Raw genomic sequence first — 70,137 nt, forward strand, 5'->3', positions numbered from 1 at the left:
ATTTATTTGCTACTAATTTATATGCATAATATTTGTTTATATTGCTTGATATGTGTTTTTATATTCATATATTGATTTTTTTGTTGTTGTTTATTTTTAATATGTATTTATATAACTATAAAGAATCCTGTGCCTCCACGAACTGTGAAATACTTCGTTTTCCAAACTCGCTGCTTCGGCTTCCTGTGGATTTTGGTTGTAGGTTGGGTTTCTGGTTTTGTTGGGGGGTTTTTTTGGTTTGTTTTTATATTGGGCGAGGTAGAAATCCCATCCTTTCAAATGTAAACAAGTAGTAAAACAAACCCTGCCAAAATAAATAAACATTCCTGTGCGTGTGCGGATCTTCTCTTCCTTAAAGATAGGAAACAAGTCGTGGGATGGCTTCGTTGGTTCGTGTGCTCCTCCAAAACACCGCAGCACTGCAAAAAGGGGGCTGTTTGAAGGACTCGAGTTCCACATCTCCCTGCCACATCTCCTGGAAGCAGCAAAGCCATTTGGTTTTCTCGGATTTTAATGTCTCTGTTTCTCCAGGTCCTCCTGCTCCTCTGCAGGCTCATGGCTGATTGTCAGTGGCAATTTAGTACCTGCCTCTTTCACAGCACAAGGATTTTTTTGTTTGTTTTCAGTTGGTTGTTTTGATTTTTTTTCATTTATTTACATGCCTGGGGATTTTTGTGTGATGAGAAACATACATTGCAAAGGTGAGGGTTTTTTTGTGTTTTGTTGTTTGGGTTTTTTTTTCCCCAATGCATGCATTTTTGTGTTTTGTTTTCCTGTAATTCCTCTCTATCCACAAATAGGGGTCACATTAGAAAAATATGGGCAAGCCTAGAGTGAATTCTAGGAAAAATACCTTGCTGGAAGTATGCAAGTACAGCTGGAAATGTATTAATGTTAAATACATTGCTTGTAAATAAGATATTTTATTACGTGCTTGTAAACGAGATCTTTTATTTAGATATTTTACTCAATGTAGGGATTGGGACATACTTCAGATGTAATTACTGCCAACATTTTGGGAAGATTCTTAGAGCTTTTCTGCATTTTTGATATTACGCTATTTGGAAAGCAACCAGCTGGCAGTGAGGCACATTTGGCACGGGCTGGGAAGATGTGTATTCTGCTTCAAGTGACCCTGAGGTCTGTTAGCATTTTATTTAGAAGATTTAGAAGATGAAGCACATGTAATTATGCTTTTCGTACACATTTTTGTGTTTTGGGGAAACGAGGCACTAATCTGGTAAGAGGATGACTAATTTATCTATGTTGTTAGGGGAAAAAAAAAAAATCATCCTGTGATACTACCAGGGTTACTTCTAAAAATAAACTTTTGTAAAAACGGACTGATTTTAAATATTACGCTTTAAATTTATTTTTGTGTGGCTTTGCTCAGCTTAAAACCTACTTACTCTATTCCTTTTAAGGTTCACGTCCACTTTTCTCACCTGTCTTGTATCTTATCCTGTATTAATGTATATTAGGGGACAGGCAAAAGGAGTGCTTGCACCATAACTGTGAGGCAAAATCCTGCAGTCACATAAATACCTAATCCCTGGGTATTTAAATACATCCCTAGATTCATCCCATAAATTAACTTTGTCTCGTTTGTCCTTCGCCCTTCCATGTTTTTCAGCTTCCTCTCCATTGTGAGTGTGTCCCTTTGCATTTCCTAATGCCGAGCTTGTGACTGCTCCTTCAGTCACCTTCCAGGACAAGCGAGGCTGCCTTTGGCAGGAGATGAAACACTCCATTAGATGAACAGATAGAGCTGGGAAAAGCTCCAGATGAGCTCGTGAGAGCTGACCAGAGCGTATCAGTTGACTGAACAAAAGTCAGTGCCTCTCCCTGTGTGCTTTGCTGGACCCACCCACTCTCTCTGTCCCATCAAATTCTGCTGGCAGAGCTTTGTCTCGATTCTCCCCGGAGGATCTGGTTGGTTCCAGAAGAATGACTGGAGCTGCTGGTTTGTCCTGCCAGATGTGGTCCTCCAGGCCACCTTCCTGCCTGACACCCAGGAGCACCAGGCTCCTTCCTGCCTGGAACACAGCGGCTCCTAGAAAACACATCTGAGTTTGATTTCAGGATTTCCAAAGAAGGAGACCTTGCCATAATGCCTCGCTGGGTTGCTGTGCTGGTTAATTACCCTCACTGTTAAAAATATGTGTCTTATTTTATAGCCTGAATTTGTCTGGATTCAGCTCCCAAGCCCTGGATCTCATTATAGCCTTGTCTGCAAGCCTGTGTTCGTACTCAGGCACACAGACTGGGAGCAGGAGCCCCCTCCCTCTGCTAGGCTTAAAAGGACCAAGTTCCTCCACTGGAAAGTTTATTATTTAAATCTTTTTTCACTCTCAGAGCCCTTTTCTGGATTTTCTTCTGTTTACCGACTCCTTGACTTGTGGAGGTGCAGTTTTCCAAGCCGGGGTTGCAGGAGTGCGGGATACTTGGATCTCTTAGCAGCCTTTTTTCTTCTTTCCCTTTCCATAAGGGAAAATAAGAAGAAAAAAGGATTTTTCTTAGGCCGTGGACTAAGATGTTATCTTTTGAGAGGCAGGGAGGCCCGCCCAGTGCCTGAGTCACGTTACCTCCTTTGGCCACTTCGGAGCAGACAGGGAGCAGCAGGGTTTGAAAGTGCTGTCAAAGCCAGAGCCTTCATGAGCAATTCCTCTTCCCTGCCAAATATTTCATGGTACTTAGTGTTCATCAGCCAGGTGGATCAGTGCTGATTCAAGGGAGAATGTGCTTGCTGCAGAAACAGGTGCAGGAATGAATAATCCACTGGGTTTTGTAATAATCGACCTGATACTCAAACACGTCTGCGAGTGATTCTGTAATCGTGTAAATATGCAAACTCAGAACTGTATTTTTATCTGTGGGTTTTTTTTCCTCTTCTTTATTTTTTTCTAGAAGGTCCGCCAGTAAAATATTCAAAAATTTCATTTGGATCGTTCAGGAACTGTCTTCCAGTTTTCCACTGAAGGATTTATGAGGGTGTCTTGACTGGAACTTCTCTCCCCCTGAGTGTTTGAAGCGATTTTCCCCCTTGGAGCCCCTGGGATCAGAGCCCAAGTGTCTGCAGCAGCAGCAGCCACAGTGGAAGCTGGGGGCAACAAACCCATCCCTGTACTCAGGGCACCAGGAAATACCATTTCACCAACATTTTTTTTCTTTTCTGTTGAAGGGGGAAGCTGGGAGTCTTGGATAAATGGTCCCAGAGCTCCTCCTGCTTTGTGCTCCTTGAAGCAGCGTGATGGGGGGCTTGAGCTTGTGGATAACTCTCCCGAGTCCGAAAAATAAGCAAGAAAGGAAAAATAACCTGAAGAGAGACGGGAATTAAATGGGAGCAAAGCTCCCTCTGAGTATGCAGCAAGCATTGAGGTTGGCTGGCTTGGGCCGGGGGCCTCAGGGGGCATGAGGAGGGAATTGAGGGCAGCCTCTGGAGGAGCTGCACCGGAGCCAGGAGCAGGGATCTGAGGGGGATGTGTGGGAAGGGAACCTTTCCTGGGCTAGAACACGGCGGGATGCAAAGGAGCTGCGGGAGAGAGGCGTCCCCAGGCTCTGGGAAGGAAACCCAAAACAGAGGAGTTTCCTTGTGAAACGCACAGCCAGCGCATCCCGTGCGTGTTCCCAGGTGTGGCTTCCTGTCCCCTGCTTTGGACAGCACAGCTGGGCCCGAGGCTGCCCCAGGAATTGGCTCTTCCCCTCCTCGGAGCACTATCCTGACAGCTGAGAGCAGCCAGAGAGCTTTTGCTGACACGCCCTGAACTGGAACATCTGGAGAGTGTGAGCTCTGCCTTGCCCTGTGAAACCTCCTGAGCTCAGGAATTTTCTTCTCCCAGCGGCCTCCTGCGGCACATGCCTTGACCCCGGGGCGCAGGGGAAGGCCCAACTGCGTGCTCGGATGTTTGCCTGGCCTCTGGCAGGCGGGCTCGGCATCGCTCATCCCACGGGAGTCTGCGTGGGACGAGCGCCGGCCTGGGATCTAGCTGGTTTTTGAACCACGGCTGTCTGTCCAGGCCCTTAAACGAACGAAACAAAACCGTTTCAGCCTTTTGCAACAGATAAATGTATTGAAATTGAATAAACCCCTCGGATTTTAGTGACTGTGCCATGGGGGCTCTTCACGTTTGAGTGAGCGAGTGTCCTCTGCCAGGACACCCCTTCTTGATCCTGCAAGGGAAGTGTGTCCCGAGGGCCTCTGCGACAGCAGACTGGCACACGTCACACGCTCGGGAATAAAGCAACGTTGAATTTTTATGTGAAAGCGGTGCAGGTGACAGAAAGGATTTCAGTGTAACAAAGAAACAACATTTCTTTTTTCGGGCTCAGCCCAGTTAGAACTTCTTTTAAGCATGCCAAGGAAAAGCCTGGAAGCCTGGCCTCGAGCTGAAATACCTGTTGATTGGAATATGCATGGAGTAATGCTGACGGCAGGGACACCTTCCACTATCCCAGAGTGCTCCAAACCCTCTCCAACCAGGCCTTGGACACTTCCAAGGATTGGGCATCCGCAGCTTCTCTGGGCACCCTGTGCCAGGGCCTCCCCACCCTCGCAGGGATTCATAATTTAAAATGGAATCTATTTCTTTTAAGCTCGTATCACCTCAGGAACATTTCATGTCCTGAACGCACGCCAGAGTGTTCACCTGTAAATAATCGCACGCTTCATGAGTGGGTTTGGCAGCCCCGAGCCTTTGGTGTGGTTTCCAGAGCTCGGGAAGGTGCATCCAGAGACCTGACTGCAGCAAGGTAAGTGTGATTTGTAAATGAGCCTTGCAACCATCATGCAGCAGGTCTGTCCTGGACACAAAGGAAAAGGCTTGGAAAATGAACGTTTTCAGCCGCAGAGCACCGAGGTGAATTCTCGTCGCTTGCTACGAGACTGCATTCGTTTCGGGATTTTTTTTCATCTGATTTTGCTTTCCAGCAGTTCATTCAGCCATCCAAAATTCTCTCATGCTTAAACAAAACATGGAGGTCTTTGTTCAGGAGGGAATCGCTGCTCTGGTCACATTTTAACAAGGCGTTTGGAATATTTCTCGCAAGGAAGCATTTGAATATCTGCCTTTCTTTGACTGAAAAAAACAGCTCTTAGCTCAGATGCAAGCACACAGCAGTCCTGGACCATGCTCTGAGGCACTGGGATGTTTTCTGATCTGTTGCCAAGAAAAAGGAGAGTAAGGAGACACGACCGTGCATTTCTGAGGGCGTCTTGGTTCTGAATTGTCGCTGTGGTATGGCACTGGCAGGAGTGTTTGGACCAGCAGCTGCCCCTCCTGGGTGTAAAGCTTTATTGAACCTCATCTCTATCCTCATCATGCACTGAAACAGCTCTCAGAGCACAGGAACACCAAGACTGAGCCCAAGGAGGCAGGGGCTCTGTCAGCATTCCCCTTTTCCTGCGGGATACACTAAATCCAGGGATTCACAACGGTCTGGTCTCCTTGTTCTTCACATCTCATCCATCACTGATACCTGAAAGCTTTTTGAAAATACAGAGCATTTCCCATACAGGCCTCTTGTGTTCTCTCACATGTAAATGAAACCTAAGTCCAGGGTCCTAAATTACACACCAGTGTGCGCTGCAAGGAGTGCTTCACAGCAGTTTAATTGAAATTCAGGGATTGAACTCCTTAATTAATGGAACGTGAAAAGGAATAACAGCACCAATACAGCAACCCCCTGCTAGTCACTTGGATATTAAATTCCATTTGCTTTATGATACCTCCAGGTGCTCTGTTTATGTGTTGGCTGTGGAGAACTGCGGGACAGAAACTGCAGAGAGCAAAGTGGGGATTTTTCTGGACGCACGGGTACAGCAGAGCTTTTGGAAGGGCAGTGCTATATCACCCCACTGCCAACACATTGCTGTAAAAGCCATCAAAGATTTCAGGGCTTACTCAGGTAAATTTTCATATATATATATATATAAATAACTATATTTTTAATATTTTTGAGGACAACATATGTCCAAAGACAAGTTTGAAGATGATGAATGCTCAGGTGCAGGATCCTGCAACCGTGGAAGAAAAGTGAAATGCATTCATTCTCCATCCTGGGTTTAGGAAGGCCCCTGCCCCTGTCAGGTGAGTGGCATCTGCAGGCATAGAAGTCACAACGCCTTCAGCTGATCCTGGACATCCCTGGCATATGGAGAGGGTTCTCTTCTCCACTGCTGTCCCTGTTTTAGCTCCTTCCTGTTATTGTGGCAGTGCCAGCAACTCAAGGATTTGAACACCATAAACCCCTCAAAAATTATCTAAGAACAAATGTATTCTCACTTCAAAAAACTCCCCTTTAAATTAATTTCAACTCTTTTAACCTGTAATATCTGAACCCCAAACATTACAAAATTAAACAGCTATCAAAACAAACCCCCCAAAACACTCAACCCAAAACCTGCAAAAATCCCCGATTATTCTAAAGCAGGATGAGATACCCAGGAAAGCATAAGCAATAACGGCCTGACTTTCTCCTTTTTTAGCCTATCAGCACTAAGTCAGGGTGTCTCCCGTGACCTGACTGCAGTCAGCAGTTAACCACTGGCTGCAAAAGGCCTGATGTGCTGATGTGGTGGGGAAATGTTGAATTACCACCTTTAATTTGACCAGGACAGGATGTACTCGGTGCCCTCCTGCAGCACTGAGTTCCCGGTAAGGATTCAGCCCAGGTAGACCTCAGCACCGGGGACTGAGCCCAGGGGCCTCAGCCTCCCTTGTGGCTGTAAAACTCTCAGTCCACAAGCCAATAATCTATTTTACTGCAGTATTTTAAAAGGCTGGAGATGGCAAAGGACAATACTGCCAGGGTAACTCAGAATTTCTTTGCTTTTGTGAGTATAAAGCTCTATATTATTTTTAGTAGCTTGTTATTACAGCTCTTGCAACCTGAGGACAGACTACTGCCTTTAATTCATTAGTAATTTCAACAGTTAATCAGAAAATGTCATTACCTAGAAAGTCTGCAGCTCAAAATAAAGCACGCTGGAGTTAAATTTAAATTAAAGTGTGGACAGAAATGAATGCAGCCTTTGATCCCTTTTCATCCAGACTGCACCCTGATGGGCACAGCTGGACAGGATGGGAATCGTGAGAAGGCAGCAGTCTCGCCTGGTAAAAGGATACTGTCAACTCATTAAGTCCCGGAGTCGAGGCAATTAAAAAAAAAAAAAAAAAAAAAAAAAAAAAAAAAAAAAAAAAAAAAAAAATCACTGGGTTCTTTCAGAACTCTCCTCGTGTTTGCTGCAATGGACATTTCTCGCCAGTTTCATTTCTAAAAGAGGCTGATTTTCAGGTGTTTGACTGGAAAACACACCATTAACACCTGTTTAATCCTCGAAGTGCCCAAACTATGTTTCTGTTGGTGGAGCCCAAACAAAGGCACCCAGCTCTGCCTGCCTGTCGCTCCGAAGGGATATTCCTTTAGGCAGGGAAAGAGTCTGGCTCTACACCCTTTTAGCACATTCAATTATATAATTAAATAAGATTAATTATTCTCCCCCTTTTTCCCCCTCTGTTCCCATGCAGCAATGTTGTTAAAACTCTCACATTTGTGGTGCCGACCGGAGAAACTGCGACACAGCCCCAGGCTGGCCACGGAACCAATCCTGCCTCACCACTGCCCTCACCTGTGCAAGGACTCGGTCACCTTCCCCGCAGACATCCCTGCGCCCTCCCACCAGGCATCAAACCCCTCGCGGGACAGCCTTAGGTCAGAGGACGTGCAGACTCTTGTTCTAGGTGGCCGTGTGCAGTAATGCTTGCAAATGGACCCAGCACATGCAATGAGTGGACATTTTCAACCCAAACCATTATTTAGGGGCTTTGAAGCTTTCCCTTCTCCAGTTTCCGCCTACTGGGACAGTGCCGGATTTCTGTTTTGTGTGAAATTTCATCTGAAAACACGTATTTCCATGGAGCGTGGTGGTGTGGAGCCAGCTCCAGGGTTCCCAGCCCCGGGACTGTATTTAGCCACTGGGAACGCCTTATGGAGAGCCTGGTGCCAGGTACAGCTGCCCCTCGACGGGAAGTTTTGCTGACACGACTCACATCTCTCAGGGTGTCTGTGGTTCCTTTCAGATTTTGAAGTATTCCCTAACACAAGTGTGCAGGCAAAACTTACAAATGTGGATCGTGCTTCAAGACAAATAGGGGCTCTTCATGACTTTCTCCACACGTTAATAAATTTCATTAATACAGCTAAAGACGGGTCGGAGGTTAAAATCCTTCTGAGGCATTTCAATGAATTAACTGCCCCATCAGATCTCCCTCAGCACGAGTGCCGACAGAGACAAAGAGGAGGGCAGAGCGTCACTGACCATCCGAAACTCCGGGCGGGCTGGCTTTGCCGGCTGCCTCCCCTTCCAGCCCTGCTGGGTGGGAGGGGGCTGCGCGGTGACAATGGCAGCGTACTCGTTCCTGCTCCGTCCCCACGAGCCGGGGAAGGTCGCTCGGGAAGTGACAGTGCCGCGGGCCCGGCCTGCAGCCGACGGGCGCCCGGGTCGGCGAGGGAGTCCTCGAGGGACGCGGGATGCCGAGGGATGAGATGGAGAAGCGGCGGTGAGAGAAGCGGGGAGGGAGCGGGACGGAGCGGCGGTGGCCATCGCGCCTTTCCGACACGGCGGCGAGGAGGGCACGGACGCGGCGGCGAAGGGAGGTGGGGGAAAGCCACACAAAAGCCGCTCCCGGACAGCAGCGAAGCAGAGCCGCCCGCAGAGCGAGTGGCGCCGTGCCCGGGAGCGCCGCGCTAATTCCCGGGAGAGGGATGCGCCGGGACGCCGGGGGTGGGGGGACAGCCGTGTGCGCAACCCCCCAGAGCCCCGGGTCTGGCTCGCAGCTGCTCCCGCCGCGTGCGAGCGGATTAAATTACCGCAAATTCAAACCGAACCAGCCCGCTCCCCCCTCCTTCCTTCCCTCCGCCCCCTGCCCCGCTGCCGGCGTGAGGCTGGAACGGGGAGGAGGGACGGGGAGGAGGCGCCGGCTCCGAGGAGGGGCGGCAGCCCGGGGCACCTCGGCTCGCCCCAGTGCCGGCCCCCGCCCGCCCCGCTCCGCCCCGCGGCCCCTCCGCCGCAGCGCTGCCCGCAGCAACTTGGCTGAGCGCTCGGGGGGCAGCGGCTGGGGCGGCGTAGAGCCGGGCAGAGCCGAGCCGAGCAGGGCAGAGCCGGGCAGAGCCGAGCCGGGCAGGGCAGAGCAGAGCCGGGCATGCCGGCGGCGGCGGGCGATGGGCTCCTGGGCGAGCCCGCGGCCGTGGCGGCGGGCGGGGAGGCGCGGCGGGCGGCGGCGGACGGAGGCTCCTTCCTGGCAGCCTGGCTCGGCGCCGCCGCGCCCCGGGAGCGCCTCCGCGACTTCCAGCACACCAAGAGGGTCGGCAACTACCTGATCGGCAGGAAGCTGGGAGAGGGATCCTTCGCCAAGGTCCGCGAGGGGCTGCATGTGCTCACCGGAGAGAAGGTACCGCGCCCGCCGCGGGCAAAACGGGGGGAAAGCGGGGGGAAAGCGGGGGGCTGGCTGGTGAGCGGGCTGTGCTGATGCCTGCCGGCCGGGAGGGTGAACCCCCTGGCAGGATGGACGAATCCCCCGGGAGGATGAAGAAGCCCCCCGGGAGGATGGAGGAGTCCCCCGGGAGGATGGAGCAGCGCCCCGGGAGGATGGAGCAGCGCCCCGGGAGGATGGAGGAGCGCCCGGGGAGTATGGAGAAGCCCCCCGGGAGGATGGAGGAGTCCCCCAAGAGGATGAAGAAGCCCCCGGGGAGGATGGAGCAGCGCCCCAGGAGAATGGAGAAGCCCCGCGGAAGGATGGAGGAACACCCGGGGAGTATGGAGAAGCCCCCCGGGAAGATGGAGGAGCCCCCCCAGGAGAATGGAGGAGTCCCCCAGAAGGATCGAGGAAGCCCCCCAGAGGATGGAAGAGCCCCCCGGTGGATGGAGGAGCCCCCTCGGCGCCGTCCCCAACTTCACTCTGCTCCTCCGGGCGCTCCCCCCGCGCCCACAGAGCTTTCCGCGGCTGCAGTCTCGCCTTCCTCTTGCGCTCTTTCGGCTGCCTCGACCTGTCTTTTTTTCCCTTTAATTTTAAATTTTATTTTCATCTTCTCCCCCAGTTTGTGTGCTCACTTTTCCTGGTGAGACAAGCGGGATTTTTGGCGAGACTCGTGTTCCCGGGGAGCCGTCACTGCGTGCGGTCCGGTCGCGACATATCACGCGTGAGGACACGCGGGGACTTGTCGCGCACCCGGCGATGCTGCGGGTGGGGGCACGGTCCGGCCGGCTCGGGTCGTTGGTACAACGCGCAGCGAATGTCTTTGCTGGCGGAGATGCACCCCGGTTGGTTCTTCCCTGGGGAGGCTGCTTGGTAAAGTCCGTGCAGGGTCGCTGCTTTTTGGGTTTTATCCAGAACCCTTCGGCGGAGGCTGTTACCCATCAGTTCGGACCGGTCGCAGCGTTATCAGGAGCAGCAGGGGCTGGGCTGGGCATTAAATCCGACAAGGACGAGCCCCTGATGAGGAGTTGCGCTGCTCTTGTTTATCCACACAACTTCTAAGTGCTGTGAGGAGCGGCTGAGGGAGCTGGGGTTGTTTATCCTGGAGAAAAGGGGGCTCAGGGGGGACCCTGTGGCTCTGCACAACTCCCTGACGGGAGGGGACAGCCGGGGGGGTCGGGCTCTGCTCCCAGGGAACAGGGACAGGAGGAGAGGGAACAGCCTCAGGCTGGGCTAGGGGAGGATTAGGGTGGACATCACCAAGAATTTCCCCATGGCAAGGGTGCTCAGGCCTTGGCAGGGGCTGCCCAGGGAGGTTTGTAGCGTCCATCCCTGGAGGTGTCCGTGGAAGGAGCAGAGGTGGCGCTCAGCGCTCTGGGCCGGTGGCAAGGTGGGCATCGGGCACAGCTGGAACTCGGTGATCTCTGAGGTCCTTTCCAGCCTCAGTGACTCTGGGATTCTGTGGGCAGTGGGACTCGTGCCTCTCCTGTATCAGACACAGGGTTCCCTCCCCGGAGCAGGATGCTGGGCTCTTGCTGAAGCCTCCCCGGAGCAGCGGGGCTGAGTGCGCCGTGATTCCCCCCGGCTTCAGCAGCGCTGCCAACGTGCCGCCGTTGATGATTGCATTCCTGCGCTCTCGGGCAGTCACTTCTTCATTCCAGGAAATTTGTCACGGAGCGAAATTTAATACCGGGCTCTGCGAATCTCATCATGTGAAAAGTGACAAGGTTTGTGAATATTATCGTATAGGAATGCAAAAAAAAAATAAATAAATGTTGCTCTCCTCTGTTACCAAGCGTGTGCTTCTCCTTGGTAACAGAAACATCCAATGATCCTGCAGTTGATAAAAGGCACATGCACACACACGTCCTCCCCACCTCCACATTTTGGGTTTGCTACATTTATCTCAGTCTGCTAAGAGGGGAAAAAAATAAAAAAGACCCACCACACACCCCTCTTTCTCAGCTCCCAGGTCTGCTGCTCGATTCGGGTTTTTTTTTTGTCTCCCTCAGTGCCTTGAATAACACACACTGTGACAATGTGAGGAGCAGAAACTGAGCAAGTCACGCTTCCCTTCTGCCGTGTCCATCTCTGAGGCACTCGCCGGCAGTGGCTGAAGGATGGGTCACATACTTTCAAACTGACTAATCAAATGTCCACCTTCCCAGAAACCCACCTCTTTAATCCCAGCTATTTGTGGATAAGCAGTTAATGGGTGGGAGATAAGAGTTATTAATGATAAGAGTTATTATGATGTGCTTCAGGTGAGGTCCTGTCTGAGAGAGGTTCCTCCCTCTCCTCCGAGGAAGGAATGCTTTCTGTGCCCCTCGTGAGGATGTCCCCCCGGCTCGGGGCTGATGGACGCTCGGCTCTCCTGGGCGCATTCCCGTGCCAGCTCCAGCGTGGCCCCCAGGCTGAGGCAGCTGAAACGTGCCCAAGCTGGCTCTGCCTGGCGGCTCTGCCCACGTGGAGCCCACCCCAGGCAGCTGGGATGGCAGGGAGCGAAGGGAAGCATCAGCTCCATCCTTGCTGAGCGTAGGGCTGTGTCAGCAGGGAGGCTGAGGCTGGCAGGGTGGGGATGGCATCTGGCCTGATGCCCAGAGAGCAGGGATGCTCTGCTGGCAGCTGGTCATGGGAGGCGGCCCTGTGGGGACAGACCACTGCACTTGGCTGTGGAGATCAACCATTCCTTGGGCACTTCCACCAGAGCATCCTCCCACCCTCTGCTGCCAACAGAGCATCCCTGCTCTCCGGCCACCAGGCAGTTCTCGTCCTGATCCTGTTCCCACCTTGCTCCTCCCAAGGCTGGAAGGGAAGGTCGCTCCGTGAGGTGCTGATGCTGTCCCCACTTCCATGGCCCGAGGCAGATTTTTGTCTGTAAAGCCACTGTGGAGCCAAGGGCATTGCCTAAATTCAATAAAATTGCCCTGAGAGTGTAAAGCAGATTCTTCCTCGTGCTGTTCTGGCAGAGCCCGGGCCCTTAGGGTTACTGAAATGTCAGACTTCACTGGGGGAGCCCAAACAGGTTTTGATTTGCAGCAGACTTTAGCAATTCCGGAGGAGTTAATGCCCATCATTGTCTCAGAAAATGGTGTGTTTGGGAATGAAATCCGTGGATTAATGAGCCCCCGGCCAGGCTGGGATCCGTGGCCCTGACACGAGGCATTGTACGCAGTCGAGGCGATGCCAGGCGGGTGCCAAAAATCTGCCATGACCTCAGCCTGACATTACTGGAAGGCGCAAAGGTCTTCAGGAGGACGGGATGGCACATCCCGGGCGCCAGACTCCAGTGGGGCAGCTGCTGGACCGTGCCCTCGGGGTGACCCGCGTGGGATGGGGCTCAGCAGCTCCTGCGGGAGGGTGAGCTGAGGTGAGATTTTTAAACCTTCCCCGCCCGGGTTTTTATCCTTGGGCTTTAACCCACGTCTCTGGCGGTGCATCCCGTGGTTTGCGCTGCCGGAGCGCCAGGCGTGTTGCTATTTTCTGGGCTTGAAAAACCCGTGGTGGGGCCTGATGCAATTAAGGGAGTTTTAGCTGAGCGCGGGAGAACGTTGAGCAGATTATTCTTTCTGCGGCTTTTGAATGAAGTATCACAGCCTGTAATCTGACATTTTGGGGTAAAGGGCTGATTTGTCAGCCTGACTCAGGCAGTCTTTATTGCTAATCCTAAGGAGACATTGCTCCTCTAGGAAGAGCAAGCGGATGTAGCTTTAAACTGTGGCTCTGAGGCCCTGCTGAGTGAGCTGAGTGCTCTGTTAATATTAAAATTAATTTCTGTATGGTTTAGTTTAAGTATAGGTTAGGCATTGCTCAGTTAAATGATGTTAAGTTCTGTCAAGTTTAGGTTACTTTTAAGTTTTGATAAGTTTAAGTTTTGATAAGTAAGTTTTATAAAGTTCAGATGATATGAGATTTATATCCTATTAATTTAAAGTTTTTACATGTAGGTTTTATTAAGTTACTACAATTTGAGGTTCTTTTGCCAAAATTTATTCGTATTGAGTTGAAGTATTGTTTAAGTTTTAAAATTACCCTAAGTTTTGTTAAAATATGCTTATCTAACTTGCAAAGTCCAGTTATTTTTCCTTAGACATAAGAAGGCTTCGACTGAAACAGCTGTGATGAAATATTGGTAAACACCTGTTTGTGGGGTGAGCTGTGCTTGGGTGACTTTGGGAGCCCGTGCACAACACACTCTTGGATTCCTCCAAGTCAGTCACTGGGTGATGGGGATCAGGCAAAGGAGATGTTTCTCCTTTATAAGGAGAGATGTTTTTATAAAAAGGTGTATTTTTATAAAATTATATTGAAACAGTTATTTTTTGCATTCTTGGGGAGGTGATTGCCATCGCTGTGGTGGGGTTATTTGAGGCTCTGTTAGCTCACTCTGCGTTATCTATTCCGTTATCTGCTGCATAGCCCACTGCAGTGTCCCAATAACTCTGTACAGCATCGTGGAGTGACAACACATTGACAATATATTGAGCCAAAGTTCCTGTAAACAAACCTGAGCCAAGATTATATTTAACTGCTTCTCGGTGTAATCTTTGGCACTACACAAAAAAAAAAAAAAAAAAAAAAAAAAAAGTCACCGAGGCAAATTGACTCATTTGATTTCTCATCCATGGAAAACTTTGTTTATAATTTTCTTCGGTGCTATTGTTGAGCTAGAACAAGGTACATTTTTAGTTACACTTCGTCAAGAGGCATTCTGCAACGGTGGGAAGCAGCGGCTAAAAATACAATTTACCAGGTTTTCTGCGGAGGCAAAGCAATTCATATTATAAATGGCCTTTACACAGCAGAGTTCACGTTCAGAATGCATTTCTTAAATAAAGAGGTAGAGAAAAAATAAAAAGGAAAGGCGCATTTGAGCCCCCACCCGCGGAGGTGCAGGGGTGGGTGGGCAGAGCAGCCTCCCTGCAGAGACCTGGAAATGCCTCTTTGTGGTACGGAGTTAATTCTGCCGTGAGTAAATTCGCCCTTTCCTTGCGTGTTTCACCGCAGGTTTCGGGGAATGGAGACCTGGTGGCTTTTGGGGCAGGTGAGGATCTCGCCCCGTTGATGCCCTGGGTGGCCGTTCCCTCCCTTGTGACATCTCTGCTCTTCACTGGGAAATTCAGCACTGGGAAGGGACTGTCAGCCTCGTCTGTATTTCAAAATGCAGTAGCACTGGCTTAAAACCTGGGAAACTGGGCACATACCCACGTATAGTTCTAGGATCTTTACCCTTTCTGAGTTTTGGGGGCCTTGAGGGTGTGTGTGGTGTCACCTTCAAACCATCCTGCCAACCAAGTGGGTCAGCAAGTTGCCTCACTGCAGGCAAAAGTTGAGTTTCTAAGGTGTTTGCAGGTCTTTCAGTTCCTTTTTCCTCCCTCCCAGGTATTGTGAGGTTGCAGGTAAAACTGTGAGACCTTCATTGTTTTCAGGGCATCAGAGGGTAAAGCTGCAGGATTTTAATTTGAAATTTGATCTGTTATTTTTTTTTCTCTTCCTCCAGCGATACTTGTATATCAGTTTCCTGGATGCGTTTGTTCTCTCACATATCTTTAGTTAGTAATTTTATCTTTACCTGCTTCTCAGCGTACTTTCAAATTTTATCCCTATCCAAAAAGCTTTCACAAGCTTCTTTTGAGAAGCGCTGAGTGCGAATCCACAGGGTGGCTTTTTCCCAGGATGCTGTTCCCCTTTATTAAGCAGCTGCCAACTGTTGCACCTGGATGGTGTGCCACTCTTGGTTACATGCACTGAGGAAACAAAAGCAGGGTGTTTCTGCAGCCTGCATTTTGACATTTTCTCGCTTCTAGGCGTTTGCTTTCGCAGCTTTTCTTTTCGCAGGGGTTTGTGTCCGTGTGTGCAGATCCAGAGTTGGTGCCGAAGCCGCTCCATGCACGCTCCTGTGAACGTGCCGCCCTCCAGGAGATGCTCTGGAGAGCAGTGTTGTGGTTGCGGTGGCAGCACGGAGGACTTGGCTGGCAGCAGGACCAGGCTGCTGTGTCGCTGTGGTGTTCCCTCATAGGTGTTGTGGAGCTTGCAAGGGTTTTAGCAGAAGGCAGAGTGGAGCCAGACTGCCGATATGCTCCCAGCTGCTCAGTCTGTTTCACCTGGACAATAACCAGGATATAAAGCCACGCTCTTCCCTCTCTCCCTTTCCTGTGTTGCATGGTGGGTGTGAGCAGGAACGAGCTCAGATAGGCCAGGAGCCTTCTCATTAATGACTTCCAGAAAGATTGACTTAATGTTTTCCAGCTCTAGTCTGCAACTTGCTCTGCAATGAGCTGAATTGATGCACATGTGGCAGTTCCTTATCCTCTTGAGATAATCTGCTTTTAAGTTTGCATTCAGCAGTTCTGAGGATGCCTCCTGTCAGCAATGTGCTGCTTTTCCTACAGGCGGTTCTCCTTTCAGAGGCAGATGCAGGATGGAGGGGAGCCGAGCGCTGTGGGTTGAATTGACACCGGGTGACGCTCACATCTGGATCCGAGTGTTTGTTCCTGCAAGTTTTGTAGTTTTAGCTTGTTCAATGACATGTAAAGCTGCGAGCCCGTTTCCAAAGGCATGTGTTCCTATGAATGTCTTGGCAGTTAGAGCTCATCTTGCTCCCTGCATTGTGCAGCGTCTCCTGCCACACCGGTGACCTGCAGGATGCTGCTGCAGCCTCCTGCGTTTCAGCAGAGGCAGCATCTTTGCCCCTCGGCCCTCAGGAGCTGGGGAAGGGGAGGTTATTAATGAGCAGCACCTGCTCTTCACCCCGGCAGGCAAGCAGTGGTGACAAACCTCGCGGTGGCTGAGTTGTGACGCTGCCTGAACCCCGAGCTGCGGTGCTGTCTGCACAGCGGGAATGAGCTGAGGGGTTTCAGCTGACTGTGCTCTTCTTCAAGGTTATGGAGAGGCAACAAAGCTGTCCAAGGCCAATAACTGAGGAGATATCAGCCAGGAAATGAATTAGGGGGATTGCAGGGTTGGTGCTCACCTGGCAGTGCGGGATACCAGAGCAGACTGGCTGGACTCAGGCCGTGCTGGTGCTGTCTGCACGCCCCACTTTGGCTCCTTCAGCTCCAGGCTGGCTGAGCTGGTATTTTCAGATGAACTGAAGAGCAGAAAACCCAAACCTCCCTCTTTTCCATGGCTTAGTGAGAGTGCTTGTGCTGTTTCCCTGAGAGGATGTCTGGATCTGCAGGGGATGAGTTCAGTGTCGAGAGTGGTTTTGGTGGGCTGGAGGTTGTGCTGATGAAGAGAACTGGGCTGGCTTTTCTGCAGCACCAGAGAAGCTGCCCTGGGACCCACCCAGGACAGAGGTGAGCTGGCTCAGTGACCCCCTGCCACACCTGAGTGCCGATCTGTGCTCTGGCAGTGCTGGCAGAGGGCAGGGTCAAACCTCATCCTCATGGGAAGGGCCTGGAAGGAGTCACCACGGTCCCCTGGGGAAACCATCTGCAAAAAATTAACAGAAGCTGCTGCTGCACTGACCAAAGTCTCCTTTTTCTGTCAGCGTTTGCTCTGCCCTGGCCCTGAGCTGCGGGTTCAACACCTCTGGTGCTACACCCATGGTGCTTCTCGTCCGCCATGTGAGATCAGAGGCACGGTGAGGAAAACCGTTGCAACAAAGAGAACTAAAAAAAGCCAAGTTATATAAAATAAAGTTCCTTTGCTCTCTGTCTGTTGTGGAAGATTGTCATGGAAACATTTTTTTCAGAGAATAAATTAGTTTTCTGTGAATAATGTCCACAGAGCTGAGGGAGAGTATTATTTATATATAAAATCTTTATTGGAGACACCTTTTTCCTGGCTCCTGACAGTTGTAAATGTTTTATCTGCCGTGTTTTAAATCACTACAAAGGAGGGTATTACCTGGGCCTCCAAAGCTGTGGCTCACGGCTGTTGGTTTTTCTCTTCCCTAAAGCCAGAGAGCTGTGTTGGTATTAAATCAGGGGCACTTAGCCTTCCACAACTCCAGTTCTGCATGAGATGGCTAAAGTGTGCAACGGGGGCTGTTTAATGGCAACCATATCCCACAGGCAGGAGGATGGGAATGCCATTGGGGTCACTCCTCTGCTTCCCCTTCCCCGCTGGTATCCTGCGACCTTCGCCCGTCTCCCTGCCGCAGGGGAGCTTCTCAGAGTTGGGAGGGCGAGCTGTGGCTTATTTTCCCCCAGGAAAGTCCTCTCTGGTAGCTGCTCGCGCCTCGAGTTCAGAGTTTTCCTCCGGTGTTTTGGCATGGCAGCCTTACCTTAGGAGCAAGGAGCCCTCTTCTGCAAAGCAGGGAGATTTTGGGGAGCGCTGCTCGAGGGATATTCTGCGTTTTGTCCCAGGCCCGGAGACAAGCTTGTTCCTCGCAGGAAATGTCTCCGGCCTGGAGCCTGGTTTTGACAGGCTCTGCGAGGATTTCTTTGGGAACCTTTCGGTGCATCCTCGTGGGTGTCTGTGCCTGGCTTTCTGCCACCGCTACTTTCATCGGTCTCTGCGTAATCTCTCTTGACTTGTGTGGGTTTCCTGAGAGGCCAGGGAGGTAAAGATGTGCTGCTCTCCCTCACGGCTGCAGTTAGGGCTGCCCCATTAATTGGCTGAGCAAGAGAGCACTGAAAGGTGCCTGGGACTGATTCCTTTCTGCCCGAGGCAAGCCAGATCCCCACCGTGCCCCGCTCAAGATAAGCCATAAACCGGGTTCCTTCCCATGGTTGAGGCTGTTCTGTGTTCCTGCTTCCCAGGCAGCCTCTGGCCCTGTGGCGTCTGTGCCTGGTACAAATGCCGCTGCTTTGGACGTGCAGAACCAAGGAAAAATGTATTTTATGGGGGTTTCTTTTCAGAGCGGCTGGCAGCGTAGGGGCGTTGTTTCACCCCGCCTGCCTCCAAACCGTCTCCTGCTGGTCCCTGAGCTGTAGGAGTCCGGCTGTCCCAGGTGCCAGGGATGCTGACGGGCCAGGCTGTGTCTGTCTGTCCCTGTTTGAACAGCGAGTGACGCAGAAGATGAGAGGCAAAGGGCAGCTGCCTCTATGGAAACAGCAGAGGTCCAGGGAAGGATAATCACTGTTGCCTGTGGAACACGGCACGAAGTTCTCCATAAATATGATGTGAGGTAACAGATGAGTTGAAGAGGAAGAGCCCGAGTTTGCCCGATTTGCCTTTTGGGATGTTAATTTCCATTTTATTAAGGAGCTTTCTCTTATCACAAATCTTTCCCTCATGTAGGTGCTTGCAGAAAATCATTGAGTCAGTGCTTAGCATTCTCTTAATTAAACATTTGGAGCTTCAGTCAGTTACTATGACAAACAGTTCCTGGACCTCAGACCGTTCTGAAGCTCTTCTCAGAACTCTTTCCAAAACTTGAATGTAATTTTTTAATTACTGGCACCAGAAGTGGATTCAGCAATCTAATAATAGTCCCCAGTGCCTTGGACAGGTGTAATTAATACCTTTCCTTACTCTACCAAATACATCCTGCTTATGCTTTTGGGGATTATGTTTAAGTTGGCCGTGGCAGCAGGAGGCCTTACGATGATTTGCTTATCTAAAGTCCTCCTGAATACCTTTCCACACTGCTGGGTACTGGCATGTTTGGGCTGGAGGGAACGGGTAGGATGTTGTTTTTATCCCCTGGCAGTCGGATTCTTTCCCTTCAGGCTAGCAGGAATCCCAAGCACACGAGTGAAAGTACTCGGAGCTCCTTTCTTGTCTGGAAAAGTTTCTGTTCCTTCAGGGGCTGATTTCAAGGCTTTCCAGGCTGTGTCTTGCCTGCCAGCAGAGCCAGTGGCCTTCTGCCTGCTGAGACATTTATCCTGGACTCGTCTGCAGCAGCTGGGTTTGTGGATTGCTACACCCCAAACTCTCAGCTTACTTGTCAGACTCAGAAGAAAAATACCTCAGCAGCAGCTACCTTTTCTTATACCTACCTTTTCTGATTGCTGATTTTACTACAGAGCTGAAATAGCCTTTTCTTTAGAGCTTTATTTCTTAAGGTCCTTGAACTTGCTGCGTAAAAACTCACATTCCTTTACTACACTGTAAAATTTGCTAAGCTGCAACAGTTAGAGAAAAGAATAAACTCTACGCAGAGAATGAAATTGGCATTTTCTAGTCCTTGGGTTGTGTTGTGATGAACAACTTGTTCTGTGCCTGGCTGGGTGATTGCCCAGAAATGAGATGCCCTGGAATGGGTTGGTTTTGGGACTCTGCTCACAATTGTGCAGGCTTCAGAGTTAGGTCTGTTTAATATGATCTGAATTGGCCACCCAAAATCACCAGCTGGTTTTGGAAACGGAGCTCAGTTTTTTGGTGGCGAGAACAGCGGTAAATACAAAGCAAGCTGCAAGTGAAGCCAGACAGCTATCACTGGGAAAAAGAGAGGAAAGAAGCTGAATTTACTGCCGCCTTGAGCACGGCAAAAAGAAAAAAGCCGGAGATGGACTTGCAGTACCGATGGCTGCAAAATATCTCCACGGTTTGGCTCTTTGTCTCAGCCTCCTGGCTGAGTTTAAATTGGACAGTGAAGGTTTGTGATTTGGGTGCAGAAGTGCAAGTCTCAGGCCTTCTCTTTGCCTGTGCCCCGAGCTGCAGCTCTGAGCTGTGCTGGTGTAGTCAGGACGCTTCAGGATGGTGCTGGGAGCGAGGGCTGCTGCCTGGCTTGGCACCAGGTCAGGCAGGTCTGCAAGGAGTAAACTCTGGGGAATAAAAAAATGACAAAAAAAACCATGAGGAAAAGAAGAGGAATAAGGCAGGGGTTGTCCCTCCAACAGTGAAATAGTCCCTCCGATAGTTCAAGTTGCTTCTCTTGTGCTCTGTTGGTCCCCTGGCCAAATCCCACAGCTCTTGCTGGCTTCTTTTTCAAACCAGTTTCCTCTCCATTCAGCCGAAGCTCCCTTTGGCAGCAGCCAGCAGGAACTGCCTCCCTCTTGGACTGGGAATTTGCAGAAGGAAACAATCCAAGCGCTCGGGTATGTGGCGAGAGCTCTTTAACAGTCCTCAAAATGTCACACCCCGGTTTGGCGAGGTCAGGAGCCATCCCCTGCTCCCTGCAAAGTTAAACATGTTGGAACATTATTTGCTGAGCCGGGGCCAGTGCAGTGGGAGTGTTCCTGTGGCTGTTAGTGCAGCGTCTGACCTGGGCATTGCTCAGGACCTCCTGCCTTTGGCTCCTCGGGAACTGAGCAAAGCGGCCCCGTTGCAGAACGTCCAGGCCACGGGCTGAGTTGACCTCTGGGCGAGCAAATGTCTACAGAGGCACAACTTCCTGAGCTGGGCTTTCTCCAAGGGGTTTAAATAGCTGGCAGAAGGGATGAGGATGACTTGGACTTCTGCTCGCTGGGCACCTGGAGGTTCCTCCTGCAGCAGAACCTCCTTGGGTTGTTGGCAGGTCTGGGAAGCTGCCCCTCGGCAGCTGGTGCCTCCTGCATGGACACAGGGATGGGGGCATTCCTGGGATGAGTGGGACCCCCTTCCCCGCTTCGTGGCGATTCCGTACCTCTTGCAAAGGGGCTGCAAAGCGTGTCTTCTCCGGCGGCAGCAGCTCTGGCTCCCAGATTCCTCCAGGCAACGTTTGGTCCTTTAAACTGTTTCTTCTCGGGTTTATTTTTCTCCCCGGGGGCCTTGCTGTGGCTGTTTCTGTGAGGTCTGGTGCCAGTCAGCTTCGCCTTCCCCCGCCTCTCCCTCCCTGAGATTCACAAGCCCTCCCAGAGCAGGAGAGGAGCTGGCACCAGTCCCCCGTGCCACCATGTGTGTGGGACACGTGCTGCCGTTTGGGTGAGGACACGTGCCCGCGATGGAGCTCCAGCCCTGCATCCTCTCCTGCAGGGAGAAGAGAGGTGCTGGCCCTGCCCTCACCTGCGCCCCTGCGTGCTTTAGGCCAGCCTGGAGGATTTTAGCTGGAGCGAAGCAGAAATTGCTCATGCGATGTGTCACACCGTAACCTTCAGGAAAGTAATTCATTCCAGCAGTGTAATTCTGGGACTCGGGAACCAAAAATATGGGCTATTACTCATCTTTGTATCTCATAACACAGCATAACCTGAACCGTTTATCTATTTACACAGCAGAGGTTTGGCCAAAAGCAGAATGTCAAGAGCCACTGTTGCTACATATTGAGAGCAATTACTTGCATTATCATTTATTTTCTTTTATTTCTGTGCCAGTATTGGCCAGGAGCTCAAGTCAGGAGATAGGCACGATGCAGAAACAAAGAGCCCCTCCTCGGAGCTTGGGAGAGCAAAGCTGAGTAATTGGCATGTCTTGAGTAGGCTGCGAAAGCTCGAATGTGTTCGTTTGATGATTACCCAACATCTCCAGTATTTTCTCTACCGACTGCTTTTCCCTTCTGCATGAATGAAATTTCCAGGTGCATGCACACACATCTACACTGCACGGGAGGCTCTGTGTGTTAAGTGTGTCCGGGCACATTTGGTCTTCGCTCGCCTTGGTCTACCCTGGGTGAACTCCAAACTGGGAGTATTTAGCTAAGTCAGCCCTGGGGTAACTCTGCACAGAGTTTGATCCCTAGAACAGGGTATTGCTGGAACAAATCTGCTGGTCCCACCTCAGCCGGTTCTGTCAGCTGTGCAGGGAGGTCTCCTGGACCTGATGGAAGGGGTCCTGAAGGGGGAAAGGTCGCTCAGAGCTGGGGTGAATCCCAACGCTGCCTTGCTTGTCTGCTGGGATTGGTGGGGTGCCTGACAAGGGACCTGTCAAAATTAAGGGAAAACTGTGTCCTGAAGGTACAGAGAGCTAACTCGTGGTGATAGACCAGTAGGTCCTCCAGTAGTCACACGGTTGGCTCTGGCTTCAGGGGATTGCTCCACCTCCACAGCTGAGCTCAGGCTGGGCAGCACGTGTGGACATGTATAATGTGCTTTTTTCTGTCAATGAGTGAGGGGTGGCTTACCAATATGAGTAATAGATTGCTGCTTCATGCTGTTACCACTCCGTGTTTTGGACCTTGCAGCTGTGATAAGTACCAGCTATTAATTTTTTTTTTTTTTTTTTTAAACTTTCGCAGAGATTGTGTTGTGCTGCCAGCGTACAGTGTGGTATCTCATGTTTCTGTAACCTGTGAATTTGTTTGTCCTCACCAGAGTAACTCCCGTGGTTTGCTGTGTAAATACTCTGTGCAAGCCTCTGTGCTCAGTTCCATCTCATTAGATGAAAGAATGTACTAATTTAAGTCCGTTTCCTTGGTGAATCACCTGAGGCTTTCAGAAGCTGTGAAATTAAGCTCTGATTTACCTGTTGTTTTATCTGATGACTAGATGATGTCTCTTTAATGTGAGCAGCCAGGAATGTGGCTCGCAGGTGTTTGTGGTCCTGGTGCTGCTGTGAGTTCACCCAGGCAGCTCTCGTGTGTGGTGTTCAGCCTTAGCTCTTTATCAGGGCTGTGTCATCAGAATGATCTTCCATAGCAGGAACACATCCAGCCAATAACGCACTCAGCAATATCGGCTCCTGGCTCTTAGCACAATTCCTGCAGTTTTACTCTTCAATTCCAAGGCATTTGTGTCAAAGGGGAGGTGCAGATCACCGGGAAGCCCGGACATTTCCAGGGATCCAGGGGCAGCCGCAGCTTCTCTGGGCACCCTGTGCCAGGGCCTGCCCACCCTCCCAGCCAGGAATTCCTTCCCGAGATCCCACCCAACCCTGCCCTCTGGCAGTTTGAAGCCATTCCCCTTGCCCTGTCCCTCCAAGCCCTTGTCCCAAGTTCCTCTCCAGCTCCCACGAGAGAGAAAAAGCGGAAAAAAGAAACGTGCCGGGAGAGTGGTACCAAAATGGGGTTTGTTTTTCACAGCATGTTTTAAAACAAATCATGGAAAGCCAACGCTTGACTAGGGTTTGAGAAAATTGTAATGAAAGGATACCGTCTCCAGTCGTGTATTCAAAGCCAGGAGAAGCCAAAAACGACACTTAAAAGTTGTAAACAGCAGCCTGGAAGCTTCCTGAGTAAAGAGCTGCAAGGAATGCCCAGCGTTAGGCGTGTCAAGTGTTTGTGGGTGGTTGGTGGGATTGTCTCCTCTCCTTTGTTACCGATTTCCTTGCAGCAATTTCTGACTGTCCTTGTGCAAGGAAGTGAAGGATGGACGAGTCACTGGGGATGGAAGCACAGCTCTGTCTCTGCCCTGTGCAGCTGTGCCTGGGGCCGTGGTTTTCCACCTGAGAGGGACATCCTCTACACTTTTCTTAATGCTTGTTTATACAAGGCTAGAGCAGCAAATCATCGATGTGACAGCTGACAACCCCCTCTCCTGTCCTCCCCTTAGGTGGCAGTGAAAGTAATTGACAAGAAAAGAGCCAAGAAGGACACCTATGTCACCAAGAACCTGCGGCGGGAGGGGCAGATCCAGCAAATGATCCGCCACCCCAACATTGCCCAGCTGCTGGATATACTGGAAACTGAGAACAGCTACTACCTGGTCATGGAGCTGTGCCCTGGAGGCAACTTGATGCACAAGATCTACGAGAAGAAAAGGCTGGAGGAGCACGAAGCCCGCAAGTACATCCGGCAGCTCATCCTGGCAGTGGAGCACCTTCACCGGGCAGGAGTGGTGCACAGGTAATCTGGGGGGTAAAGCTTGCCTCAGCTCCTCTAAGTGGAGTTTATTTGCGTTGGGAGGAGGTTTCCCTGTGAAAACGTGTTCCTGAGAGCTTTCTGGCTGCTCTTGGTGGTGGGGTTTGGGTGCTCTCACTTGGGACATTGGGCTGTACCTGCAGAAAGCACTTTGGCAGCTGCAGGTGAGCACACAGGAGCTGTGCTGGCTCTACAGCCACGAACTGGACTCCCTGATCCTCGTGGATCCCTTCTAACCCAGGATGTTCTGCAGTTCTGTGTCAACAAAGATAAGGTACAGTCCAAAAGCAGGGCCCTTTCACTGCCAGCACCGTTTCGCCTCTCCAAAGCTCTGCACCGAGGTGAGCTAATGAAGCATTTCGCCATTTCTTGGAGAAGGTGCCTCTTGTTCCACTGGTGGAAGTACAGCAGCGTGGTTTGCCCAAAGCCTGGCAGTTCCTGGGCTGGGATAAAGCCTCAGTGGGACCACTGGAGTCCCTGGCTTCTGCTGCCCTGCTCTTTGCATTTGCTGCATCACCTCGGCAGGGGTGGAGAGAGGCAGAGCTGCTGCGATGCATCACCTCGTTCTCCATGCACAGAATCACAGGATAAGCTGAGTTGGGAAGACCCCACAGGGATCATCCAGCCCAGCTCCTGGCCCTGTGCAGGACACCCCAACAATCCCACCCCGTGCCTGGGAGCATTTCCCAACCAGCCCTTGAGCTCTGTGTGTGAGCAGGACGTGCATCTCCTGGCACGAGGATGCCGTGGGGTGAGGAGTTCGCCGGGGCTCCGGGGGAAACAGGACAAGCCCAGCAGAGAGAAGGCTGATGAACAAAGAGTACCTGCCCCTGCCTGCCTGAAGCCTCTGAGCAGCAAGTGGAGAGGCTGGGAGGGTGCAGGAGATGCCACATGTGACTGCCTGTGCCTGTCCCTTTCTCCCCTTCTGTGCTCTCAGCTGCCATGGAGACAGGAGGATGGTGGGCTGGCTGGACCTTTGGAGCCAGCATCTCCCCTCTCCTCTTCCTAGGTGTATTTATAGGGCGTTGTGCTAAGAAGGAGGCTCTGCTTTCTAAATTTGGGCCAGCTGGTGTTAAGTCTGGGCTCCCACACAGTTCCCATATGATGCTGAGCGAGTTGTGTAGGCCCCGTCCTCTTGGGTTCTGTGGGCACGCTGCAGGAGCCAGACATCTGAATGCTTTTGAGGATCTGGCTCCGCATCTCCTGGGCTCCACTGACTGTGCAGGAGGTGGGGAGCTGCCCCCAGCCGGCCAGCCCCTCCAGCTGTGCCCAGCTGTGTGCTGAGCTGCCCACCACGGTGCAGCGTGAGTGCAGCTGGCTCGGTGGAACTCCATGTGCGCTCTGAAAGCTGCTTTTTCTTTTTCATCTTGGGTGCCTGTGTGTTCTCTCTGATCCATTAGGGATAACTGCTATGTGCACAGGCTTACCTCGAGCTACATTTCAGGCACCACTGTAATATAAATATTTGAGCAGCCACCAGGTTCTCTATCTATCAGCCTCAAAACTGCTGATCTCCTTAAATTATTAACCCCACAGTCTGAGGCAGGGACAAGGAAGAAGTTTACTTACTGCTGTAAGGGATCAGTTGATACCCAGTATTTAGAGAGATAAAGGAAATAAATCAAGTTTCTGAGATGGGCAGAGGAAGACGAGGCAGGAACAGATGAACATGTTTAGCTTTTAACAGCAGGATGGGGTCAGCAGCAGCAGTTCCTCTCTCCCTGTAAAATTTACCTCCTGCACAGCGGCCAAGGCACTTACAGGGGGCTGGCAGGCTGGGCTTTGATTCTGTTCTTTTTCAGAGAGGACTCAAACCCACATTTTGTACAAAAATAGCTTGTTCCCTGAGCACAAGCTGGAAGCAACAGGCTGCTGTGGTGGGGAGGAGGCAGGGCTTTGGGGCCCAGGAAGAGCCTGAGTTTCCGTGGGGATGCTGCAGGTTCGGCTCTCCCCTCTCTGCTGCCGCTGTGACCTCAGCACGACTCCAGAGGCTGTGGGAGGAGGCAGCAGCCCTGAGTGACAGTGTGACAGTGCTGGGCTTCCTCTGGCAGCTCTGGGTTCTGTCTGTCCAGCCCTGCGGTGTTGAATTAACCCCTGCCCCACAGGCAGCCTCCTGCATCCCCCCTCTTTCTCAGACCACTGTGCAGCACCGAGCTGCTTCTTGAGTGGCTTCCAGGCAGTGAATGAGCAGTTCTGATTCTGCCTGAACTGCTAAACTGGACAGAATCACGGGCAGCATATCTGCAAGGGTTTTCTCTGGCTTCTCCCATTCGATGCATTGCCCTCTCCTGCAAGCAAGGAGCGTAGGGCAGTGTAGGGATGCAGGGAAAGCCCTGGTGGTGTGATCTGGATTTATTCTCCTGCCTCTCTCTGAGCAAGTGAGGGAGAAAAACGAACAATTACCTCAGGAGTTGTCCTTCAGCATCCCAGGCCTCTGACTGTGGCAGCTCTAAAAACAGGCTCTTCAATCAGCTATTGAGGGAGGGGAAAAAATAGTGCAGGAGTCTGATTCATTCTCTGCCTGGCTGCAGCGGCAATGTTCGCTTGTTGTTGTTGTTATTTTTAAAGCAGGTAAAAATACCAGCACTTCCATGTGCGTGGTGATGCGGGGGCGTTGGGGTTGGCCGCGTGTGGAAGGAGCTGCAGCACCCCCAGGCAGAAAAGGGGCTGCTGTTTGTCCCTCCAAGCGCTCCCCATGGAATGGGGCAGGGCCCTGGAAGGCTTTTCGTCGGCTATCTTATTGCAAACAAGCAAAAAAAGTCACGGGTTTTGTGTGCGTTGTTTGGGGACTGATGTAGATGGCTTCCCGTGTTCCGCTTGGGATGAAGAAGCCCAGATGGAATAAGTTGCATGAAATGTGCTTATGTTATTTGATGGGTATTACTCAGAAAGCTGCATGGCTTACAATCCAGGCTTGGCACGGCAGAAAAGCGCTCAGATCACTGGTCTTTGGACAAGAGCAGGCATCTCCAGAATTCAGTGATGATGCTTTTGTTCGGAGGCACTGATGTGTGAACAGCCTAAAATTAAAGAACTTCAAGAAACCTCATTTTTATTTAGAGGTGTAAAAATACCCCCCCAAACTCATGTTTGGCTCTGTAGATGTATTTTCAAATTCCAATTATGTCATCTGCTGAGATGGATGAAGTCTGCAAGTTCCAGAGTGCAGAAGCTGCTGCATCTTTGGTGAGGGGTGCCCAGGGTTCAGAGCTCCTCAGCTGCTCGCTGAAAGCAAAATGCCACTATTCTATATATAATTTCGTGTTATCGTTTGGGTTTCTTTCCCTCTCTCAGGAGAGCTGGTTGGTTGCTGCTAAAAATATACTTGCAACAAGCTCAGCTGTGAATCAGGTAGGAATATTTATCTTTTCCTCTGACAGAGGGAAAACAGAACCAAATGGCAAGATCTGGAGAGGCTTTCTCTTGGCAGAGGGTGTTTACACAGGTCCTCATGCTGTCAAAAAGCAGCGTGAGCAATAAGCCCTCTGGGAGCACGGGGACAGCAGGGAAAATGAAGTGAAAGCCTCGGTGCTTTGCCACTGCATCCCACAGGAAATTCTCAACAACCCTTTTAAAGTCATTTTAACAAAACTCAATCCCATTCAATGCAATTACTGTCAGGTTGTCAAGGAAAGCAATTGAATCGCGTATTGGTAGCGAAGATGGCTTGCTGTATTCCCCTTTTTCTGCCCTCATGGCAGCAGATTCCTGCCTTCCACTGCCACTTGGTGATTAGAAGCAGGTCAGGAGTTCGAAGGAGATGGAACAACCCTGGTGCTTTGGGCAGAGTGAGGTGATGCCACACGATGCAGCCGCTCAGAGTGCCACAGGATTCCTCATTTGGTACCTGCTGTTTGACATGTTGGCTTTGATAACTTCCAGCCTATTAATTTTAAGTGCCAGTAGTCTGGCTGCTGAGGCAATATTTATGACAGATCCTGCTCCACAGAACAAAACTCTCCTTTTGAAGCGTGGAGCGGGTTCGTCTTTCTGCGTTATTTCAGATTTCAGAATCACCTTTGGGCATTCTCTCCTGCAGTGCTCCAGTGTAAACAAACTAAACGTCAATTTAGTGAAGACAATGGATCAGATTCCTCTTTTACAGAGGCACCCAGGTGGAATCCAGTGACGTTGTTACTGACAGAAAAATTGGGCTCAGTGAGATTTTGATATCAAAGCCTTTGAAGTGTACATCGATACGTAAACGTGGTGATGAACCCAAACCTCTGCGACCTCTCCAGCTCTTGCGCAAGGCTTGAAAGCGGCCGTGAGGGTTGGTGGTTGATGGCTGATCGGCTGCTCTGATTAAAAATCAGATTCAGGAGAGAGCAGCCAAGCGCTGCTGCTGTGCAGCTGCTTGCTGGTAAAACCTTCTTTCTCATCCTTCCTCCCCCAGACAAGAAATAAAGTGTGAAATGCAAAACTTCCCTTTTACAGCCTGCTGCCTGCTGTGGCGCGGAATAAACCGCGGCGGGAGCAGCTGATGGGGTCACTTGCTCCAGGGATTCGCTTGTGTTCCTCACTGGAGGCGCCTGGGGATCCCAGAGTGGTGCAAAGAGAGAAATCAGCCCCATCAACAGCAGAACGAGCTCCCAAAGAAGCTCAGCCCGTAGAGATGGTGTATTTTCAGATGCGGGGAATGCCAACTCTGCGCTGCCAGCTCCACGAGCTGGGAAGACATAAATAAATATCTGCTGGTTCTCCAGGCTGTGGGAATGCAGCTCGGCCTTCCTGGCGTGCCTTCATTATTCTAGATTTGACTAATTGTCCCGCAGTTAGACACTCTCAGCATCAGGGAGCTGATCCCTTAGGCAAAGGTAGCACTTCTGGCTCCTTTTGCATTTAATGCCTGAGGGTATTTTTAAGTTCTTCAGCAATGAGTGCTGAGAATTTTCTTATGGGGGAAGACCCATAAATAATCCTTTAGTCTATTTTTTTGGGGAGCCGTGAACAAGATCAGATTGACTTCAGGGAGGGAAGCTGAAAGTGTCCAGAGTCCATGCTTTGTTGTAGTGGAAAAAGAAACACCATTGCCCCCAAAAGTGTTTGGAGGGCTGCATTTCATGCCCTGTATGATAAAGGGTTTGGAACATTAAAGGCGAGTAAGACACTCAGTGAAAGTTGGTGAAGGGTCTGGAGCACAAGTCTTAGCAGCAGCTTCAGATAAGCCTCCTGTTGTAAAAGAGAATTAAAGTTTGCATTGGACAGAGCTGACTTAATGAAGCATTTAGGGTGCTCATGGAAATGGGTCCTAAAGCAGGCGTGCGACTGGGTTGCACCACCACAAAGAGAAATGTGGGAAAGCCTCTTGTCCTGGCTCCTGGTATTGCTCCAAAAATCACTGCTTTCCTGTTGGGGTGGACAGAAACTGTGGTGCATATGGACCATTAGATCAGTTACCACTCACTGGCAAATCTGCTGAGAACAGACAGATGGGTAAACAGCTTTTACCAGGTCTGACTGCGCTCTATACTGAGGCAATATTTACATTTCTATCTTTTTCCTCTCGTGGCCTTAAAATGCCCTGTAATATTTACCTTTTATTTTATTTATACATTTATCTGTTTTTAAACCTTGAATCCTTTAAAATATCTTTTCTGGTGTTCATGGTTAGCCCCCCTGTCATTCATTTGCTATTCTGATTGCCTGGATGTCTTTTCTCCTTAACTTAGAGCTTGCATTTTTGTCCCCTTTCCTTGCCTTTAAAGTCTTGCCTCTTCTTAGCTAGTATTTCATATACTCACAGCTTCCAAATGGTCTTTCTCTTTGCTTTGGGGTGCTGTACCAAGCATGGCAGCGCTGATTTCAGTTTAATTTGAGGCTTTAGAGGTGGTGGTGAGGTGTTGTTTTGTATTTTTTTGTCTCTCCCAGGCTGTTTTTTTCCAAAGTCTCTCCGTTAAGTTCCCAACCCCGATATTCTCCTGGAGACCAATCACACTGTGAAAACCTCCGCCTGCAGGCAGTAAGGATGTCAGACATGAAGCACTGAGCCCTTTTTTGGCAGCAGAGGGAAGCAGGAGTGGGTTGATCCCGATCCATCTGGCAGGGCAGGCTGTCCCTGGATCGAGCCCTTTCTCTGCCCTGTGTGGGAAATGCCTTTAGGAGGATGTGCAGAGCCCCTGGGACAGTGCCAGAGAAGGGAATGTAATCACAGGGTCGTGGAGGGGTTGGGTTGGGAGGGACCTTAAAGTCCACCCAGAGCCACTCCTGCCATGGGCAGGGACACCTTCCACTGTCCCAGGCTGCTCCAAGCCCTGACCAACCTGGCCTTGGGCACTGCCAGGGATCCAGGGGCAGCCACAGCTTCTCTGGGCACCCTGTGCCGGGGCTTTTCCATCCTCACAGCCGGGAATTCCTTCCCAATATCGCATCTAAACTTATTTTCTGTCACTTTGAAGCCATTCCCCCTCTGGAGTGGCTCCAGCAGCTCCTGCTGCTGTTGGACCCCAGCTGTGCTGGTGGGGTCTCTCCTCAGAGGGGCAGAATCCCCCCTGCACCTGCCCATGCTGCGTTTAATGCAGAAAATCCCTCCTGTGCAGGTCCTTGTGGTCTCACTGATGAAGTGAGGGTCATCCTACCTGCAAGTACCCTTCTGCCTCAGTCCAGGCTTGGACTCTTTTCTTTCACAGATCCCTCCTTGTGGAAGTACTTGGCTTGGTTTGCCTCGGTTACTTGTCCTGTTTTATTAAGCTTGATATCTTCATCTGCAATGGAGGTGTCTTTCATCACTGCCTTCACCTTACAAAAAGGCAAAATATCAGGGATGTCACTGGCTTCCCATAATTAGAGCTGATGGCTTTATTATCCAGATTTTTCCGAGGAGAAGCGTCACTGTGGATATCCCAGCATGCTGATTGTTACAAATATTTCCTGTCTGGATGGGGGCAAAAAAATCCGTGTGATGAAGGCTTGGCCAGCTGCTAGGAGTCATGGACGAGTTGTGTAGCAACCAAAACGAGTTTTTTTTTCACATCATAATCAGTGCTCAGTCTGCACAGCTTGGGGGTTTGGGGGGGATTTTCTGGGTGGCATTGGACAAACCATTTCAATCCCTGGGTTTTACCTGTGGCGTGTGGGAATGCCTGCGGTGACCATCTCTGCAAGGAGTTTGGGTGCTGCACCCTCACAGCAGGCTGGTTCTGATCTCTCCTGTACGCAGAGGATAGCCTTGACTCCTCAGATCTCAGGTTTATCCTTCAGCCTTTGGGCTGGAAGGAGAAATTGTCCCTCCAGTTCCGAAGACGTGCCTAAAATGTTTCCAGTTTGTAAGTTTTCTGTCAACTTCCAGTACTTAAGGAACTTGGAGAGCCTGGTTAATTACAGGATGTACTGACAAGTGCTCGTAATGTCATTTTGTGCCAGAAGAATAGGTGGGAAGCAGGGTGTGAAAGCACTGTTAATTTTGGTCAGGATGCATGGGGCTTTCTGCTTTCACTGCGGAACTCTGTGTGCTGCTTTCATTATACATTTGATTATACACAAGTCTTGTACATACACTGATGAGAGTGAGGCAAAGCTGCTTCATTATTTTGGAGACTCACTCAAAATATTTTCTTTCTTTCAGAGACTTGAAGATAGAAAATCTGTTGCTAGATGAAGACAACAATATCAAGCTTATTGGTATGAAACCAGTTTGGCAATTCCAGTAATTAAAATTGTTAGTTTTATAAAGAGAGTTTTTGAGGCTTCATAATCCTCCATGTGACAACTGCTAATGTTGCTGCAGAGAGGAGCTGAGAGAGTATAGATAGCAATCAAGCTGTTCCTGACAGCATTTTGTGGAAAAAAGATGATCCAAATAATTCGGATTTAACTGGGTATGGGAATAATCCTACATCTTAAACCCACATCTTTCAAATCGGGAGCTCGGTAAGGAATTTAAGAATTGACACCACAGAAGTGGTTTATTTTATTATCACCATCGCTTCTTATTTGCTAGGGGCTGGATTCTGCCCCCGTGAACATATGCTTCCACTGAAGTCAGTGGGAGTTGCACACATTTTTAGCAGCTGGCAAAATGCGGTCCTATATTTATATTTGTTAAATTTGCTTCCAGCACCCGGGACAAAATTGGTTTAGAGGGCTGTTAAAGAATAAAAAAGATCAACGGTAGAGCCTTGATTGTATTTAGGTATGAGTTGTATGCGGTGCTTGATTCATTCAAGCTGTGCAGGCACTTTAGATTAATCATCGGTGGGGATAGTCTCTCGCTGCCTTGCATAACTCCCATTAATGTTAATGTGGGCACTGAAAAGAAAATATTCCTTTCATAAAATGCGTGCCAAACATCTGTTTATGTTTCTTTCCGTGCCTGCACTTTTGCCAACAGCAGTGTCTGTGGCTGCAGACTTAAACACTCCACTGGCTCTCTTCGAAAAGTTCCATGGGCTGAAAAGTGGTGAAAACCACTTAACATTCAAACATCCCGGTCAGATGGACGCTCGCTGTGGCGTATGAAGCGCATGCACCGCCAAGCGAGCAAGGGGAGGATGATTAATGAGATCTGAAATAGCCAGGTTTTACTCGGGGAATTCAGATTTGGAAATGCTACCCCGACTTCCAGTGATTACTGTGTAGCGAATCGACGGGCTGGGAAAATAACAGCAAAGAGAGCTCAGGGTTAGCTCAGCTGAGGGTCAGGAGGACGCTGATAAGGGACCATGAATCATTCACCAGTGCTGATGGATACCACCCATTATCCTGATTTAGCAGATAAGCCAGACCAGATGGTTTGCACCAGAGCTCTAGGAACGTCGGATGGATTTACAGAACTCGCATAACTTCCCCGTTATTGGGTGTTTGATTACGCAGCGCTACGTGAGCTTGACATCCAAACCGAGACCTTCCCAGACGATACATGTACAATTCAAACTCACGTGCCAATAAAGCCCGACCCCAGGCCCATTCCTGCAGTTCCGTTTGCTTCGGCCGCGTGGAAAGGTCTCCTCGCAGTGGGTGGTGTGGGAGGAAAAGAGAAAAGAGACAGCTTGATCTTCCACAGCCTCAATAAATGGCCTGCAGCCTGATGTTTAAGCAGAGCAGATTGCAGGCAGTGTGTATGCTAGAACAAAGCAATTAAATCCCACCACCCAGCCGGGGGTGTTGTCGCAAAAGAAAGGTTGCAATATTTTGTGTAGCCTAGACTAGTAATGATCAGCTGTGTCATCACGTGGTCCTTCCCAGGAAGGGTCTTCAGGAGTGAAGAACACATTTTGAGGAATTAAACTGCTGCTTTTCATGACTGGGAGAAGAGACTTGGAGCTACAAAACCATCTCGCTGCTGTTACCTGCTGTGGGGTGAGAGCTTGGTCGCTGTGATTCCTGCAGCAGTAAACACAGGAGTAGCTAATAAAAATAAAAATGTTGTTCTTGTAGTAGCTGTGAAAGGAAGAACAAAAGGTGAAATGAAGATTGAAGATGTGATCCTGAAGTCACTGCTTGTTCATTTCAGTGAGACCTGGATGCCTTGAGCCCTCGGCTGCCTAAGGGCACCTTGGATTTTTTCCTCCTTTTGGCTTTGTGACAAGGTGGTTTAGAGCCTGCTCTCAGATATTCTTCTTGGAAAAATTCCCTTTGAGAGCGCTTACTCTTAGCAGTCTGTTAATCAAACGGAAGAACATCAGGATTGGAACTGTTGGAAATAATCCACCCCTTGTTATCTCCCAGCCCACGTGGTCGGTGTCGGATAAAGACGCCGCTCAAAGACCACGCCAAGTCCTTGGCTTCCTGCTGGGACACCCAACTCTGCTGAGCTCTGTGGAGCTCAGCTTGTCCAGGAGCTGGTGTTTGACAGCTCTTTCCCTGTTCTGTCTGGCAGAGCTGCAGGGATAGCCGTGGCTCCGTAGCCTGGTGTGGATTCCCTGGAGGCGCCGAGGAGGAGCGGAGCGATGCCGTGATGCTCCAGTGGCACGAGCAGTGGGGGTGGTGGAGCTCCCTGTAAAAATATTTACTTGGGAAAACCAAGTGTGGCCTTTGAGCTGAACTCCTGTCATTTGCTGGGCTTCTTGAAAGGGAGAGGCAGGCAGCGGCAGCGAGGTTATCGGTGCTGGCGGTCGCTCTGTTCTCATCAAGATCAGCACGGCATCCTTAATAAAAATAATAAAAATCACGCTGTGATCGCCATGTGCTGACACAGCGCTAATAGCAATATTCTCATTTCCATGGCTATGAAATCCCCGTCCCCAGCATGCATCTGTTTGCACACATTCTGCGTCTTCAGCAGGGGGAAAAAAAATGAAAGGCATAGCAGCTGAAATGAATGAGCTGAAGAAAGTGAATAAGGGGTTGACAACTGAAGCAAGTGAGAGAATGAAAACCTCTCGTGGAGTGTCCCTCCATTGGTAGTGATGAAGGGATGCTGATTGACACCATCACAGCCCTTGCATCCTGTGACTGTAAAACATTACAGTGCGGTCCAGTCACTTGTAGCTGGCACGACACAGCAGGGTAAGGACCAGGAATAATACTGCGTGGAGATATTATTTCTAAGAGTTTTCCAAAGTATTTTACAGTTGACAGAACTCATCTCGGGCCGCAGCTAATGAACACGTTAATTAAGTTAATGGATCCTCTGCAGTGTTTGTAAAAGCCCCAGGGATGGTACATCCCTAGCAGGGATGATTAAGCGGTGTCCAGGGATAATTGTTTTCCATCAGAGGCAAGGAAATGTCTCGATTCTCCCCTCAGTTTTGACAACGTTCTCCAGGAAAGCCCCAGTGAGCCTCTTTAGCTGTGAGAGATGGTGATTCCTGTCTCCCTGTGCCTGCCTGGCCCTCAGAGGTGCAGCCAGTCGAGTGGAAAGCAGTGCTGCCACCATTTAGGCACTCAGGCTCGTCCACTCACTGTGATAATTGGATTTTTTTTGACAGCATTTTTATATCTTTGCCTAGTTTAGTGAGGGAATGAGGCTTATGTGCCTGCCCTGCATTAGGGTGCTCCTAATGCCTTGAGGAACTCCTCAAATTTCAGCCAAATTTGGTTTTCAGCGGGGTGAAAGCGAAAGGACAGGCCAGCACAGCAAGTCCAGCGCAAATAAATGCACAGGTAAAGAAAAGAGCCACAAATTAATGACTGAGAGAGGATATTGAGGAATCAATCAGATAGCAGTGTTCTTACTAGTGGTTATCTGGCACCTCCTAGAAGCAAACTACGTAACATTTTTTGCATGTGGATGAGGTTTTTTTTCTCCATAGGGAGTTCATTGCTTAGCTTTTGGAAAGAAAATGTTCTTTCTTTTTAACTTTTGCTCTAGCACAGTTTGACTGTGTCTCTCTTTCATAACTGTGTCTCTGTGCCTTTCACAGACTTTGGATTGAGCAACTGTGCAGGAATCTTGGGTTATTCTGATCCCTTCAGCACCCAGTGTGGGAGCCCAGCATATGCAGCCCCTGAACTTCTGGCGAGGAAGAAATACGGGCCCAAAATAGACGTTTGGTCCATGTGAGTTACTTCTCGAGTTTATAATTGTTATTGCAAAGAGCAGGGCTGTCTCCAGCTGGATTGGGTGGCTCATTCAGCCTGACCTGAAATGTTCTCAGAGATGGGGCATCAACCCTGTAATGACTGCCAAACATTAAAGATGAAGTGCAGTCTCTAAAAGCTAATTTTTACCTCGTTCCTGATCCTTTCGGTTTCTTTTTCTGCGTGTTTTCTTTCAGTGGGGTGAACATGTATGCCATGCTGACTGGAACGTTACCCTTCACTGTGGAGCCGTTCAGCTTGAGAGCCTTGTACCAAAAGATGGTGGACAAAGAAATGAACCCCTTTCCCACTCAGCTCTCCTCAGGTAATCCAGGGGGGTTGCTGGGAAGCCTTCGGATCCAGCGGGTCACAGCTGTTGCGTGTTGGAATTATGGATCATTTGGGACTGGGAAAAGTTCCTTTTTTCATGTTGGCCTCTGAAAGACCTGCAGGAGTTGTTGCAGCAGGATTCCTTCTGCTTTGACTTCTGGAGAAGCACCAAGTTGTGCTGAATATGAGAGAAGGAACAAATCTGTGAAATTCTGTGGAATTGCTTTTGAGGAGCAGTTGGTCAGTTTTGCACATCCAGAAGATTCTAGCGTAGGGTAAGGATGGATGAAAAGATATTTTGGAATAACAGGTTCCTGGGCATTGTCATGACTGGGGTTGAGTGATAAACTGCCTCAAATGACCTCACATTTGTTATGGAATCGTGACATGCCCTCAGAAAGTTATTTTGGGACAGTTACCTGGGATAACCTTTGTGTGTTCACAAAATGCAAAATGGTTGGTGTATTAGTATTAGAGTTATTAATTCCTGCTTCAGAGCCATGTCACTAGGCAACAGAATCACTTTTCAGCTTGCAGCAAGGCCACTGCCAGCATTTAGAACAAGCTCTCTTTGGTAGCTGGGTTTTATTTTTTTATGCCAAATTTGTTGTCCGTGGAGAGCTTCTGTCTCCTTTTCCCTGGCAGCCTGTTTGCAAAGGGCTTTGGATAAAATTAAAAGATTGCAAATACAAAAAGGGAATGGAAGCCGTTGTTAGAAGGTGTAAAAGAGAACCCTCTGGAACTGAGTCACAAGGTGAATTCTCCAAGTGCAGATTTAGGGTTACACCTTCCACCCTGCAGAAGGCTGGACCCTGAGCAGCAAAACAGATAACATTGCTTTTGACAGGCTTCCTTCTGCTGTTTCATCCATCCTGCCATTTAACAGTGGGGATCAGATTTCCTCTCTCTAGCATCTGTAGCTCACTTGACACTGCGGTCCCCAGGGAAGGCAGGGTTTTGTTTATCCCGTGAGATAAACAAAGAGCCTGAACTTGCAGAGATGATGGCAAGTAAATGGACTAGATTTAAACACGTTAACCTTTGCCCACGGTGGACAAAGGTGCCCATCAGCCCCTGACCCTGTGAGCTCAGCGACATGCCACAGTGTCATTTCGGGTGACATTTGTTCCTGCCACCCTTAGGCTTTGGGTCACTGGGCAGAAACTCTGCTCCCCTGCTCTGGGAGCTGTAGTGCTCGTTAACTTCTTGGGTTTATGGACCTTTTGTTTTAGTCGGGTCTCAAGTTCCGTAAATTCACCTCTAAATAGGGAATTTCTACAGGAGTCCCTTTTACATGTCCAGTACGTTGTCTTTCAAGATTTTGTTTCCTGGTTACTGAACACACAGCCCCATCGTGCAGGTAGCCAGTCTTATCACTGAGCAGCAAAAGCACTTCATCTGGGTGACCTGAAGTGCTGGGTGACCGTGAGCACCCGAAACAACCTGTGTAGCCAAACAGGGAAATTTCAGAGTTGGTGTTTGCTTTTCCCACTTAGGAACCTGTTTCTCATTAAGCCTCTTGAACAACACCTATCTGGTTATTGATTTTAGGTGAGCAGGGGTCAGGTGCTCAGGAAGTTGGTGTTCACCTTGCATATATTCCTTTTCCTTCATGTTTTCTCCCTGGGGAAATCATTTTGCTGTCCACAGCTAAGCTGGAAATGCTCCTTGTGCCATCCCAGATCTCAAACCAGCCAAGGTGCTGTTGTTCCTCTCTGTTGCTCAGGTCTGGGAGCTTCCAGAGGGGAAAGCTTCACTCCAGAATTAGTTTCTCCCAGCCTGAATCTGTTGATCTGTGCACTTCACAAGCTTTATTTAATTAGTTTGCCTCTTGGCAAGGGTGGGGGTGGAGAAGTAGGATTTTTAAGGAGGATTTTAAGGGTGGTTTGGAGATCCAAGCATGGTGGTGTTGAAGGAGGGAGTGCGTGGGTTTGGGGAGAGGGATTCCTCTGGCTCTGAGCCAATGGGATGTGTGAGCTTTCCAACACAGACACGGGGGAGGCACTGGAGCAAGAGGGGATTAAATGGGAGAACAAGGGTTTGTTGTTTGCTCTAACGGGGGTGAGGAAGGGGCACGCCAGGCACACAGAGAGCAGCTTCCAGCAAGTTTGGGAACTCGGATGTGGGCTCTGCCTGCTGCTCCTGCGACGTGGCTGCTGTGGGATAACAAAAATACTGGAGAATGTTTAAGTGAAGCATCTCCCATAAATCAGTGGTTTATGAAGAGAGAGATTAGGAAAAAACCCAGCTGGTGCCTGGCTGAACTGGTAATTCAGAGTAATAAGTCTGTCTTGCACATTCTTGACACAGACAGAGCCCTCTCTCCAGCTGAGACCTGATTTTTGCAGGATATTGTACGCTGAGGTTGCTCAGGCTGTTGGAGCTGGCACCTGTTGGGTCTGACCCTGATTTATTTAGGGAGAAACCCTCCCTTCCTCATCCTCCACCTTCCCCTGGTGCACCAGCCCATCCTGTCCCATCCCACCAACAGGTGTTTTATTCTCATTAAATTGCATGTAGGAGCAGTGAAGCCTAGCCTTGGTAATCTGAGGAATAAAGACCAGACCTAGTTGAAACAGAGTTTATTTTCAGTTCAGAGGGACACTTCTTGTGAGGATTTTAGGCAGATCAATCGATTTCACTGCTTCTAATCATGTAAGAAGCACATGACTTTAAAAACTGAGCATTTTTGCAACAAACTCATGAGCAGTGGTTGAGTGTCATTGAGAGCTGAAGGTTCAGGAGAACAAAGCAAAGGCTGTTAATTTTGCTGTACTCTTTTAATTTGGCTAAAACCTTCTGCAGCTGACTGCAGGTTGGACGGAAGCCAGAGAATTTATCCTTATAATGGCAGAGGGAGCCCAGTTTGCTGTGTCCTCCTTCCCAGGTCTGCATCCCTCCCCTCCACTCACCCTGGTCCATCTCCTCCTGCTTTGAGCACAGTGATTTGTCTCTGACCTGGCTCCAGCCTCTTGCTCTCACGTGGGAATCAAATGTTGGCTCGCCTGCTCCGAAACTTCAAGTGAGCTCTGAGACAAAAAGCGCTTTTCCCCCTCTCCTTTGTAACTCTATAAATCATCGTGACTGTAGATCATTGTTTGTTTTATCATTGTTTGTTTTAGTTACTAATCCCCTACCGGTTCTTCCATTTTCTCAAGGACAGTGGAGCATGCAGTGAGGAAAAGGTTCCTTTTTAGTACGCTCTTGTTCAGGCTACGCACCTGCAGTCACTCATGTGCTGTGTGAGTCGTAAAGCAGATGACAGAGCTGTTGTTTGGGGTTTTTCCTCCATCTCTTCACAGCGGCCATAAACTTCCTGCGCTCTCTGCTGGAGCCAGACCCTGCAAAGAGACCCAACATCCAGCAGGCCCTGGCAAACCGATGGCTCAACGAGAACTACCCCGGGAGAGCACCACCCAACGTCACCTACCCAAACAGGTACAGGGGCAGGGGAGGGGAGGAGAGGAGGAAACCTGCCAGGGAGTCTGCACGTCACGTCCCTGGTGTCCAGGTCCCAGTCACGTGACATATCCTAGGAACTGCTTTTGTGAATCCATCCTAAAGATTATTGAGATTGGCCCTGTGTTGCCTGAAATGCTCCAGAGCAATACCTTAAACTGGAAGCTGCAGTTGCGGTGGATTATTTGCAGGGTGGGGAGGTGTGACAGACAGTTCTGATCTCCTCCTCGCTGGTCAGCAAAAGCCAAGCTGCTTCTCCAGGAGAGCCTCTGCCTGTTTGTGAGGTGCTGTGGGTGAAGGGAATGCGCAAACCGTGGTGAGAAAGGTCAGAGTTTAATGGCTTCGCTTTGTTGGTGGTTGGTGTTGAATACCTGTGCCTGTGAACGTGACTGAAAGCAGGCGGAGAGTGACATTCCTTGACCTGAGGAGAAGAGCAGGTCTCCAGCTCCCAAAGGATGGATGGATGGATGGATGGATGGGTGGATGGATGGGTGGATGGATGGATGGATGGATGGATGGATGGATGGATGGATGGATGGATGTCAAGCATCTTGGATACCTGGGGATATCACTGGGTCCATCCCCTGAAATGAGGAGGCCAAATGTGGGGCCAGCTGCCTGTAATCCCCAGGATATAAAATGATGAATTGCTTCCCAAGGGATGAGGACAAGCAGAGCCATTCTCTCGATATCACTCCTCCAGATTTAGGGGACACGTGAAACTGTAAAGGATAAAAGCCCTTAAAGAAATTCTGTCTTTCATTTTTTTCAAATAATATTACTTTTGTTTAATTAGATGATGTCCCAAGCTTGACCTACCTAGACTCTGTCATACTGCAGCTTTTTAGGGAAAATAACCTGCAAAGTTTTAAATATTTAAAGAGGTGGCCTGGCTCCTTTTGAGCTTGCCTCAGAAAGTACCAGTAGAGTCAGCATCCATGGAATTTCTCCAGTTTTTCCTCAGTGTGCAGATATGGATCAGGTGTGGTGAAATAGTGCATGAAAAACCCCACTGCTGAATTTGCAAAGAATCAATTCCTCTCTTAATCGACACAGAAGGAGCTGTGCTGTGTTCCTTCCACTACTCTGGGAGTAACACACATTGTTCCCAAGACAGGAGCGTGGTAGGAAGGGAAGAGCATGGAGATAAGGCAGGAGAGCAGCAGGAGCTGCATTTTCAGGAGAATATTTTCCCAGGCTTTTTATAGGCTTGCTTTTGTTGAAGAAATTCCCAGAAGGCAAGCAAAAATTTCCCGTTTTGCTGAGCACTTCAAGTCAAAATTGCTTGAATTTCTTTTGCTGCCCAGATGTCTCAATGTGCGGTGGCCAAGATAAGTTTTGCTTTTGAACTTGTGAAAAAGAAAAGACCCAAGCCCAGGCATTCCTTACTGGCAGACAGAGTCTTCAGGAGCACAGGGAGTGAAGGGAAGGAGTTATTTGAGATCTCCCAGACTGTGTTTGACATCTTGTCTGAGCCCTTGTCCGTCAGAGATGGGCCAGGAGTGGGAAGGGTGGGGAGGGATCCCTTGGAAGGGGGAATCTTGCAGAACAAGCTCCCTGTGATAGTAGGCTTGGTATGAGGAGTGGGGAATATCCTCTAGAAACAACTGGAACCCAGCATTTCTCTGGAGATGGATGGGAGCTGATGGGTCCCTCTGGGAAGCTGGCCAGCCCGTTTAGAAGTCTAAAGAGGAGCAGAGTTCTTTGGAAAAATCTGGTTTTAACTCAGACTGAGCCAATGCTTTGGCATTTCCACAAGACCTCTGTGCTGCTTTTCTCGCCTTGGCTGAGACTGTTCCAGACTTTGTTGAAGAGAGAGACATAAACACGGCTTGTACTTGTGGCAGGAGGCGAGCAGCAGCGTTGCCATTCTGAGCTGCAGGAATTATTCTGTGCATCCCCTTTCTCCAGCAGGAAATTCCCTGGCTAATTAGTGCATGGATACTGCTCAGCAGGTAAGGGGGTGAGGCTCAGAGCAGTGCTGTTTGATAACAAGAAAAGAGGCTTTTCAGAGAGCCAGATCTGGGTTGGATTTTACCCCTTTTCCTTCAAAACCAGCTCATCTTAATGATTTTCAGTGGTCAGGTGTAGGGTGACAAATGGCCTGAGCATCACGGTGCCATTTCCCATCAGGGATGGACACAGCGGGCACAGTCCTGTCCATTCAGCTTCCTGCAGCTCCTGTGTTCCCAGATATCCCTCCTTTCCCTTCCTGCTCACAGCAGAAGGGAACTGATCACCCCCAGGCTGCTGAGCCCTCGGGGGCCTCCTCTTGGTGTTCTGCCTCGTGTCCCTGAGGCTCTGTCACTGAGAGGACGGCCCAAAACTCCAGCCCTGCCTCTCTCCCTGTGCAGGATTCACCTGGAGGACCTGAGCCAGAGCGTCCTGCTGCACATGACTGAGAAGCTGGGCTACAAGAACAGCGATGTCATCAACACCGTGCTCTCCAACAGGGCCAGCCACACGCTGGCCATCTACTTCCTGCTCAACAAGAAGCTGGAGCGCTACCTGGCCAGCCTCAGGGTGAGCACTGCCTCCTGCCACTCTGGGGGAGGAGGGCAGGAAAAGTGGCCTGGCTTGCTGGCATCTGATCTCACAGAGTTGTGGAGAGTCCCAAGGGTCATCCGTCGTGGAGCGCCGTGTCCCTGTGTTGAAGTAGTTCTGTTGCCTGCAATGCCAATAACAGCATTTCTTGAGTCAGGACATCAAGAAGAAGCTTAAGAGCTCTTCGACTTATTTAGCTTTTAAGTGAAAACTCAGCTGGAAGTTTTACCTGATGTAATCTCTCCTGGCCCCTGAGCACGGCTTAGGCCTTCCCATTTGACAGTGGCGTCTTAGGGTTTTTTTTTCTTTCCTCAGTCCTTTTGACATTAGTGATGATGCCACCAATGATACTTAAAATGTAATGGACCAAATCCATCACCCCTGTAAGGTGATGCTGCTCTGCTGAGTGCCAAGAGTGGGTACAGTCCATTAAGCAGTAATCAAACGTTAGTTTTCTCTAATTATCTTACGTATTTTACTTTTCTGTGCTTGTCTCTCCACAGAAGGCTGAAGGCCAGGACGGTATTTGCCACAAGAACCAGCTCTACCAGACAGACAAATACAAGGCAAATAAAGACTCCTACGAGGTAAAGCTCACCAAAGCTTGTTGAAGTGCCTTGAAAGCAGATTGAATTTGAGCATCCTTGGTGATTGTGGTTAAAGTGGTGGGTTTGTGGACCTGTGGAGGAAAGAAAGACCCGTGGTCTTGCCTGTGCAGGACAAATAACTCCCTTTATTTCTTTCCAAAGAAACAAACAGTCACCCCCTAGAGAGGAAACAGAAAGGTGGCTTTCAGGGTTTTCAAAGAAATTAAGTGTTTTTAAATCTCTGTTTAGCAAAATGATGCAAACACAGGGGGCTCCATAGCTTCATTGTGGGGTGCAAGTTCTGGTGTTATAAAAAGATGAAAACTGAGTGTTCTCGAGGCTCTGAGCCTCGAGACCTCGGTGCTGTAGGACAGAGAGCTGAGTGACAGCCAGGGTGACCTTCCTGGTGTCCTGGGCCAACCCTGGCCTGGCTGCCAGGAGCACTGAAGCTCTATTAGCACAACACTCCTCAAAGTCAATTTTCTCTGCTCCCTAGCAGAAGTGATGCAGGATCAGCCCACTGCATCACGAAGGAATTCCCTTGGGTACACAAAAGACTTAACCTCTTGCTTTTTGTTGGTCTCCAGTCTTCTTGCCTGCAAGCAGAGAGGGTATTTTGTACTAAATCATGGCTGGATTTTTCTTCCCCTGGCTGATTCTTTGCCAAGCACTAAAATTACAGGAGTAATATGAGCTGTGCACGTCTTCCCTGCCAACACAAAGAGCAGCATTCTTGAGGAGTCTGCCTGTTCCAAAAGCTGCTCCTCAGCCCTGGATTGATGATCTAATTGCAGGGGCAGATTTGTGTCGTGGCTGGTTTTGTTTATTATAAAGGCTGCTCGCGAGGCAAGCTGAACTGCGAGCCAGACGGAAATATCAGGGCAAAGCGCTTATTCTTCCCTTGAATAAATCCAAACTGCCTCGCTTGGAATGGATCAGCGGTGGATAGACTCAATGAATGTGATATTCCACAGAGCTCTCACAACTTACTCAAGCTGTTGCAGGGCAACATTCCCTGGAAACAGGGGCGGGTACTGGGAATTGAGCTTCAAATCCTGCATGGAGCATCTTGGTTCTGTCTGGAGCAGGTGCTGGTGCCACTTCCCTGAGCAGCGCCAGGGCCACTGTGCTCTGGGATTCTGCATTCTCCAGGGATCAGCTCACAGCTTCTGCTCCTGTGCAGGGAGGGGAGCAAGGCCTGCCTGGAGAGTTCACTGCCCTCAGGAAAACTGGGAACTAGCAGCAGTGTGGCCCCAGTTTGGTTTGGAGGCTTGTTGAGGACAGGAGCTCCCTTCAAAGCCTCTCCTGCACTCGGAGTTAGTCCCAGGATAGCTGTTTACAGGATGAGGGGGTGTCTTTCCTGAAATACTTGCCAGGATGCACTCCCTGTGCAGACATTGCAATAATAATAACAGTGATAATGGTAACAGCCTGTTCTCCTGCTGCATGGGCACAGAACGTGGAAGTGGAGCTCAGGCTGGGCTGGGGGAGGGTGTCCCTGCCCGTGGCCGGGGGTGGACTCGGCAGGGACTCGGGGGGAGGGGTTTTGTAAGCTCAGGAAGGTTCATGAGCTGGAGATGGAATGCCCTTATCCCTCCGCGCCGTTTCCAGAGCAGGAATTGGGAGCCAGTGGTCCCTAGGGAGCAGAGCTGCAGGTTGCCATGGGAATAGGAGGGGAGGGATGGTCAGCTCCGGCTGCAGCAGGCAGGGAATTCCTCCCACCTCTCCCCAGCCATGGGAAATAAGGACCTGCCTTCAGGAGGGGCTGCCAGCAGCTGGGGCAGGCAGGGGCACACGGGCAGTGGTCACTTCTCCTCCACCAGGTCCCCTGATCCGGGGTGCAGAGGGGCCCAGGCTGTTTCCAGGCTGGTGCCACTGGGGTGCTCAGCACAGATGGGCTGTGCAGGGAGAGGGAGACAGGCAGCACTCTGTGGCTCTCTCCATCTCTTTATTTGTGGAAGGGGTCTCGGGATGAATGGCTGTCCCTCCAGGGGACAGCTAAGTGCGCTCAGAGGTGGAATTTGCAATTTTTGAAAACCCGTCTCCTTGTCCTGTCAGACGTGGCCAAGGCAAATACCCTTTATCTGCCTTTCAAAGCCATTGCTGGGACTAAGAGTAGGTTTGAGGGTCAAGGTCAGGACAGGAAATAGCAGAGGGTGATGTAATTCCCAACCTATTCAAGCATAACATACCGGTGCAGCTCCTGCATGATGGGACAGCGGCTCCGCAGTGCAGAGGGAACTCTTACAACTCCCCTGAATGAAGTCTTCCTTCCCTGTTCAAATGTAAGTGCTTGGCACCTTGGCAGTTCAGGGCTTTGGTCCTGAGCCTCTCACAACCGTGGTCATTAGGGAGCAGCGTTAGCAGTTTTAGAAATACTTCCAAGACGATTCGCAAAGTTCATCCAGTGTGAAGTCATTAATTGCCAGCTCCGGATATGTGAATTTCCTTTGCCAGGGGTGCTTTGATTGTGTGGAGTGGCAGTGTTGCTGTGGCTGAGAGAATGTGCCAGCAGGGTGAGGGCAAAGGCAGCAGCGCTTGGCAGGTGAGGAGCTGCAGCTTGGCTCGTGCACCATCGGGATAAAAATAGTGCAGCCCTGGCACGTCCTGCACTCAGACAGAGGCTGCAGCAGCAGCCCGCAGGCTCTTCCTCACCTGTCCAAAATAGCAATCCTGACAATCTGGATTGGCTCCTGTGGGCCTAATATAGTCACCACTTGGTCTCATGCTCACAAGTACCTTTATAAAAAGATCCTGGGGACAGCCTGGTCTCTCCTGAAGGCTCTCTCGGCAGCAGAGTTTCAGAGCCGTGGGAGGAAACACAGCGTGGTGGGCTCAGAACACGCTGCACACCTTCCCCTGGCTGCTGTGGCAGGGTGATGTCCCCACAGTGTCATAAGCAGTTTTATTGCTGCTGTCGTGTTTGCTGTTGCTACCACTCCACCCTCACCAGGAGGGACCGTGCCCCCCGAGGCATTGCCTGATCCACAGTTACTCCAAGCACAAGGACAGGCTCCTCCACAGGTGGACAGAGGTGTCCAGCTCCATCAGGGCTCCTCTGTGGGGGTGGAAGGGTCAGCCAGCTGCAGCTAGCCAGAGGGAAAGGAGTTGGAAGGCATAAGGGGTGGATGGGGGCAAAAAACTCGTGCATGAGTTGAAACCAGTGAGGAGCTCACAGAGGATCTCAGGTTCTTCTTCTCCCAGGTCACCCACCTAACCCTGTCGGTATTAAAACTAAAAACTTTGGTTTGTGAGTCACTGAAGGTCTTCTTTCCAACTCTACAACTCCTGCAGAGTCCAGCAGTGCCCAGATGCTGTCTGTGCAGGGAGCCAGGCTCCATCTGAGCTGGGAATGTCCATAATGAGTCCAGATTTTTCCCTCTTTGGTGTCTGTCTTGCTTCCAGAGCTCTTCCAGACCCAAGTGAATCCAAATTGTCTTCTGCATCTTTCTTTTCCTCTCTCCAGTGTTTTTATGCACTTTGAGGATTTTCCTAGACTCCACCTCAGTGAGCTTGCAAAAGAAAATCAAAAGTGGCAGTGCATAATTACCAGGCAAAACACAGGCACATAACTGGGGGAAGGAACTTTCCTTCACTTTTTAAAAAAGTCTTGTACTTACAGTGACCTTTTAATCAGATGCAGCAAAACATGTTGCTTAAATGACAACTGTGACCACAAAAACAACCCCAAACCAACCAGAACCATTTCTTTAATGTGAAATAAGACTTTGGGCTCCCCTGGAAATCAATGGCAGGTAAAGGGTGTTAAGCAGTTTGCCAAATCCTTTCTGTGACTGAAAGGAGATGCAATGAATTTTCACTGTAAAATGGGGCTTGGAAAATTGGCTTCCTTTTCAGAGTCCTGCTCCCAGGTTCTGTTTTTCCTCTGTCATCACTGGAGATCAAACCTATCTTCTTCTTCTTCTTCTTCTTGCAATCCCACCTTCAGCTGCCTTCCCCAGCATGACCAGGAGTTAGGGCTCAGGGAAGGAGGGGCTCAACAATTTTCTCCCCCTCCACGTCTTGTGCCGTTGCAGAGACGCTGTAAAAGCAAGGGCTGTATTCCCCCAGATCTTGTCTGGACAGAAGATAGATGACTCAAAGGCTTTAAGCTTCTTTAAAACTTTGCAGTTCACCTTTTAAATCTCAGAGGGTGTGGAGTAAAGAGAAATCAAAGACTTCTTTCAGTGCTTAAGTAGGGTATTTCAGGTATGGAGGAGCACAAACCTTCATCTGCTTTCTCCAAGAGAAAACTTTCCTTTTCCTTTAATTTTCCAAAGCCAGCTTTGACACTGCCTGAATGTCAGAACAGATGGGAGCCGTGAAATCATGGCAACCTTATCAGAGGAAAAACGAGGATTTAGTTATCCCGAGCAGTCAGAATAAATTCCTTGTAAATACATAGTACTTAATCCACCTTGTAGGTCTGGAGCTCACTGAAACTTCCCTTGAGTAAACCAAATTGTTCTTGTTTGTTTTGCAACCTAAAGGACAAAAAACTCAAAGAGCAAGAAAAGAAAGGGGAGATTCTTCACCGTCAGCTCCCAAAGAAAACTGAGAAAAGTCCAGTTTCATATAGACAGCCTTCTTCCTGTCTTATCTCACAGATCCAGAACACCAAGGCTCTGCTGAAGGACCGGAAAGTCTCCAAGGCTGGGGGTCCGGACAAAGGTCAGTGGGAGAAAGGCCAGTGCTGGCTCTGTGCGTGTGCATGTGTGGTGTGGTGCTTTGAGCCCGTCCCGTCCTGCCTGGGGTGTGCTTGTGAGCAAAGACTCCGGGTTTGCATTCCCTGTGGCTCTGGGGGTGGTGTGGCAGAGAGCCTGGGTCGTGTCAGCACAGGTGGAATGGAACGCCGCCGTCAGGTTTCCGTGTTTCCAGGAGGAAACCGTGCTGGTGCTCAGTAGCCAGGAGCCCTCGCTTTCTGTGTTTGACAGAATTCCTGCAGTGCTTTAAAGAGGCAGATTCTTCCCCTGTTTACGTGTCCTCGCATGAGATCGTCCCCGCTCACACTGGTGTTTTGAAAGCATCACCACTCACCCCGGATCACCGAGGAACCAGAGCTGGTAGCCAAGCTTCTTCCTACCAGCTGCTGTGTTGGCTAAGGAGCAACATGGGAGAATCCCTGACCTCCAGGAGTCCCTGGGAGGAGCTGATGGTGCAGGGGTGGGAAAGAGGCAGCCTCCAGGAAAGGCAGGTGGGACTGCCAACCTCAGCAACTGCCCATCAGCGACAGGAGCGGGGGAATCGTGAGCAGGGAAAGGAAAAGATGTGACAGCCAGAGGAGAGCAGGGCATTCATCACAAAGGGCAGCCTGAGAGGGGTGGGAGAAAACTGCTGGCAAAAGGAGGGCAGAGAAAGGAGTGGAGGAAAAGGGGAGTCAGCAGGGAAAATGGGCTGTGGGCAGTGCACACCTGGATGGAGACGCTGAGGAGCAGGAAGGTGACGTAGCCCACTGTTAAACAGGGAACTAAATGAGTGTATTTCCGCACACTACAGAGAGGAGTGGGGAAATACAGTGATGTCAAATATTTACTGTGGTGTTAGGGGGTTATCCAGAGTGGTGCCTTGTGATGCTTTCATGCTCGTTGTCGTGATTTGATGACTTATCATTTGTTGTGCTCATCGTGAAAAAAATTGTCCAAATAGTCTGGCAGCACAGGAACCTCTGCTGCAAGGTGGAGTCCAGAGAGCTGGTCAGGAATGGGACATACTTCCTGTGAAAAAATGTAAAAAAAAAATTTAAAATGCTCATTTTGCCCAGATTTGCTGTCCCTTTTGGGAGGAAGGCACAAGGGGGAAAGAAATCTCATTCATTCTTTCCCTCTTTATGTTTTTCCCTGCTTTTTTGTTCTGAAACCTGAAAATCATGCAGATCTCAACTAAAGCATCTGTCTGCTTATGGAGACTATGTTTTGACACATCTTAAATAATTTTGGCCAGTTTTAGAAAGAAACTAAAGGTCAGATTGAACTTCTTTCTACTTTTACCGGATGAGTGTGAGCTTTCATCCTGTTCATCCATTCAGGTCTCAACCCCTGGCAAGACCATCCTTCCACAAGAAGTACATGTGAGATTTGTGGCTGTGACCTGAGTGCTGGCAGAGCTAAATTATTTCAGGTCCTTTTTAGATGATTTGAGACCGAGGGAACTTATGGAACAGCTACCAGTTAATTCAATTAGAGGGACCTGGCAGTCAGGTTCCTTGGACAGCTTTCCATCAAGGCAGCAAAACGTGCTTGCTTGTGATTAGCTTGGCAGAAGGCAGTGACAGCATTCTGTAGGAGCTGAGGAGATCTTCTCCACGAGCTGTTTTGTTTGACTGGGCCAAATCCTGCAAAGTTTGTTCCATTTATTTTCAGAACCTTGCTGGAGGAAGGTTCTCACTGAAGCTGATGCAGCAAATCCATTCCAACTGTAACAGCCTGAATCTGGCCCGGTGCTGCTACTCCATATTTACATGTGTGAAACCAGGAACAGATTTTGTTCCAAAATGGAAGGAGAGCCACCAGGGATTAACTCACTGCACTCCCCTGTGCCTCTAGGTGTGCCAGTGAATGCAGGCCCAGCAAGAGCCACACAAAGTTGTGCTAAGAGAGGAGAACTGTGAGATTTCTCAGGCATGGCATGAAGAGGATATAATTAATACAAACAGCTTGAAGACATCTGTGGTTTTCCCTTTCAAGTCCCTGTCTCAGTTAAAGCACTTTTCCTGCCTGTGAGGAACAGGGCAGATAAATTACCCGGGAAACAACCATGTTAGTATTAAGGGAGGATGCAGGAATGGGGTTCTGAGTGTATCCCAGACCCAGATTTGCTGTACCGGGTGCATTTATCAGGTTCCTGTGTTGGAGGTGCCCACCAGGGCAGGCAGTGCTGGTAACTGCAAAGTGCTCTTTTGCTTCCCTTGGTGCCTTGGGAAGCCTGACCTGAAACAGAGACTGGTCAGAGCTAGAGAATAAAGCAGGTATTTATTGAAAGGCCTCCAGGATACACCTTGGGCAGGACAAGAGCGATCCTGACCAGGGCTACACCCAAGGTGGAAAAAGAATGCTCACAAAATGGACAACTGGTCACGAGAGCTTACATTTTCGTAAGTTTTGGTCCATTTGCATATTGGGGTTTAATTGTCCAGTTACAGCTTCAGGTTGTGAGGTCCCATCCTCCTTGTTACTCCCTTCAGCCACCGTCATTTGTGCTGTTGGGCTGAAAGTTGTCCTTGGTCCTTAGCAGGAGAAGGATTTGATTTGTCTCCCTGTTCTCTGAAGAGTGCTGACTGGCACTTAATGTGAGGCTCAGAACTGAATCCCTGGGCAGCACAGAATCTGAAAAACATGAAAGCTACAACTTTAGGCATCACCCTCTCCCGTTCCTTTGCAGACTCCGGCGGTGGCGTGAGCCCTTTCCACGAGCCCCTGGCACCCAAGACGGGCTGTGTCACTTCCAGCTCCCTGGAATACCTGGAGGTCCAGCAGCCGCCCCCCAGGACGCCCCGGCTCCTCAAGAGGCAGGAGTCTCCCCAGCCGGAGCCGTCCCGGATCGGCAGCCGGGCCAAGGACTCCCCTCTCATCCTGAATATTGTGCACTCCTTCGAGTCAGTTGACAGAGAGGACCAGATAGACCAGGTTTCCCCCTCTCACCAGTACAGGATTTTAGGCTCGCCAATGAATTTCCCTTACAAAAGCTCGAGTGAAAGGACACTGTCCCCGCTCTTTCCCCCAGGGAGCACGTCCCCCGTCCACCCCACCCAGGTCTCTTTCACGTACGAAGAGAAGGCGTACCAGGCAAAGGAAGAAGCGGTGTCCCCTACTCAGCTGGTGCCCAGCAATTCCCTGGGCAGCCCAAACTGTGTGAAAAGCAGGGGCAGGTTCCCCATGATGGGGATCGGACAGATGCTGCGGAAGAGGAACCAGACCATGCAGTCGGCGGGCGAGAAGCCCCTGGAAGCCAGGATGCCTCAGCTGCAGCAGATGAGCCCCACACAGATTTCCTTCAACACAGAGGCTGTCAGTGGCCAGTGTTAGTCTGACATCCTGGGATTTGACCTGCTCTTCTCTGGGATCCAACCTTTTTCTCCTTTAAGCTAGAAGAGAAAGCCACGGGCACGTTGCTGTCACTGCGGGGTGCCCCGCAGCGGTGCAGCACAGGAAATCGGAGGTTTGCTTGCAAGGAAGGCATTGTCCTGCATATTAAAGCTGAAAGAAAAGGGCTCTGCTTGTGCTGTTAAGAAATATTCGCATTTGGCATCTGACTGTACAGTAAAACATCCTGCAAGAGCTGCGTGTGAATCTGTATTTTCACTGCTCTCACCTGCTGTGGCAGCGGGGTTGGTCGGGAGCACCGAGGGTTTGGTTCCTCCGGGAAATCTGTGGTGCCACGGCTGCCGGGCCAGGATCTGTGGTGAGACTGTCCCTGCTGCAGGCATTGTCCCTGGGGCAGGCAAGGGGGAAAACCCCGGATACTCTGTCCAGTGTGAGCTTGCTGACAAGCCCTGCCGAGAAGATGAAGGCGGTGGAAGCTTGAATAAAGACACGAGTGGTCTAATTCAGAAAAAGTGGGAATATTGGAATTCCAAGCAGATTTTACTGTTAATTACATAAAGTAGGTAATAACGCAACCTTTTTTTTTTTTTTTTTTTTTTTTAAATAAAGAAAACTGTGGTTTAATCATGTCACAAGAAACATGATTATTTAAAAAGAAGTGTCATCGTGTGGAAATTCACTGCATTAAAGGCCAGTTCCATTCATATGAGGGGTCTGCAAGCAGGTGCTTCAAACAGAAATCCAGATTGCAACAGGCCGTGTTTAAACAATCAGCCAGCTCCTGCATTAGCCCCTGTTACATCAAGGCAGCATTGGACACACCTGAAGGCTTCTCTGAGCGTGCAGTGAATTAAACAGACTAGCAAAGGACACATGAACCTGTACCAAGTCCGTTTTATACTCCGAGATTGGTAATGTAGTGGTTACCAAAAATTGGGTATTGTTACGAGCAGTGAAGATTAACTTTCTTAAAAGACACCGTGTTCTGTATACCAGTCTTTTTTTTCTAAGTAAATGATACATCTGAGAGCTTGGCAACATTTTTTTTTGGTTCTGTTTCTGTCCTCAGACCCTTTCCTATAAATTAGAAGGTTTAGCCAAAGACAAAGACGGCTCTTTTCTCTCGTCTGTACGACCCCTGTGTACATGTTTGTGTGTTCAGAGCATCTCTGCAAAGCTGCTTCCAGCCTGGTTCCCCCATGGGCAGCTCTGGCCCACACTGTTCCCAACACTGAATGTCATTTCCAAACCCAGGAAGCAGAGGTGGTGTCTTCTTGTCTTTGGCAGATGGGATGTTGCCACTGGTAGGAATCCAGGCCCTATTTTCATCCACAATTTTACAATTTCATTGCCATGTTGGTGTGCGTGCAGATGCTTTGGGAAGTTTTCCTTGCAGTTCCATGAGCAGGATATTCAGAGCCTGGGTCAGGAGGGGCAGCAGAGGCAGGGGAGGAGGTCCCCAGCAGCGCCCACGGCTGAGCCTTTGCTCCTGGTTTGCAGCATGACACGGGCCTGACATCAAAATCTGCAGGAAAAAGTGGACATTAATCCAAATACCGACAGACAACTGGACTGCTCAGTGCTGGCAAAACCAGCAGAGTGGTGCCCAGAGCACCTGTCTCATCCCTGCAGGTGGGACCTTCTGTTAGCACTGGAGTTTGGCACTGGGGAGTCCACGTGCATCTTGGACCCTTCAGTGGAGAGAGGACTCCCACCTCTGAGGGAGTTGTGCTGCCTGTAAAATAATACACACGAAAGCCCCAAGATGATGAGAAAAGACAGCCCTGGAATAATTTTACCCATTTTCAGATCAGGAAGTGTTGCATTCTGTTTGTAGAGGACACTCGTGCCTCCCAGGGGGCCATTTTAGCGCCTTCATCTATAAACGCCGGAGCATTCTCATTCTCTTTGTGCTAAGAACACGTTTGTGCTGCCAAGCCAGTGGGCAGGGACCACTGAAATCAGGGACCACTGAAATCCCCCCCTTTGTGTGCATCCTACTCACATACCCGACGAGATGGCAGATGCCGACTTGAATTACAAACTCAGGTTTATTTGGAACCCAATAAAAGGCTGGGGGAGGCAGGAAAGAAAAATGTTTTGGTTGGGTTTGTTTCCTTTTTTTTCTTTTTTTTTTTTTTGGTTTGTTTTGTTTTGATTTGGTTTGGTTGTGTTTTTTGGTTTTTGTTTTTTTTTTTTTGTGGAAGCACAGGAAGTACGTGTAAGAATCAGAGTGAAAACAAGTGTTAAATCTTCTACCACATTTACAGAGAATATAGGAGTACTACACTGCTAAAACATAACCGTGTGCTCAGCATAGTCAGTAGCAATGTACAGTCCAACTGCAGTGACCGCAGAAGGGACCCGCTGAATATCATGGTGGAAATTCCAGGGGGGAAAAGCTGTATTTGGTATCATTATTAAATATATGTACTTTTTGAACAAGATTGCCACAGACTGCTGACTTTGTTTGCCAGCTCACTGTGTAGCAAAGATAATATCGGGGCAAAAGCTACAAGGCCAGGTTGGATGGGGCTTGGAGCAACTCGGTCTAGTGGAAGGTTGAGATCTTTTTCTGGTGTTTGCCTCAGTCTTGGCACCAAACCTGTCACGAATCCAAATCTGACAGCTGAGAACAGACCTCACCTTTCAGGTTAGGTGTTGGGAAAAGAGCAGCTCTGAGCTTTGGTGCGAGATGGAAACATCTCTGTGGGGCCTTTCTGAGCTGCTGCAGAGCCCAGCAGAATCAGTGGAGCAGCTGTGAAACACTTGCTGGAGTGTTTTGCAAACTGACGGATCACTGGGCAGCAGGATCCAGAGTGGTAAAAGGGTTCTTGTTCAGGCTCTTCTGCCTGGAAAGACAGGTGTTGGATTTATTCAGCGAGAAAGAGCAGAAATCAGCAGCTGTTGCTGAAGGTGTTGGTCTTTGTACTTCTCCCGTAAACGGGCTGCTAAATGCTGAAAGATCTCTCTGCTTGTAGCACACCTTGGAGCTCATATGGCCCATGCTTATCCAGAAGTGAGCAGAAAATTCAGGGGCACTGCTGCTGTGTGCAGGAGTTCGGATTTTGCCTGTCTCTTCCCCGATTTTTCCATCCTCTGCGGCCACAAGTGGTCAATTTTCTCTCGTGTATCCTCCCTCCTCATGGCATCACAGAACTGTTCAATATTTGATCTCAAAGGAAACCTGCAATAGGATGCTTTCTGTTGCTGAGGCACAGGCAATCAGAAGAACAAAGGGCTTCCAGATAGAGCCTGGAATGGGTTTGGAGTTTGCAGGAGCATCTCTGCTGTCTCCCTGCTGATACCAGGAGAGAAGAAATAAAATGTTTATTGAGTAAGGGTGAAGTGCTAAGTCTGTTTTAAAATTAAACAAGCTTAAATTATTAATGTTTGTATGAAGAGCACTCTTCTTCACAAGAGAAAAAACCCAATTCTTTGTATCTCTCACAAGCAGAAAGGACAGAATCCAGAACAAAGCAAGGTCACATTTCCAGATGGCTGTTTGATAAAATGAGGCTTTTCTCTCCCATCTCTGCCTGCTCCCAGACAATATGCCCGAGTGTGAACTTGGAACCATGTTTCCTGTGCATCCCAATGAGCTGGTTAGAGTTTCCTCTAGCTGCTCACCAATCCTCATAAAATCTGGAAGATGTCTGAATTCAGACTCCCTTTGGTAGAAAGCAGCCAAGAGGGCTCAGACATTTTTCTGGAGGCTGAGGGATGCTGGAATATGGGATTTGTGACAGGCGCTGTCAGGCTTGACCTTTTCTGACAGCTTGTAACCAGAAATCCAAGGCCTTTTTCTTTGTTTAAAAATGAAGGAAGATTTCAGTTGTGAAAGGAACAATCTGCAATGGATCTGCCTCAACCTTCACAGCAAGAACTACTCAACCTTTCCCATTCCCAGCCCCAGAGACAGGAGATTCAGTTTCTCCTGTGTGGCAGAAGAGAACACAACAGGATTGTGCAAAGGTGTCACTGCAGTTGCCAGGGATGGGCCCTCGCTCTGTCGGCACGTGGTGACAAAACTCACAGGTCACCAGCTCTCCTGGCCTCAAAGCGAATCTGAGAGCTTTGAACCTGCTGTTAACATTTCTGGAGCTCCAGGCTCTGTTGAGAGTGACACTGCAGCTCGAGGTGCAGAGTCCTGGATGAAAAGACCTGGATGCTTCAGAATATAAGGCCGGGGAAAACAAAGTGGCTGAGAACACAAATTTAGGTGAGATGGGAATGCACCTGGTGCCTCTCCCCAAACTGAAAGTAGTTCTGTGCTAACCTTTCCCCTTCCTAAATGAGTGATGCTTCTGAAAGCACATCCAGCAGCTGTGTTTGGGGTTTCTCTGCTGAACCAGCATTCCTAGCAGCACTTGCTGTGCAACGCTCACTTTGGCTGGAGCAGCTCCACTGCAGTGTCAGGGCTGGTGCAACATCTGAAGGTTGGAAAGGGCGCTGCCAGGGAGGCTCCCTGCCAGGCAGGGCTGTCAGGAGAGGGGCTCAGGCCTGGCCCTGGCAGAGCAGCTGCAGAACTGTAAAATCACAGGTACACAGGTGTTGGCCCTAAGGGCTGGGATGCCTCTCTGCAAGCAGGAGAGGGTGGGGCACACAGCTCTCCTTTGGGAGACATTCAGTACAGCTCATAGCCAAAACTGCACTGTGGACAGGTGTTTCAGTGTCCGTTCTATCAAGAAATCACTGGGAAATGGGGGGTGGGCAATGATTCGGGGTCTGTGTCAGCTGCCCTTACTGTACATCTGCAGAAATGCCACTGGGGCGGAGCAGAGCAGGTTGTCCGGTGCCTTACAAGGACAATGGATCACCACACCCCAGGGGCCCCTCTTACAGCACTCCATTTCAGTGTTTCAGCCACGGATGCAGCTGGCTGTGACCCCTCTGTCCTTCCCTGGTGGCTGGGTTGGGGTGTGAGCCTTCAGCTGTCCTGGGGTGTCCCTGAGTGCACTTGTGCATTGCTGCTGCTCAGGGTGCATTACCTGTGGGGTTGAGCCCCTCCAAGGCTGCTGAATGCACGGGGTGTTGGATGTATCAATGCCTGCAGTTGTTAGCCACAGTTGTCACTCCCCTTCTCCTCTGTGTCCCATGGAGGCACTGAGGGACAGGGATGGGGCAGTGTGAGTCCAGAAGGGAGCTGCCAGTGCTTCAGAGCTCTTGGGCTCTGACCTGGCAAATCCCATGGATGGAAAACCCCGAGTTTTCTTTTTCCCTGAGCTGTGCTCTCTTTCCCTCGTGGAAGAGACGACATATTTAGGTCTGCTCTCTGGAGGGAAGCTCCAAACTGAGGGCAGTCCCTGAGTTTTCCTGTGCTGAGGGACCAGGAAAGGACTCATGTCCAAGGTGTGTGCCAGCTCCAAGATGTGTTTGTGGCACTTGGTGTCTGTCTGTCCTGCCTGTAGCTGTGGGCAGAGCCATGAGAGATGCTTGTGCCCCATCCTGAGTGAGGAGCTGGGCTGGCAGATGGCCTGGGGCTGGGACTAGAGCACTTCAAACACTTACTCTGTCTCCAAGTGTCAGCAAAATGCTGTCTTGCCCACCCCCAGCCCAGGTTTTTCCTGGGTTGAGATCGAACATTTCACTGCAGGGGAGGATGTGCTAGGATCATAGTCCAGGCTACTGTGACTGCCTGGCCTCTCTGGTCCAGGCTGGGAGCTGTGGCATGGGGACCTGAGGTGACATGAGCTCTGCATGGACACACCCACAGACCTGCTGACCTGTGGTCTCTCCTGATTCCCCTGCCCCTGAGCCAAGGCTTTGCACACAGTGCAGGATTTTCCATGAGGTTAAAACCCCTTCTTTAGCACAAGGGATGGACTTCAGAAGTCAAAACCCAACCATTCCTCTGACAAACAACCCTCGCCTCCCACCACTTCCACCAGTGACCTGGTCAATGTCAGAGGGATTTTTCTGCCTAAGGAAGTTCCACCTGCACACCCACTGTTAGCAGGGAGGGAAGAACCCCCCTTTGCCTTAAGCAGCGTGGAGAAAAGCTCAGGGTTGTACCTGTTGCTTAGTGCTCAGCTGAGCCCGGGCTGGGTGGGTTGCAGCAGTCTCCATAGTGATTAATTGCATCCCTGCAGACAGGGCAGCGTGACTTGGCAGAGGGAATGGGCTGCAGAAGCAGGAATAAGGCAGGCAGAAACCCGTCTGGCTGAGCAGACCTGCCCTGTGGAAGGTGCTCAGGTGCCAGCACGGCACCGAGGCAGAGAATTCCCCCTGTCACCCAGACAAGTGATTCCGTGGCAGATGAGACTTCCCTGCCCGCCACACCTGATCCCAATGCATCAGCGATGAGGAGGTGCAGGCTGACAGTGCCGGAGGATGAAAATCCTCCTGGTGTTTCCTGCTGCCTGTGCTGAACAGTCCTTTCAGGAAACAGGGATGTGGCATCCACCCGAGCCCTCTCATGGCCTGTGCTGGGGGATACCTGGGCCAACATCCTGTGAGAATGATTTAGGGATGTTCAAACGTTACAGGGAAGAAAGGATGTCAGGAAACAAATGCCCTCCACATGTCTGTCTTTGCTGGGAGAGCCTAACGCTGTGTGCTCAGGCAGTTCCTTCTCCTCCCAGCCCACCCTTTTTTCAGAATATTTCCCACTGCTTGGATTGTGGGTGCCAAGAGAGCAGCTTGCATGGACAGCATCATCTTTATTCAGTTACCTACAATCCCCTTGGAATGAAAATACCAAATGCCAAGCCACTGCCAGGCTGGGAACCCGAGTATTTATTTGTGCCTCCCCAGCTGAGGGTGGGATTACAGGGCAATTAGGGAAGATCAGACTGCCTGTTCAAAGGGATCCTGACACCTCCCGAACAATTCTTCCAGGCCTTTTACACTGACCATCCTCATGTCCTTTCAGGCATGTTAAATGAAACCTTAAAAGTCAGTTCCTTAAACCCATTGTGGTTTGTACTTTGTGCTGGGGTGATGAGGGACAAGAAAGGCGAACTGCTGGCAATTACCCGTGTCACAGTGTCACACTTTGCCTCGTGTCCCAGGCGGCACCATGGTGACAGCCCTGCTCAGACCCGGGTACTGACCTGGAAACATGAGATGGCTGCGGGGGGGGTTTTCATCTCTGAAAGAAAAAGTAATTGATGCCTTGGAGTGGCTGCTGTGCCTTCAGAAGCTTAAAGAGCTACTGACTGTACAGTATTTTAATAACCAATCGTGTAAACCTAGGGTTGCAGTCATGAATTCATGTATTTTAATAGACACGAATCTTACTGCTCCTTAATATCTAAAAATCCTTGTGCACAACTTCCCCATATCTCTTCCAACAAGGGGCCTTCCCAAAGCAGCCGTGCTTGAGCAGATGGCTTGGACAAAAAATAAGTACTAGGGATGGTTTGTCTCTGATAAGACAGGACTATGCTTTTACTGTCCTTATTCTTCCCTTTGATCCTCTCTCCAAGCAGTTGCTGATGCTGGTTTTAGTGGTTTAGGTTGGTCTGTGCACCCCTTGAGGGTGGAAGGACTGTTCCTGTCACATGTCTAAAGGCACCACAGGACTTGGCAGGACTCCTGATCCTCAGTGGTTGGTGATATTCACGCGTGTGCAACTCTGTCCTTGAAGCTGAGGCCCGGTATGTCTGGGGAAATTGTGGCTTTTGCAAAGTTTTACAAAGTTTCCTGACTACTGCTTTCCCCGCTGTAATTTGTGCATGTCTGATAAATAGTTGCATTCCTAAGGTTGCACGAAGTTCACGTGTATATTTTAAAGTTCAAAACTTCTTCTGGGATGCTTTAGCCAGGAGAAGCAAATCTTGTTCACTGTGATGGTGAGAGGTGAAAAGGGGCAGTGAAAGGGGGCAGAAGGATGTGGGGTATGGCAGATGTGCTCATCTGTAGCAGTCAACACAAGGGAAGATCAGGCACAGGTTGTAAAACCTCTCGCGGTGAAAAGCAGGTTGCTGGAGAGCCAGAATCCAAGAGAAATCTGTGGACAAGCAGAGCAGGAGTTGCTGCTCTGTTGCTAGGTGATGGATCTGTTATCATGCTAATGACAGTGAAGGATGATACTGGTACCAATAAAACATCTTTCATCTGAGAATTACCAAGGGTTTTCCAGACAGCAAGGCTGTATTATTCCCATCTATTAGAGGCACAGACAGAGATGAATTGATTTGCCAAAGGTCACTGACGGATTTCGGAATAAGAAATTGCCCTATTTGAGTTTTATTAGGCCGGGGATTGCCATAAACCCTTTCTTTGCAATCAATCCTTTCCCCTCCCCTCATCCATCAGCCCCACATCCCTCTCTCTTGAGGGGACGTGCTCCTGTCTTATTTGTCACTCATGTCCCGTTGGAATTACAGGAAGCCCTGGCCCTCGAGCGTGGCCTAGCAGGGGTCGTGGGGGGCAGAGCAATGGCACGGACCAGGCTCAGATGTTTTGGGGCTGCACGAACAAGAAGAAAGCAGCCATTTCTCCCAGGTACCCTGACCAGGGAAAATCCAAGGGGCTCCTCAGGGACAGCAGTGCTGTGACTTTGGGGCGAAGGGCTTTTGAGGTCCCCCCCTTTAGACACTCACCCCCAGCACAGCCCATGAGAGGCCGAGGGGCCGTGTGAGGAGAAACACAAGCTCTCCCACCCCCCCCAGAAGGTCTCTCCCGGCCTGTCTGCACGGCTCTTCCCGGTACGGGCACTTCTCAGGTGTGAATCAGTGCCGGCAGGAGTCAGGCGTCGCCTTTTGTAATTGCGGATCGTGAGGGAAGCACGGGCGAGCCGAAGTTCCGGCACTCGTAGGAGAAGACTCCGTTTGATTTCCGCTGGAAGGACAGCGTTTCCACGATGATGAGGAGCAGCTGGCATTCCTTGGTGAGCTGGGCGTTGTCTGCTGAGGGGAGAAGGGTGGCAACACGGGGAATGCCTGCGAGAGAGGTTTTACGGAGTCATCCTTCCCTGGGGTCAGAGCTGCGTGTGTGTCCCACCAGGTGTCTCCTAAGATACTTCCAAAGACACAAACCCAGCAGCTTCCCCTATCTCTGGGAAAAACACTGGGTCTAGACATAAAAACAGGGCTTTTACGGCCTCAATTTCCTTCTCTTGATGTGTAAAATGGGGAAGCACCTCATCTCTAGCTGACTGTCACCGAGGGAAATTACCTAGCCTTTCTACAATGCAAATTGCATTCACGGGAGGTGTTAAGCGTTTGAATTGCTCTGCTCCTGCTTTTCCTACTTCCCAGAGTACTGGCAGGGTTTCCTCAGCCTCACTTCAGGGCAGGAGGACACAGCCCCAGAACAGCAGGAGCCAAACAGCAGCTTTGTGGGCTTTGTTCAGTTTGTGTAAAAGACCAAGACACTTTAAAACCTCAGGGCATGTGTGTCAAATAGATCCTACTGGGCTGCTACCTCCTCCTAATGGATGTAGGGCTGCCACTGGCTGGCTAAGAAAAAAATCTCTGTTAGCTCCAATCCTGAAAAACTTGTGCTGTAGATGTGAATGTAATGTTAGCAGGTGCTCTGCTGGCTTGGACCTGGTTTTCTTCACCATGGGAAAAACAAAATCAAGCAAAACAATCCCCCCAAAAAAGAACAATATGTGACCTGACGCTCTTGTAGGTAAATGCACACTTGGGGCAAGCAAGGATTTTGGGAGCAGGGTGAAGTGAGCCAAGGAAAACCCTTCATGGCCCTCCCAGTCTTAGACTTTGGGTTGTGCTTGAGCCTGGCTTGCAGGAGAGCCTGGAAGATCTGCACTTGATTAGCTCCTTCCAAAAAGTCACTTCAAAGCAGGGACAGGGAGCAGCAGGAGGGAGGCAGAATGAGCTGATCTCAGAATTGTTTAAAACTTGGCAGCTGGGCCAGCCTTTGATAATAAAACTCCCACCATTTCACTCTCAAATCGTGACTGAAACAATGCTTATCTCCAAACCTGCCCTGCAATCCTGATAAGGCCTTTATGCAGCACAGTTTGGGACACTAGGAGGGGGTTAAACAGAAAAAATAACCTTAAACTACCATTTTCTGTTATTCTCATATGAACCAAAAAAAAAAAAAAAAAAAAAAAAAAAAAAAAAAAAAAAAAAAAATAGACACGAGCTGGTTCAGATTTGCTCCAGACTTGCACCAGTTGCTCGATGTGGGGTCTGGACTGTGTTGAAGGAGCACCTGAAGGGGAGGAGCTGAGCTCTTTGCCTTTGACTTGCAGCCAGGGCTTTCCTGAGGTGGCCCCTTCCCAGAAGCAGCACGAAGCTTTCTGTCCCAGCTGCAGCCCCGGTGGAGGGCAGACTGCTGGATCCCATGGATATATCCCAGATCAATCTGCTTCACAGCCAGGCTCACTCCACAGCTCGCTCTTCCCCCTGGCAGTCGCTCCCAAGCCCCTCTCCAACAGCCTTGGGCTCACTCTGAACCCTAAACCTAATCCTAACCTCAGCAGGGATGGCTGACCTTTGGATTCTACCCAGGATCATCAGGGTTCGGGAATGTTCTTTGGGAAGAAGGTGTGGGAAAGAGGGAGCCTGAAATGAAAATATTGCTTGTTTCGGTATTTGGAAGGAAACAAAGAGAACAGGATTTCAGAGGAATGGGCAATGCATCCCTGTCTCAGCTAAGCTCTCAGAGGGAGCAACTTGTTGCTTTTATGTGGCAGCTGGAATGCCTGGAAGGCTTTCTCAAGGATCAGCAGGGAATTCATACCAGATACTGCCCCAAACACAGGAGAAGAGCAGGATAACAGGGAGTTAATTTTGGTCAGTGAGATAATCCTCCAGGAGTGATGTCTATTTTCTGCAGGCCCCGCAAAGAGGAGCACTTGCAGGGGGGGTTAGGAGGAAAAGTCTAAATTAGTTTTACAGGTGCTTAGGGGAAATTTCCCCTCAAATTCCACGGGGGGATCAGGCAGGGGGCCTGTTGGGTGGTGCAGTGCCTGTGGCTCTCCTCGTGGTCCCTCTGAGGTGGGACAGGACTCCTGGACACCCCGCGTGTGACAGGAGGAGGACAGGCAGCCAGAGGGTGGCTGGACCCTCGTTCCTCTCCCTCAGATCCTCACAGGTATAGATCAGCCTGTTTTGCATCCAACAGCTGTCTGACAGCAGCCCTCCTGAAAGCAAGGGGGAAAAAAGGCGAGTCCTTCGAATTCCGGCGCCAGCTCTTGCCTTTTTTCACTCACTCTTGTCAAAGCCCATTTGTCAGAGGCTCTGCAGGCCCAGCACCCACAGCTCCTCCACCCGAACCTTCCCAGCACATGAAAGGCTGGGCCGTCCTTCCTCCCCATCTCCTCGTGTCTTTTCCTTATCAACCAGCATTCCTTTATAAGGCAGGATATATACACTTTATATACACTAAAAACACCCCTGGTCAGGTCAGGATCTGCCTGAGCAGCAAAGAGCTCACAGCAATAATACAGCCACAAAAAAATAAGCTAGAAATACAATTTCAGCTCTCGTATGGATTATTAACCAAATTTGTCTCAGTAACTTGAGGCCTTGCACAGCCACACACACAACAGGTTGCCTTAAAAGAGAATGGTTTCATTCTTAGCCTTCCCAGCAAGTGATGGCCCCTGGCAAATGCTTTTGAATCCAAGCATCTCCTCTCCCCAAAGCCTGAAAAATCCCTCCATGGTACATTGTGTCTCTGTGTGCCTCCGGCTCACTTCTCCAGTCTGCCTGTGATTTCTGCTTCAGATCCCCATCTTTTCCTGGATTTGATAGGTGTAACACAGGCATAATGATACCTTTTGCTGATTCTGCAGTTGACAGGAGCATGCAGGATTGCTCTGTGTGGGTTGGGGGGCTCTTTTGCTATTTACAATGGTACATTTTGCCGTGGAAGAGGAAGGGTGACAATTCCAATGGCTCGTTATAATTCACTGTTTGGGTTCTTTTAATCATGGATGAGGGTGGGGGGATTCTGGTGTCTTCAGCTGGCCCCAGAGCAGATGACCAGGGCCTGGCTGGAGGCAGCCTAATTGTTAATGCTGCAAAGGTTTCATTCCCCAAACCTCCCTGTGGAAGGGTTTCTGTGTTGTGCAAGCTGTCACCTTCAAGACAAGGAGGCGTTCAGCTACTGCATGTGAAAGGTTATTTTGGACAGCGTGGTGTGGCAGGAAAAAGGTCAGAAGCCACTTTAAGAGCTGATTTTCTGGTGTTCCCCCTCTAAGCATCAGGTGTGCAAAAGTCATTTTTTTCATGCTCGGCACAGGGATTTTCATACGAAATGGATGCTCCACTATATATAGGGATGTCATGATGCTTGTAGGACATGTTGGCATTACACATCCCACTTGACATGCCCTATCAACGTGGGCTGAGTAATTTCAGGTTGTATTTAAATAAAAGTCACTATATTTTTTCCTGCAAGCACAAGGCAGTTAAAAATATCCTGTGGTTACTGCTTTGAAGATGCCTTCAAGCCAGCTTGCTCCTGTCACGAGGACAGGGCGATGTGACGGGAGCCACATTCAAACACTCAGCTGCAGAGCCACCTTGTGAATGGATGCAGACCTGGCCATGAGGAGAGGTGGGATGCCTTTCCCTGGCCACCACAGCCACCACACTGACCCCACGAGCTGCCCCTGCTCCTTCCTGGGCTGCTGGCGAGACGTGCCCAGTGTTAGCAGAGACTGCACACAGGACAGGTTCTGCCTGTGGACTTTATTTATACATTTATAAAGTCTTACTCTCTCTGACGCTGAATGTACAGCCCATAAATTGCATCTCCTGTTGTGAAACTGCTTCAGGAGACACAGCGCCATGATAACCCAGGAAAAGTGGAAGGTGTTCTTGCCATGTTCACAATCACAGCCACAGGATGGGCTTTTGTCACTCCTGAGTGTGTTAGAAATAGTCAGCTGCATGATCCAGACCCAGACCTGCTCCGTGGCTGTGTGCATTCTCCTGAGCTCAGAGGAGGAAAGAGGGGCCAGCAGTAAGTCTGAACCCTACTTTTCCCTGGGGGCTGCATGCTTTTGTGTCCACAGATGCAACTGTGCTCCCACCTGCACGTAAACATGAGCCTGACACCTCTTGGATGTGGATTGGAGCTCTCTTCTCAGCCAGTTCTGCTCAGGCTGCGAGTGTGAGTCCAGCTGTACAAAAAAGAAGCCTCCAATTGCCAAAAGCAAGTGTCAGGGGGCCGCAAGCTGCTTTTGGGTGAAGTACCGAGGCTGAGGAGAGGGGGATGATGCAGTGCTGAGCGCTCACTGAGGTTTGGCTGCATCCCCTGATGGGCTGGTGTCCCTTGCAGAGGTCAGGGAGAGGGATAAAGGCCCCATCCATGCAGAGGGATGTGAGGGAGCGGAGGATTCCTGTGCCCTGGGGCTCAGAGATGACCCACACTCAGGTGTGCCGGGGTAGATCTGCACCCTGCTTTGCCCCACAGAGAGAAAAAAAGAACAAACAGCAAAGCAGCAGCTGCATGAAAACCATATCCGAGCTTTCCCATCCCTCAGGGAGCTCAGGTGAGGTGGGGGCCTCAGAACTGTCCTTGAGCTGCTCCCATCAGGAAACACAGATGGTTCATGTTGTCCCTCTGCAGTGGGGGAAGGAGTGCAGAGCTCAAGCTCTGCCAGAGCCACACCAACATCCTGCCAGGCTCTGAAACCTTGTCATGGCCCCGTGCAAGCAGGCATTTCACAGTGCAATTCACTCTGAAATGTATATATTTGTTTGGTACACACACCTACATGTATGGCTGTGTCTGCACAGGCATGTTAAGGGGAAATGAAAACATGCCATGTCAGCTTCTCACACTAAGGACACAATAACTCACACATGAAAGTCTCCTGGCTGTTCAAGCAGAGCCAGGGTGATTACTGAACAGCCCACCCCAAACAAAGGATGTCTAGCAGCTCTTAAAAAAATCTCAGGAATGGTCAAAGCCCCTCACGTCTTTTAATTTCCACACGTACATTCGCAATTTCCACTGGACCAATCGTTTTTGACTGATTGATTTCGCTGCTTTCAGACAGCACACATATGGAATTATTCAGGAGGCTGCTGTGTGTAATACTATGCTGGAATAATTGTTCCATTTAGCTTCATTCCCTATGCTTACAAAATCTTGGAGGAACTTAAAATACTCTTAACATCTCTATGGGCACGTTGGCACGCTTGGTTTGTGCATCTGAATGACAGGGTAAAAATGAGCGTAATGCTATACCAAAGGCTGATTCCGTAAACAGAAGTCAGGAGAATCCAGATTTAAAACTCTTGCAGCATTGCCCACATTCTAAAGGTGTAGGTCTCCTTAGGATCCACATTTGATGTCCTCATCTGGATCCAGCACCACTTTGCTTGCAGAGTTAAGGACTTGCTTGTAAATAGCAGTACCAAGGGCTACATCCTGTCCAGTTTGTCTGTCAAAGAGTTAAGGAAAAAAAAAAAAGCATTGGTTTCATAGACAATGATGCAAAACTCAGCTTATTTATAGAAGGGCAGGAAGAGGAAAATACACACAGACCATCTCTCCTGTGGCGAGTTAGGATTAGGTTCTGCACAGTTAAAGCCAAACCGAGAGGAAGGAAAAGGGTGTTTGCTCTGGCTATAGATTTTGTGTGGTGAATGAAGATGATGTCAGGCTATTTCTTTGGCATGTGTGTCGAGGGAAGACAAATCTCTCAGACGTTGCTTGGAATTGTTTGAGTTCCCCAATCTGTTTGCTCTTTCTGAGTGGTTCTTTGGGGCACAGGGAAATGTGTCTGACCCCCAGCCTTCATTATGGAGGGAGGAAAAACTGTAACTAGTTTGACACCTCAAAAAATAGTGTCCTGAATTTGTCAGAATGGCCAGCAGACAAGAGGAGAGGAAAGGCTGTCCATGATAAATTCACTGGCACTTTCAGCATTCATTGTCACTGCTGCATTTGACTGGAAAGGCATGCCCACGATCCCACCTCTAAATGTAGCCCAAGCCAAAAGGCTGGACTATCTTTAGTTGTACAATAAAGAAGAAATGTCTGTGAAGTCTCTTACGAGATGTAAATTGTTACAGATCCTTCAGCAGCCCTGCCAAAATGTTCAAGTTTTAACTGTCCATCACCACTTGTGTTCTGGTTTCCTTTGCTCATCCAGAATGAGCCCAGTCGTTCAGAAAGGTGACACGAGTCTGTGGTAGAAAGGAATTCATAAAGGGCCAAGGAAGGTCCCTTTTGCCACCAGAACATCGGCCCTTCGTGCCAGTTCAGCTGCATCTGTGTTTGGAACCAGGGGAAAAGCATTATTTGGTAAAAAGTGCATTCCTCATCAAAACCTCATTACCAGAACAGAAGCCAAGCACTCCACAACCTCCTCACAGCTGGTGGGCTCTCCCACTGCCATCTGATGAAGTACAGGAACAGGAATCATCCTTTTTTTTCCCCTGCATCTATTTTGAAAGGATTTGATTAACATTTAAATAGCAAGTTCAGCAGTTGCCCTGTGTTGTGTATCATGCACATCTGCAACCACCTCCTATGCAAGTCTGTGGACTGTTCAACCTTTTGCCTTTCTTTTTATGGATCTCTTGGTGGCTTCCTTAACTCATTAGGCTTTTGAATTCCAAAATAAAAACTTGATGCCTGACTTCTCTGTCCCGCATTTGTTTTTAAAGCCCCTTTTGAGGACGTTAAATCAAGATCAGAGCCAATAACATTCCGGTTTAGGAGCACAGAGTGACTATTTAAGGTGTTTGGGACCTCCACATGATCGTTTATCACAACATTATCCCAGTTCAAATGTTTAATTATGGCATATTTTCAAATCCCTTTCCAGAAGCTCTATAAATACCTCAGCAACTTCTAAAGACCAATTTAGCTGCCAACACCTAAGACTATCTTTTTTCACACAGCCTGGCCTGTGCTTTCTCTGCTGCTACAGGAGATTCTGTTTACATCTGTGCTCTGGGAGCCCATAAATGTCGTGTCCTTTCCCTGGCTGGTGTTTGCTGGCTGCCAGGGGCTGAATATCTTGCTTTGCAGACATGGCTGTGTGGTTTTGCTCTTCCAAGGGGCAAAACAAAGGTCCTTCAAGGCAGCTGAAGGTGTCATTGGAAGGCTTCCCATATCCAAGCTATGATCTCCACATATGCTTGGACTTACTTTCTTTCACTGTTGAGAGCGTGGGAAAACAACTTAAAAATAGACATTTAACACATTGCCTAAGTGATATGCAGAAGATTCTGTGCTAGACGGGGGCAGAGCCACGTGTATGCATTGGAAAATAGTAAATTCATTGAAAAATGTGGCCTTAGTTTTTCTGGAATCATCAGTGGCTTGAGAACTGTCTGTGCTGGTACATTTATTTGGGGAAAACCATTTATTTCAGAAAAAGATTCCTAAAACTGCCTGAAGACTGGGAGATGGGAGGCAATTCTGCTCAAGCAGAAAAAAAAAGAACTAAATTTACCTATCTCCCAAAGAGTCCTTGCAACTCTGAAATGGGGGACATTTCTTACTGCAGATTTTAATGCCCTAGTTTTCCTTTTTGTTTGTTTTTCCTTCCACAAGGCCAGATATCAGCATTTTGCTCAAGCTGAAGGCCTTATTTTGTGCAGAAATAATGCCTTCTTGAAGGCGTTGATTTTTTTTTCCCCCTCATGGAAGAAATGAATTTGAAATCTTTGGTAACTTAGCTCACTTCAGAGGGATTTTGAGCTGATTTGCTTTGTTTGGCCAAAGTACTGAAAGATCCCTTTTATTTTCTCAGCCCTAAGCAGCATCCAGTCAGCTCTTCTGAAATGCTCTTCATCTAATCTTGTTATTTATGATAAAATCCCAGAATGGTTTTTGTTGGAAGGGACCTTAAAGCCCATCCACTGCCATGGGCAGGGACACCTCCAGTGTCCCAAGTTGCTCCAAACCCCAATGTTCAACCTGGCCTTGGACACTTCCAGGAATCCAGGGGCAGCCACAGCCTCTCTGGGAAATCCATTCCAGTCCCTCTCCATCCTCACAGGGAGGAATTCCTTCCAAATATCCCATCTAACCCTGCCCCATGGCAGGGGAAGCCATTCCTCCTTGCCCTGTTACTATAATTTAAACTCTTTAAGTTGCCTTTTCCCCAGCCTGGATATGAAACCCGAGATAATTTTAGTAAGGAGGTAGTATAGAAGGGGATCTTTAATGAAGACCATCAGAGGCAGTTATGGGAATATGTCCACAAAAGCCCATCCCCCTCAGGGGTGAGTATATTTTTATAGCTTTTAGGAAATTTGCATAATTTATAAAAAGCACCAGTTAGGACAAGTGGGGATGCAATTTCCCCCCAGGTCAAGCCCCTTCTCTGGAGCCTCTCCTTCAGCACCAGCTGTACTTTGTCCATGAAAATGCATCTCAAAGGGTTGTTCTCAACCTTGGTAGCCTGGAAGAACCAAAATAGCTTTGGAGCCTTGTACCCCCCTAGGGCTTGGAGCTTTGGAATTTGTTTTGTCTTTCTGCTCAAGGAAAGGCCATGGAAAAGCACTGGGAAAACGAGTCACTAATACAACAGGCTACAGAGCTACAAATATATGTGCAAAGAATACAGAGAACATACGAAAGGAAAAATGGCAAAACTAAACAGCATCATTCAAAAGGTTTTTGCAACCCCACGGTAAAAGTGAATAGTGGGAGGCCCACCTCGAAATCCTGGGAAGAGTCCTGCAGTACTAAAGGGTGACACAGGGCACAGCTCAACTCAGCTGGAATCAGATTTTGGCAAGAGTTCCAAAGTGCTGCAAAACCTATAGGCACTTGCCAAACCCCTACTGGAAAAAAAAAAAAAAAAAAAAAAGGGAAAAAGAAAAATACATTAAAAAAAATTTAAAACCATCCCTCCTACTTCTAGGAAAATGTCAAGCTTCTCTGCTTAAAACTTTAGTTTTCTGCTTAAGACTAAGGGGATGATACCGAAGCCTTACACCCACCTTACACGAAAACACTTCAAGGTAAGTGTCAAAGCTCAGTGTGTGGGCAGGTCCCACAGACATCACGTTGCTTTATTTTGTGATTTTCAAGACTCTCTCACACACCTTTCCGAGAGTGCAAAGCCAAGTTTCCTCCTGGCTGGGTGGCTTGGCAGGTGTGACACCTCCTCTCAGGCCTGCTCCTGGTCTGTTCCTTCTTTCTAGGAACTGGCTGTGATTTTCCTGCTCTGTGTTTCCACCTGGCAGGTGGAACACCTCAGCCCACGGATTTTAGAAAAGAAGGAGATGTTTGTGTTGAACTGCAGAATAAAGAGAAAAAATAACCCTTGCTAGAGAGCCAAAACATGAATGTGTTGGAGTCAAGGATGACACTATCTCCTGGCCCTATTTCCACTGGCTCTGTTCCAAGACCACCCACTTTCAGTTCTTGGTCTACACGATTGGCCAGCACCCAGCAGAATTGCTTTAAACCTCTAGCCCCTTTTTTTCTCCCCCAAAACCTCCACCTGACAAATAGTTTTAAAATTCCCATCAATAACTCTGCAGTTAACCGTAACAGTGAAGGCAGGTTCCCTTTTCCCCACGCATCTGGAAAGAGCCCAGGTAATAATTCAAGAATTGTCCATTCCGGTGGTCCAGGGCAACCTGGAAATGGGGCTCCCAGTTTTGCTGCTTCCCTGAAATTCCACCTAATAAGCAGCAATTTTCCCAAAGTCTCCACCTTGACGTGTGTCTTGCAAAACCTGTTTGGGGGATAAAATCCTAAAAGAGACTGCAGCAAAGGCAAAGGGATATATTAGCATCTCATTAGCATATTGCGGTGACTTTGGTATGTACAGCTGCCTGATTGCAATTAAAAGTCATTTCTATTTCTGCTGAAGCACATTCAATGTATGATCACATAGATACAATCAAGATTCCAAACCCTGTGGTGACTTTGAAACAACTCCAAGTTACTTGGCTACCCCAGTGTTCACAAAACTTGAGACCTGCAAAGATACCTGACTGCTGGAACTGCAAACACACACCTAAAATACTGCCAGAAGTGTTATTGCTGGTTTGGTATTATTTAATAGAGCTCTGCATTCAGAACACGTATGACTTTGCAGGATTAAACCTCCTGAAGCTGCTGACTGATGAGAACATTTCTCATCCTCCTCCTGTTGGCTGTTTGAGGAAGGCTCTCCTTCAGCTTTGCAATATTTTAACCAGGCTGACCACTTTCTTGGAGTGTTCCTCGTGGGCAGGCAGAGCTGAGCACAAAAAGGGTCTTTGGAAGGTAACATTAACTCTTTTGGCATTAAGAGGTCTTTCAGTCTTAAAAAAAGAACAAAACCAATTGGGTTCTGAGGCACCTTTCAGAAAAACCTTTTGCCCTTCTACACGCTTGTCTAAAATTGGAACAGAAAAAATATCCTGGAGCTTATATTTTACCTGAAGTCAAGTTTCTGCAGAGAGAAGAACAATGTGAATTAGAGATAGATAGATAGATAGATAGATAGATAGATAGATAGATAGATAAACAAACAGCTGGCATATGGACCTTCAAGTGCAGGAAATTAATGCCATCTCAGAACCCTTTTCCTCTCCAATTTCCTCTGCTAATGCACATGAACTGGTTAGAGTGCACAATTAGAAGGAGGCTGCCTGTTTTCAATTAGGTCAGAGGAGAGGACCTGCCTCTTTCCTAAATGAATTGCAGATAAAGCTTCCCAGGAGTGGGCCTCCGTCTCGGTGGGCTGGCATAAATCAGGGAAAGCAGCAGCAGCCTGCCGCATTACCCCAGGGAAAGCAGGGTCCAGCCTGCCCAAGGGGCTCATCCTGCCCTGGAAAGGCAGCGTGGCTCAGCCAGGA

At 49.4% G+C, this 70,137-nt stretch overlaps 1 protein-coding gene across 4 annotated transcripts; it reads left to right on the forward strand.

Annotated features, from left to right (window-relative positions):
• The first annotated feature begins 8,513 nt into the window (after positions 1 to 8,513).
• On the forward strand, positions 8,514 to 51,477 carry HUNK (hormonally up-regulated Neu-associated kinase). 4 transcript variants are annotated; one of them, XM_040056986.1, is made up of 10 exons: positions 8,514 to 8,558; positions 23,711 to 24,003; positions 31,583 to 31,638; positions 35,322 to 35,457; positions 35,676 to 35,803; positions 39,111 to 39,246; positions 41,622 to 41,790; positions 42,315 to 42,398; positions 46,889 to 47,069; positions 49,776 to 51,477. In XM_040056986.1, the coding sequence occupies exons 2-10, from the start codon at positions 23,798 to 23,800 to the stop codon at positions 50,417 to 50,419; spliced, it is 1,740 nt and encodes a 579-aa protein (XP_039912920.1). In that variant the 5' UTR covers positions 8,514 to 8,558; positions 23,711 to 23,797; the 3' UTR covers positions 50,420 to 51,477. The 4 variants fall into 4 exon arrangements, with proteins under 4 accessions (XP_039912920.1, XP_039912917.1, XP_039912918.1 ...); XM_040056983.1 differs by lacking the exon at positions 8,514 to 8,558 and adding an exon at positions 9,201 to 9,449; XM_040056984.1 differs by lacking the exon at positions 8,514 to 8,558 and adding an exon at positions 9,201 to 9,449 and having other exon boundaries at positions 47,006 to 47,069.
• Positions 51,478 to 70,137: the final 18,660 nt, after the last annotated feature.

Source organism: Hirundo rustica, chromosome 2, assembly GCF_015227805.2.
Source record: "Hirundo rustica isolate bHirRus1 chromosome 2, bHirRus1.pri.v3, whole genome shotgun sequence".
NCBI classification, from domain to species: domain Eukaryota; kingdom Metazoa; phylum Chordata; class Aves; order Passeriformes; family Hirundinidae; genus Hirundo; species Hirundo rustica.

Coding starts and splice junctions, on each gene's coding strand:
- HUNK (XM_040056983.1), top strand. CDS start 9,201: ATGCCGGCGGCGGCGGGCGATGGGCTCCTGGGCGAGCCCGCGGCCGTG. Junction 35,458..35,675: donor AAAATAGACGTTTGGTCCAT/GTGAGTTACTTC, acceptor GTTTTCTTTCAG/TGGGGTGAACATGTATGCCA. Junction 42,399..46,888: donor CAAATAAAGACTCCTACGAG/GTAAAGCTCACC, acceptor TGCAACCTAAAG/GACAAAAAACTCAAAGAGCA.